The sequence below is a fragment of the Rhipicephalus microplus genome, chromosome 1, assembly GCF_043290135.1.
Source record: "Rhipicephalus microplus isolate Deutch F79 chromosome 1, USDA_Rmic, whole genome shotgun sequence".
NCBI classification, from domain to species: domain Eukaryota; kingdom Metazoa; phylum Arthropoda; class Arachnida; order Ixodida; family Ixodidae; genus Rhipicephalus; species Rhipicephalus microplus.
This window is the reverse complement of record NC_134700.1, coordinates 83,049,659-83,121,747: the sequence shown is the minus strand read 5'-3', so window position 1 is coordinate 83,121,747 and position 72,089 is coordinate 83,049,659. Positions and strand designations below refer to the sequence as shown.

Here is a 72,089-nt window from a genome sequence, read left to right as displayed (position 1 = left end):
GATATGATTATGAGAGACGCCGTAGTGGAGGGCTCCGGAAGTTCGACCACCTGTGTTTCTTTAACGTGCACCCAAATCTAAGCACACGGGCCTACAACATTGCCGCCACTATCGGAAATGCAGCCGCCGCCGCCGGGATTCAATCTCGCGATATGCGAGTCAGCAGCCGAGTACCTTACCCACTAGACCACCACGGCGGAGTTCTCGCGTCGCGAAACCCTTGGTCACGTTATACTTGCCAGAAATTTGGACTTCTCGGAAGTGACCTTGATTGATTGATTGATTGGGTTTAACCTTCCAAAACCACGATATGATTATGAGAGACGCCGTAGTAGAGGGCTCCGGAAGTTCGACCACCTGTGTTTCTTTAACGTTCACCCAAATCTAAGCACACGGGCCTACAACATTGCCGCCACTATCGGAAATGCAGCCGCCGCAGCCGGGATTCTATCTCGCGATCTGCGAGTCAGCAGCCGAGTACCTTACCCACTAGACCACCACGGCGGAGTTCTCGCGTCGCGAAACCCTTGGTCACGTTATACTTGCCACAAATTTGGACTTCTCGGAAGTGACCTTGATTGATTGATTGATTGGGTTTAACCTTCCAAAACCACGATATGATTATGAGAGACGCCGTAGTGGAGGGCTCCGGAAGTTCGACCACCTGTGTTTCTTTAACGTGCACCCAAATCTAAGCACACGGGCCTACAACATTGCCGCCACCATCGGAAATGCAGCCGCCGCAGCCGGGATTCAATCTCGCGACCTGCGAGTCAGCAGCCGAGTACCTTATAACCACTAGACCACCACGGCGGAGTTCTCGCGTCGCGAAACCCTTGGTCACGTTATACTTGCCAGAAATTTGGACTTCTCGGAAGTGACATTGATTGATTGATTGATTGGGTTTAACCTTCCAAAACCACGACATGATTATGAGAGACGCCGTAGTGGAGGGCTTCGGAAATTCGACCACCTGTGTTTCTTTAACGTGCACCCAAATCTAAGCACACGGGCCTACAACATTACCGCCACCATCGGAAATGCAGCCGCCGCAGCCGGGATTCAATCTCGCGACCTGCGAGTCAGCAGCCGAGTACCTTTCCCACTAGACCACCACGGCGGAGTTCTCGCGTTGCAAAACCCTTGGTCACGTTATACTTGCCACAAATTTGGACTTCTCGGAAGTGACCTTGATTGATTCATTGATTGGGTTTAACCTTCCAAAACCACGATATGATTATGAGAGACGCCGTAGTGGAGGGCTCCGGAAGTTCGACCACCTGTGTTTCTTTAACGTGCACCCAAATCTAAGCACACGGGCCTACAACATTGCCGCCACCATCGGAAATGCAGCCGCCGCAGCCGGGATTCAATCTCGCGACCTGCGAGTCAGCAGCCGAGTACCTTTCCCACTAGACCACCACGGCGGAGTTCTCGCGTCGCAAAACCCTTGGTCACGTTATACTTCCCACAAATTTGGACTTCTCGAAAGTGACCTTGATTGATTGATTGATTGGGTTTAACCTTCCGAAACCACGATATGATTATGAGAGACGCCGTAGTGGAAGGCTCCGGAAGTTCGACCACCTGTGTTTCTTTAACGTGCACCCCAATCTAAGCACACGGGCCTACAACATTCCCGCCTCCATCGGAAATGCAGCCGCCGCAGGGATTCAATCTCGCGACCTGCGAGTCAGCAGCCGAGTACCTTAGCGATTAGACCACCACGGCGGAGTTCTCGCGTCGCGAAACCCTTGGTCACGTTATACTTGCCAAAAATTTGGACTTCTCGGAAGTGACATTGATTGATTGATTGATTGGGTTTAACCTTCCAAAACCACGACATGATTATGAGAGACGCCGTAGTGGAGGGCTTCGGAAATTCGACCACCTGTGTTTCTTTAACGTGCACCCAAATCTAAGCACACGGGCCTACAACATTGCCGCCACCTACAGAAATGCAGCCGCCGCAGCAGGGATTCAATCTCGCGATCTGCGAGTCAGCAGCCGAGTACCTTTCCCACTAGACCACCACGGCGGAGTTCTCGCATCGCAAAACCCTTGGTCACGTTATACTTGCCACAAATTTGGACTTCTCGGAAGCGACCTTGATTGATTGATTGATTGGGTTTAACCTTCCGAAACCACGATATGATTATGAGAGACGCCGTAGTGGAGGGCTCCGGAAGTTAGACCACCTGTGTTTCTTTAACGTGCACCCAAATCTAAGCACACGGGCCTACAACATTCCCGTCTCCATCGGAAATGCAGCCGCCGCAGGGATTCAATCTCGCGACCTGCGAGTCAGCAGCCGAGTACCTCACCCACTAGACCACCACGGCGGAGTTCTCGCGTCGCGAAACTCTCGGTCGCGTTATACTTGCCACAAATTTGGACTTCTCGGAAGTGACCTTGATTGATTGATTGATTGATTGAGTTTAACCTTCCGAAACCACGATATGATTATGAGAGACGCCGTAGTGGAGGGCTCCGGAAGTTCGACCACCTGTGTTTCTTTAACGTGCACCCAAATCTAAGCACACGGGCCTACAACATTCCCGCCTCCATCGGAAATGCAGCCGCCGCAGGGATTCAATCTCGCGACCTGCGAGTCAGCAGCCGAGTACCTTATAACCACTAGACCACCACGGCGGAGTTCTCGCGTCGCGAAACCCTTGGTCACGTTATACTTGCCACAAATTTGGACTTCTCGGAAGTGACCTTGATTGATTGATTGATTGGGTTTAACCTTCCGAAACCACGATATGATTAAGAGAGACGCCGTAGTGGAGGGCTCCGGAAGTTCGACCACCTGTGTTTCTTTAACGTGCACCCAAATCTAAGCACACGGGCCTACAACATTCCCGCCTCCATCGGAAATGCAGCCGCCGCAGGGATTCAATCTCGCGACCTGCGAGTCAGCAGCCGAGTACCTCACCCACTAGACCACCACGGCGGAGTTCTCGCGTCGCGAAACTCTCGGTCGCGTTATACTTGCCACAAATTTGGACTTCTCGGAAGTGACATTGATTGATTGATTGATTGATTTATTTATTGGGTTTAACCTTCCAAAACCACAATATGATTATGAGAGATGCCGTAGTGGAGGGCTCCGGAAATTCGACCACCTAGGTTTCTTTAACGTGCACCCAAATCTACGCACACGGGCCTACAACAATTCCGCCTCCATCGGAAATGCAGCCGCCACCGCCGGGATTCGATCTCGCGACCTGCGAGTGAGCAGCCGAGTACCTTAGCCATTAGACCACCACAGCGGAGCTCGGAAGCGACCTTAAACTCATCTTTTTTTTATCATGGCTTTTCAACGCGTATTCACATAAAGTCACATATATTTATTTTACAATAAATTCTGAGTTGATAGTTTGCGCCTTGTACGCGTTAATTTATCGTGTGTTATTGTTTTGCGCACCACCTCATTAAGATGATTCTTCAGTATTATGGCAAAAAAAGCTTATGTTTCATGAAATCGTCCACCTGATACGCAATGTCAGAAGTTTTCGAAAGCTTGCTACGTTAAAATACGTGTGCACAATGAAAAGTGCATTTACTGTGGTGAAGTTTTTTCAGCATTGCCGCACAGTGTCTCATTCGGAGCGTATTTCAAGAAAGATTCCCGGATATCAGTTTAACGATGGCTTTTATTGCGCTTGGTTACACGAATTCATGTCCCTTTAATAAATATTTTCAGTTGTAGTTTAACGATGTTGAGCCGTTTATGTGCACGTACACCTCTCTGTGAACTATTTGCGGATATGTAGAAATAAACATGATTAGAAACAGATGAGAGCCTTCGCAGGTAAAAAGTCATACTAGTGCAGGAAAATAGGGAATATCTCCCTGCTAAGTTTGATCAAGTCACTGGGCAAGCTTCAAAGCTAGACTTCCCTCTGTGCTCGAGTCAGCTGCCTTAACTATCGCATGGTAGCAAGCCAGTACGATTATTTCAACCTACGAAGGTACAAGTTAGGTGACGCTGTTGAATTGTAGGCTAAAACACAATCCATTTTTAGTTCTCCTGACTCGGGCCCCTTGAAAAGCACTTCTACGCCCTCGTTGACTCATGACAGCCAAGATAGAGAGCAGCCGCGATTCAATTCGTTTTCCAAGAAAAATAAAGATTTTTTAAAGGCGGGAGCGTCACGCGATTGGTCCATAAAGCGTTGCCTACTTGGTTTCCGCCTGTTCCTGTGCCACCTGTGATGTAAAAACAGGTCAGAGCGCAAACCTTAGTAAATGCATGACAGAGTAGTCTAACGTTCTAGAGCACCTGCTGAGCGGTAGCTTTGTCTGCAATGTCAGACTGCAAGGCGCGAAAGCGTTGCATAAGCAGCCCACAACGTAAAAAGCTAGTTCATGATCATGAGGAGCGAAAAAAAACCTTCCAGTAGAAACATAGAAGAAATACGTTACGAAATCTCATTATATATAATTACGTGACTGCTACAGTTGATCAAAAGTTTATCTTACTTCATTTGTCAGTGGGCAGCTAACAATGACCACTGCCGAAGCAGCAGGGGCTCAGCCCCCCTCACTATACTCAGTGGGGAAAGGGGGGGCAGCACCCTCCTTGCCCAACAGGTCCGGATGGTATCCCAATTATGCTGATAAAAACATTGGATCCCAAGTCTAAGCAGACTTTGAGAGAGGCAGCCAGCAAAGTAATAATAGATGGTGAAGTCCCAGATGGATGAAAACTTAGCAGGATGAGCATGTCCTATAAAGGAAAAAGGGACAAAGCTGACATAAAAAATTATCGTCCTATAACAGTGACATTAGTGGTCTACAGGCTGGCGATGCAGATTATAAAGGAAAGACTGCAGGCATGGATAGAGGATGAGGGCATGCTGAGGGAACTCCGTAATGTGTTTCGGAAACACAGGAGGTTGGAAGACAATCTGTCTTCTCGCTGACGCAGTGCATCGAAATAGCACAAAAGGAACACAGGCCCCTGTGGCTAGCATTTTTGAATACAAGGGGAGCGTACGATAGCGTGGTTCAAGATGACTTGTGGGGAATACTCTACACACTAGGTATGGAAGATGGAGTCACTAATCTTTTAAAGGATACCTTTAAAAGTAACCAGTAGTTATAAAGCGGGAAAAACAGGTATCCGAGCCTACAGAAATAAAACGGGGGCTTATGCAGGGGTGTACTCTGCCAGCCTTATTATTCATAATGTACCTACAAGAATTAGAGGCCAAATCAGAGGAGAGTGGACTTGGCTTCAGCCTCTCTTTCGTCAAACAAGGAAAACTCATTGAACAGGCACTACCAGCATTTATGCACGCAGATGATATAGTGCTAATGGCTGACAACAAGGAAGATTTGCAGAGATTGATAGACATATGCGGTAATTAGGGAGATAGATTAGATTTGAGATTCATTAGGAAAATATCAGCAATCAATATTTTTAATGTGAATGAAGGTAATGAGCTTAGTACACAGGAGTTCACACTATAGATAACGGATAAATACAAATATCTGGGCGTATGGATAAGCAAAGGCACCGAGTACCTAAGGGAACACGGAATATACGTGCCGACTAAGGGTAACAAGAATTCAGCAGTGATGAAAAACAGGACACTGTGGAATTACAATGAGTATGATGTTGTGAGACGAATTCGGAAAGAGGTCATGGTTTCTGCTCTGACGTTCGGCAATGCGTTCTTGTTCATGAGGTCAGAGGTTCAAGGAAGATCAGAAATTAAGCAACGTGGAATAGGTAGGCTTCTTTTAGGAGCTCCCGGGAATACACCAAGTCAAGGAGTACAAGGTGATATGGAATGGACATCATTCGAGGGCAAGGGAGCTAGCAGCAAGATAAAATTTGAGAAGCGATTGAGATAAATGGGGTAGAAGCGTTGGGCGAGGAAAGCTTCAGCTACTTGTACATGAGGAATGTTGATACACAATGGAGAAAGCGAACCAGAAAACTGACTAGTAAATACTTAGAAAAGAGCAGCGGGCCAAGCCAAAAAGAACTATTGGTTAAAGAGAAGGTGAAGGAAACGGAGACCGACATGTGGAGAATTGGCATGATTAAGAAGTCCGTGCTAGACCTATCGAACTTTTAAGCAGGAAATTGCCAGGGAAAGGATCTATGATAATACTCGGGTATTTCTCTATTGTTTGAGGCCACGATGGTAGTATTGCGAACCAAGAATTATCGGATCAAATACGAAGGGGTAGACACGGTATGCAGTGCGTGTAGAGAGGAGGAGAAAACTGGCGAACACCCGATGTTTTGTAATGGGCTTCACCCTATAGTCCAGGATGATGGCGCAGAGTTTTTCAAAGCACCAGGGTTTAGGGACAGCAAGGGCAAATTAGACTTTAAGCCGGTAGAAATAACTAGAAGGAGGCTATCTGATTGGTGGCTGAAATCAAGGCACGAGTGAAAATTAAACCCTTCACTGCAAGGTACCAGTCCCCAACTTCACTATTCAAAAGGAAAAAAAAATATAAAACTAGTTGTTGGGTCACTAAGTATTACGGCTAGGTGGCGTTAGCCACCGCGCGATCTAAAGGGTACAGCCACGGAACACATATTGTACAGCCATATCAATCCATTCATCCATCAATGAGCGCCGGTGGATGCATGGAAGCGCATGGAGTGCCGCCGGTTCGAGAAGAGTTAAACCACGCATTGAGTAAATGTGGCGGGTATCTTGAATATTTTTATTTCATGTGACTTTGAGAATCTTCATTTGCAGCTTAGTTGACATTTCAGTGCAATATTAATTAACCGCAGAGAAATGCGTGCCGCGTACAAACCACTTAGTCTCTAAAGGGATGAAATGCGCGGGAGATGCGGGCCGTGCGAAAACCGCTGTCAAGGAAATGAGCCGTCCTCCTCTATCCTAGCTCAGTCTTCCGCCTTATTTTGCTGGTGATGGTTCGCATTGCGTTGCGCTCGGATAGCTCGACAATCTAGGAATTACGCCGTGATGTTTCGTGTGTACGCTTGTATGGGCGTGCGCTGCTGCTTTTATGTTTCGCCGAACCCATGAAGTCAGGAGCCGGTATCGACACGTCGCCACTCCGCGCTGTATATCTCTGACTTAGTCAAGGTGGTCTCGGCCAACTCACAACACCACCAGTTGGAAATGAACGCCAACATGCTGGCCGAGAAGACAGCAGGCCTATCTGATATATTTCAGTTAAACTCGGGGCAGAAATCAGCGCTGGACTCTTTCGCAAGTAGGTGAACATTCTTATCGCGTGTGCTATACGGATCGCGCTTGCCGGCAACGGGCTCGGTCGTGTTGTATATCGCACGCACGAAATGCACCGCGAAGGTCAGCTTGGGCGTCTGCAGTTCGCCTGTGTTTTGCGACCGCATGGAAATGGGTCACCATTGCCATCCGCCTCCCGTGCGCTCGCTCGTTGAGTTCTCGCCTGTCTTCACCGCTGCGATGAGGCCTGGGCTCACGATGTTGGGCTGAGACCTCGTCGCTGTGTTGGGAGTCGTCCAAAACACGTTGCGGGTTCTTGTAACAAGCTTAGTTGTAATATGTTGCGCGCTGTATTTGCACCAGCGCGGGCTGGTGGGGATTTCGCTAGCGTCGGAACTCTGTGAAAATAGGTCGCCATTCCAGTTGGCTTCTCCGTCAATCGGTCGCAAGCAGCTCGGCGCCAGCCGTTGGTGGCGGCCGCGGCGGCAGACTCGCATTTGCGCGCTGCGCTCGCACTCGCTTAAGTTTGTGGAAAACCCGCCGCGGTGGTCTAGTGGCTAAGGTACTCGGCTGTTGACTCGCAGGTCGCGGGTTCGTGTCCCGGCAGCGGCGCTGCATTTTCGATGGAGGCGGAAACGTTGTAGGCCCGTGTGCTCAGATTTGGGTGCACGTTAAAGCACCCCAGGTGGTCGAAATTTCCGGAGCCCTCCACTACGGCGTCTCTCATAATAATATGTTGTTTTGGGGACGTTAAACCCCACATATCAATCAATCAAGTTTGTGGAAAAGGACCGCATTACCGTAGGTTTTTTCGGCGCTAGCTCCAAACAAGCTCGACGCTGATCGTGGCGGCGGATTGGCGTACGCTCGCTCTCCTGTTCGAGGTTCACTCGTGGCAGACGCTCCGTGTGCAACGCAGTGTTCTCGCGTTCGTTTGCTCGAGCTAAAGGACGTCGCTCGCTTAGAACTCGGCCTACTTGCAGGCGGCAACGGTGGTTCACGGCGTCTCGGCTGCAGCCGCCGCACTTAAGCTGTTGCGCTACGGGTATCAAGCTGCGTCTTTGACGATGTGTGACATCACGGTGAAATTATTCGCGTGTCACATTTTACACGTATGTTTTCATTTCACCTTGCAGGTATTTCTGATATGCATGCATATTCATTCTCTGTCACGTATGACTAACTCTTTTTACAATCGTATTGTGCAGCCGTGAGCCCACACCACGCAGAAGGCTGTGGCTTTGTGAGTTGGCGTCTGCAATGCCTGTCATCTATCTCTTGTGTCGGAGCAGTTTCAGAAGGTTTGTACGAGATGTGAAGGTAAAGTTATTTGCGTGTCATATTTCACACGTATGCTTTTATATTAACCTGAACGTACTAGTCATATGCGTGCATCTGCATCCTCTGTCACGTGTGACTAACTATTTTTACAATCTTATGGTACAACCGTGGGTACACAACATGCAGAAGGCTGCGTGCGCTGGCGTCTGCAATGCATGCCACCTATCGCTTACGTCGGAGGAGCTCCACATGGACTGTACAAGATGTGACAACGAGGCTGGACTTCTACATTTCACAATAAATTCACTTGAAAGAATAGCAAAACTTCATTTGTATATTGAAAAAGAAAAGATTTTGATGTCTCAATTTTGTCTGTTGTTGTTGCAGAGAGTGCGAAAGCAGTGACACATAGATAGCTAAATCATTTTTCGCGTGTCCATTGCTGTGCGATTTGTTGCTCACTGCGCAGAAAAACAAGCAAAGAAAGTATTCAGCCTGGCGCAGAGTAAATAGAAAAGCACTGTTTGAACTATAGGGATAAAAAGTTCATCCTATCGGAGTATTTGAGTGGACCAACCGTTCGTCCGGCGATGTGCAACTGTGAATACTAACGGTTGCCCGGTAAGGTGTACATGTAGGGACTAACAGTTTCACGATAAGGTTTACATGTGAGAACCAAATGTTGGTCGTTTGGTGTGATTTGTGGGACTAACTGTTACCGCTAAGGTGTAAATGTAAGGTCTAAATGTTAGTATTTTGAGCTCGTCTTTCAGGGACCCAATGCCGCTAGTCCTTGAAAGGGTCAATAGTTGTGACAGCCCCAGTAGTCCCCAAAAGGGTGAACCACGTGCCATTTTAACACCATTTTGCCTTAGAGATATGAGGCTCGAACGCGGGTCCGCTGGGTGTCAGCCCAGTATTCTACCACTGAACCTCGCCAGTGCTTGGGACTTGTTGGCAAACTTGCCCTAGGCAGGCTTGATGTCGGGAAAGCAATCGCGTTAATACGGCTTATAAGGCGGTTTAAAACAACGAAACAACAAGCAGTCACCGCACATTGCGAATAGCGTAACGAGTGGGTCGTCCAATGCTCCAATTCATTACAAAAGCTTGTTTTTGATCACCTGTAAACTGTGGCGCATACACACTTCCGTCTTAATTTTTCCTTGTCGTCAGCCACTGCATGAACAATTTGCAAAAACTTTCTTCCAAGTGTTTAGAGGACACTGCGCTTTTCAGAAGAATTACAAAAAATAGCGTTGCGAATGCTTGTCTACTACCCAAAAGTTTTATTATTAATGCGATAGTGGGTATCAATCGACTGTGCGTGCAGCAGTTACCGAATCAGTGTTTAGAAAGGCTCTGAAACGCCACTCCTCTAGCTTCCGCTGTGACTGTGCTGCGCCTTACGCGCAGACTTGCCATTTTTTGTGGAGAAAAAGAAACTGTAGAACACTTCTTGATCTTTTGTCGACAGTTTTCAACATTAAAAAAGTATATCTAGAAATCCGTTACAAATTTTTGAATTAACTTTGACAACGTCAAACTTACTATCCCTAGGTGCTCATACCCTTGGGCACAGCGACAAGAAAGTGTGCGAGGCCGTGCAAGATTTCATTGAAGAATCGAAGAGATTTACTCAATAACCTCAATACCAAAAGGTTCTCAGTTAACCGGTGTAGACTACAGGAAAATTCTCTTGGATATCAATAAGTTATTGCTCTTTACATAGGAACTAATATTTGTGTTAATGTTCTTTTCGCTAGTATATATATATATATATATATATATATATATATATATATATATATATATATATATATATATATATATATATATATATATATATATATACAGAAGAATAACTTCGGTTGCCGCAAGGTTATAAATAAGAAAGTAGATGCGCTTTCACATAACAACTGTTTATTGTGCCGACGTTTCGACAGGAACCCTGTCTTTTTCAAGGCATAATACTATTTACATATGTTCCGTGCCTTTTTATATCCTGTCGAGACAGGAGGGGAGGGGTCAATTGAGAGAGAGAGAGAGAGAAAAAAAAGGAAAAAGAAGAAACAGCGAAACCGGAGGACAAACAATAAATAAAATATAGAAAATCTAGGAGAAGAAGCAAGACCGACACGGCGTAATTAGAAAAGGGCAGCATTTCAACAGAGTAGGGCAGAGGTAGATGAGGAATGTCATCATTGTCAACAATACCTCCCCCGCACCCACACTTCCCCAAGTGGGCAGGGAGCCGCCGTTTTTGTATTTCACCGTTCCGTGTAGTCCGCTGGCCGCTTGTTCCTCTTTGAACTGTATGACAAGTTAATGGGGAGGGCTTAAGCGCTTTAAGTGCATGCTGGTGGCGTCGGGAGAAGCGAAAAAGCCGGTGAATGAGGCACTGCCATCAATATTCATTATATGCATTGACTCCTTGTCAGTGAAGGAACAGAATGTGCGTTAAAAATTGAAGAAGAAGAAGAAAAAAAAAAACCATTGGGGGGGGGGGGGAGACTGTACGACATCCGAGACAGTCACCACACAGTTGCGGCTCACTTGGGAAGACATGCGCGCATTCACGAAAAAGTTAACGAAACCACCTAGTTGTCAGCTCCTTGTCAGTGAAGGAACAGAATGTCCGTTTCAACTTAAAGAAGAGAAAGAAAAAGAAAAAGAAAAAAAAGGGGGGGGGGACAATACGACATCCGGGACCACTTATCTGTGCGTTCCGGCTGTGCTTGATGAGGCAAATCCTTTCTATGTTGTCAGATGCATAGGCCAAAAGCTTTGTTAGCGGGTAATATTATTGTCGTAATGAAACCGGACCGATTAGAGAGAAGCGTTTGCGTCTTTTAGTTGTCGTAACGCAGACAGAGTGCCTGGGTGTTCATTTATTCCGTATTTTATCGTGTTAAATTTGTAGATAAAATAAGATTCCCGTTGTTCCCGTTCTCTGATTGTTCGAAATTTGTTTTCTAGTAGTGTAACCCTGATGTCATCAAAGCTGTGGTCTTTTAATGTGCAGTGTTTTGAAAGTGGAAGGCCTGGCAGAGATCGTACATGTGCCCGATGGTTGTTGAATCTAATTCTAAACGGAGTGTCTGTCTGGCCCACGTATTGCTTGTTACATACCCCACATTCCAGGAGGTATATGACGTTGTCTGAGTCACAGTCTAGTGCACCTCTTATCCTGTGCTTAAAATCCGAGTGGGTGCTTTTCGCCACTGTCGTTGTCTGCATGTGTTTGCATACCCTGCATCTGCTTTTTCCGCAAGGGTGACACCCAATTTGAGATTTCACACCTATCTTTGAATTTATTAAATGATCCTTTATATTTTTCGGCCTTCTGTATACAACACAAGGAGGAGAAGTGAAAATTTTGGATAGTCGCACGCTCTGTTCCAATATGTTAAAGTGTTTTCTTAGGACCTTGTTTATGTTCGGTGGGTTGCTCGTGAAAGTTAATAGCAAGTTTTTGTTGCGGTGTTGGTCGGCGTTTCTCTGGTGGTTGAGAAGAATCTGGCGGTCCAGATTTTCAGCTTTTTTGATGGCGTCATCGATGATAGCTGGCGGGTATTCTTGATTAAGGAGTACTTCGCGCATATGTGTGCTGTTTTTGTGGAAGTCCTCGGTGCGGGAGCAGATTCGTCGAAATCTGTGTGCTTGGGAATAGGGAATGCTGGTCTTGCAATGTCGCGGGTGGCAGCTTTTGAAGTGCAGGTATTGTTGCCTGTCTGTAGGTTTTCTGTATACGTTAGTTACCAACGCACCATCGTCAACTCGAATGAGTACATCAAGAAAGTTTATTTCAGTGTTAGAGTAGGTGTGTGTAAAATGAATGCTGGGGTGTACCTGGTTGAAAGCCTGTATGAATTTGAGGAGCTCGTTTTCCGAATGTGTCCAAATTATGAATATATCATCTAGGTACCGTTTATAGAGTAATGGTTTGATATTACAAGATGAAAGAAAATTGGACTCTATGTGGTGCATGAATATGTTAGCGTAGTTTGGGGCCATTCTTGTACCCATTGCCGTACCGCTGATTTGAAGATAGTACTGGTTGTTAAATTCAAAGCTGTTCAAATCGAGTACAAGTCTTGTGAAGATTTCAATTACTTTTTTGCTTGGATAAGCGACAGGGTTGTGTGTGCCATACGATTCAACAAGTGCCCTTACACCATCGTCATGTGGGATATTTGTGTAGAGTGAGCTAACATCCAATGTTACGAGAAATGCACCGTCTGGAATTTTAACGTCTGCTATTTCCCGAAGAAAGTGGTTTGTGTCACGCAAGAAGGACTCATGTGTGGGTGGTATGTCTTTGATTAAAGAATCAATATAACTGGAAATGGGTTCCGTTAACGTTCCCGTGCCTGATATAATGGGTCTGCCAGGGTTATTTTCTTTATGAATCTTCGGCAGCATGTAAAAACGACCAGGCGCCGAATGTACCGTAATAAGTGCCTTTTTAAGCTTTGAATTAATGGCGCCTTCACGTGTGAGATTCTCTAGGGTTGTTACAATGATTTTTTTGTGTTCCATGGTAGGGTCAAAGTCGAGGTGTTTGTAGAATTGTTTGTTATTTAGTTGTCGCTTGCCTTCCTCAATGTAGTCCGATCTATTCAGAACAACAATCGCGCCTCCTTTGTCTGCTGGTTTGATGACGAGATCTTCGCAGTTGCTCAACGTGAGTAGTGCCTCTTTTTCTCTTTTTGATATGTTATTCATGCTTGGTTTGTGCACTTTGTACGCATGTATAACATCTTTTTGGACCGCGTTTATATAGAGATCCAGATGTCGATCTCTGTTGGCGTCTGGGGTCCATTGCCGTCCGATTACCCCACGAAAAAGTGTGTTATCTTTTTCGGGTTTATCAAAGAAATATTCCTCCAATCGTAAATTTCGTGCGAAGTTGTCTAGGTCTTTTAGGAGCGTGAATTCATCATACCTTCCGTTGCCAGGGCAGAATGTAAGTCCGCGTGATAGTATACTCAATTCTTCTTTGCTGAGTTCTTTGTCGGAAAGGTTAATAACGTTTGGCTCTTTGGAGTGTGGTGGCAAATTTTTTTGAACGTGAGATGATTTGGTATTTTTTCTGTAAGCAGCAGTGGGTATAGCTTGTGACACATTGTCCCGCGCAAATTTCTTCCTCTTAAGTTTTTCAATTTCCTCCGTTTTTTTGTGCTCAAATACGTCTAGTTCTTTAGTTTCCCACTCCGAAAGAGAAAAGTTATTTCTTAAATACCGCTCCTCGTCTGTCAGTGCGTTTAGAGTCTTTCTACAGTGTTCGATGGTGACCTTCATTAGCTCCTGTGTGGCGTGATCGAGAATTTCGTTCCACCGTTTCATTTCCCCTTCGGCAAAATTATGCATCGATGGTGTTAGCGACAAGCGCAGCCCCTTGGGAGCCGTACCCGCCAGTACATATTGCTCGAGGCTTTGCACGTGAAGTTCGTGCCGTATTCTTTTGTCAACCACTTTTCTAAGTTTAAGAAAATTTAGACCCGTTCTATGGCCTAGTTCATCTGAAACGGACGGAGTTTGCCCACTCGCACAGCCAGTATGTCACTTTGCACAGACGCGGCGAATAGGGCCGCAAGGTGCCCGGAGGTCGTACCTGGTTTGGGTTGGAGCTCCATCCCGTTGTGCCTCCCGTGACGAGCTGGCCTGTAGACGCCTGCTGTTGGCTGCTGGTGGTTGCTGCTTGTTCGTTGATGAGGTTGGCTGCTGATTTTTCTTTGCGGGTGGTTTACTCTGGCCGCTCGTTGCTGTTGATTTTGGTACAGCTGGCCGTTGTTGTTGGCCCGGATTACCTTTCGTCACCGTTTCCGGGGTGTGTGTTGTAGGCGTCGACGACAGCCGTGGCAAGCGTGACGGCAGTTGTGCACTCGGTGAGGGGGGTCTCGACGGGGTATGCTGGCCTGGAGAACGGGCAGCAACTGTTTCTGGGGCTGCTGGGTTCATATTCTTCTCTTTGCCGCCTCGACAGGTGGCATCGGAAGAGTCACGCCGCAGTGCTTGGGAGTAGGATGGCGTCTCCCGAAGCTCGTACGCCCCCGCCTCTGGTTGTGGCGCGTGTTCCAGCCAGTTGTTGATGTAAGGCCGCCGTAGGTCGAGGAGCAGGTTGTAGATGTTCCAGGCCAGGAGAGACACTCCAGCGAAGCTCGGGTGCAGACCATCGCATCGACGCGCTCCCGCCGTGGACGGTACTCGCGGCCGATGGTCTGCACCCGAGCTTCGCTGGAGTGTCTCTCCTGGCCTGGAACATCTACAACCTGCTCCTCGACCTACGGCGGCCTTACATCAACAACTGGCTGGAACACGCGCCACAACCAGAGGCGGGGGCGTACGAGCTTCGGGAGACGCCATCCTACTCCCAAGCACTGCGGCGTGACTCTTCCGATGCCACCTGTCGAGGCGGCAAAGAGAAGAATATGAACCCAGCAGCCCCAGAAACAGTTGCTGCCCGTTCTCCAGGCCAGCATACCCCGTCGAGACCCCCCTCACCGAGTGCACAACTGCCGTCACGCTTGCCACGGCTGTCGTCGACGCCTACAACACACACCCCGGAAACGGTGACGAAAGGTAATCCGGGCCAACAACAACGGCCAGCTGTACCAAAATCAACAGCAACGAGCGGCCAGAGTAAACCACCCGCAAAGAAAAATCAGCAGCCAACCTCATCAACGAACAAGCAGCAACCACCAGCAGCCAACAGCAGGCGTCTACAGGCCAGCTCGTCACGGGAGGCACAACGGGATGGAGCTCCAACCCAAACCAGGTACGACCTCCGGGCACCTTGCGGCCCTATTCGCCGCGTCTGTGCAAAGTGACATACTGGCTGTGCGAGTGGGCAAACTCCGTCCGTTTCAGATGAACTAGGCCATAGAACGGGTCTAAATTTTCTTAAACTTAGAAAAGTGGTTGACAAAAGAATACGGCACGAACTTCACGTGCAAAGCCTCGAGCAATATGTACCGGCGGGTACGGCTCCCAAGGGGCTGCGCTTGTCGCTAACACCATCGATGCATAATTTTGCCGAAGGGGAAATGAAACGGTGGAACGAAATTCTCGATCACGCCACACAGGAGCTAATGAAGGTCACCATCGAACACTGTAGAAAGACTCTAAACGCACTGACAGACGAGGAGCGGTATTTAAGAAATAACTTTTCTCTTTCGGAGTGGGAAACTAAAGAACTAGACGTATTTGAGCACAAAAAAAACGGAGGAAATTGAAAAACTTAAGAGGAAGAAATTTGCGCGGGACAATGTGTCACAAGCTATACCCACTGCTGCTTACAGAAAAAATACCAAATCATCTCACGTTCAAAAAAATTTGCCACCACACTCCAAAGAGCCAAACGTTATTAACCTTTCCGACAAAGAACTCAGCAAAGAAGAATTGAGTATACTATCACGCGGACTTACATTCTGCCCTGGCAACGGAAGGTATGATGAATTCACGCTCCTAAAAGACCTAGACAACTTCGCACGAAATTTACGATTGGAGGAATATTTCTTTGATAAACCCGAAAAAGATAACACACTTTTTCGTGGGGTAATCGGACGGCAATGGACCCCAGACGCCAACAGAGATCGACATCTGGATCTCTATATAAACGCGGTCCAAAAAGATGTTATACATGCGTACAAAGTGCACAAACCAAGCATGAATAACATATCAAAAAGAGAAAAAGAGGCACTACTCACGTTGAGCAACTGCGAAGATCTCGTCATCAAACCAGCAGACAAAGGAGGCGCGATTGTTGTTCTGAATAGATCGGACTACATTGAGGAAGGCAAGCGACAACTAAATAACAAACAATTCTACAAACACCTCGACTTTGACCCTACCATGGAACACAAAAAAATCATTGTAACAACCCTAGAGAATCTCACACGTGAAGGCGCCATTAATTCAAAGCTTAAAAAGGCACTTATTACGGTACATTCGGCGCCTGGTCGTTTTTACATGCTGCCGAAGATTCATAAAGAAAATAACCCTGGCAGACCCATTATATCAGGCACGGGAACGTTAACGGAACCCATTTCCAGTTATATTGATTCTTTAATCAAAGACATACCACCCACACATGAGTCCTTCTTGCGTGACACAAACCACTTTCTTCGGGAAATAGCAGACGTTAAAATTCCAGACGGTGCATTTCTCGTAACATTGGATGTTAGCTCACTCTACACAAATATCCCACATGACGATGGTGTAAGGGCACTTGTTGAATCGTATGGCACACACAACCCTGTCGCTTATCCAAGCAAAAAAGTAATTGAAATCTTCACAAGACTTGTACTCGATTTGAACAGCTTTGAATTTAACAACCAGTACTATCTTCAAATCAGCGGTACGGCAATGGGTACAAGAATGGCCCCAAACTACGCTAACATATTCATGCACCACATAGAGTCCAATTTTCTTTCATCTTGTAATATCAAACCATTACTCTATAAACGGTACCTAGATGATATATTCATAATTTGGACACATTCGGAAAACGAGCTCCTCAAATTCATACAGGCTTTCAACCAGGTACACCCCAGCATTCATTTTACACACACCTACTCTAACACTGAAATAAACTTTCTTGATGTACTCATTCGAGTTGACGATGGTGCGTTGGTAACTAACGTATACAGAAAACCTACAGACAGGCAACAATACCTGCACTTCAAAAGCTGCCACCCGCGACATTGCAAGACCAGCATTCCCTATTCCCAAGCACACAGATTTCGACGAATCTGCTCCCGCACCGAGGACTTCCACAAAAACAGCACACATATGCGCGAAGTACTCCTTAATCAAGAATACCCGCCAGCTATCATCGATGACGCCATCAAAAAAGCTGAAAATCTGGACCGCCAGATTCTTCTCAACCACCAGAGAAACGCCGACCAACACCGCAACAAAAACTTGCTATTAACTTTCACGAGCAACCCACCGAACATAAACAAGGTCCTAAGAAAACACTTTAACATATTGGAACAGAGCGTGCGACTATCCAAAATTTTCACTTCTCCTCCTTGTGTTGTATACAGAAGGCCGAAAAATATAAAGGATCATTTAATAAATTCAAAGATAGGTGTGAAATCTCAAATTGGGTGTCACCCTTGCGGAAAAAGCAGATGCAGGGTATGCAAACACATGCAGACAACGACAGTGGCGAAAAGCACCCACTCGGATTTTAAGCACAGGATAAGAGGTGCACTAGACTGTGACTCAGACAACGTCATATACCTCCTGGAATGTGGGGTATGTAACAAGCAATACGTGGGCCAGACAGACACTCCGTTTAGAATTAGATTCAACAACCATCGGGCACATGTACGATCTCTGCCAGGCCTTCCACTTTCAAAACACTGCACATTAAAAGACCACAGCTTTGATGACATCAGGGTTACACTACTAGAAAACAAATTTCGAACAATCAGAGAACGGGAACAACGGGAATCTTATTTTATCTACAAATTTAACACGATAAAATACGGAATAAATGAACACCCAGGCACTCTGTCTGCGTTACGACAACTAAAAGACGCAAACGCTTCTCTCTAATCGGTCCGGTTTCATTACGACAATAATATTACCCGCTAACAAAGCTTTTGGCCTATGCATCTGACAACATAGAAAGGATTTGCCTCATCAAGCACAGCCGGAACGCACAGATAAGTGGTCCCGGATGTCGTATTGTCCCCCCCCCCCCTTTTTTTTCTTTTTCTTTTTCTTTCTCTTCTTTAAGTTGAAACGGACATTCTGTTCCTTCACTGACAAGGAGCTGACAACTAGGTGGTTTCGTTAACTTTTTCGTGAATGCGCGCATGTCTTCCCAAGTGAGCCGCAACTGTGTGGTGACTGTCTCGGATGTCGTACAGTCTCCCCCCCCCCCCCCCCCCCCCAATGGTTTTTTTTCTTCTTCTTCTTCAATTTTTAACGCACATTCTGTTCCTTCACTGACAAGGAGTCAATGCATATAATGAATATTGATGGCAGTGCCTCATTCACCGGCTTTTTCGCTTCTCCCGACGCCACCAGCATGCACTTAAAGCGCTTAAGCCCTCCCCATTAACTTGTCATACAGTTCAAAGAGGAACAAGCCGCCAGCGGACTACACGGAACGGTGAAATACAAAAACGGCGGCTCCCTGCCCACTTGGGGAAGTGTGGGTGCGGGGGAGGTATTATTGACAATGATGACATTCCTCATCTACCTCTGCCCTACTCTGTTGAAATGCTGCCCTTTTCTAATTACGCCGTGTCGGTCTTGCTTCTTCTCCTAGATTTTCTATATTTTATTTATTGTTTGTCCTCCGGTTTCGCTGTTTCTTCTTTTTCCTTTTTTTTCTCTCTCTCTCTCTCTCAATTGACCCCTCCCCTCCTGTCTCGACAGGATATAAAAAGGCACGGAACATATGTAAATAGTATTATGCCTTGAAAAAGACTCGAAACGTCGGCACAATAAACAGTTGTTATGTGAAAGCGCATCTACTTTCTTATTTATATATATATATATATATATATATATATATATATATATATATATATATATATATATATATATATATATATATATATATCCTGATCCATCCTCGCAATGGTTGAGAGCCAAGCATTTAGGATCTACACCTACAGACGAGCGTCGGTCAGCGTTCCTGAGGCGGAAGCGGGACCAGGCCGAGTCTATTCAAAGTCCAGCTCTGGTGGCCTACTTCGAGGTTCAAGGACGTGTCCTGCCGCGCGGCTCCTGCCTGGGTGCAGCTGCCGGAAGTGGGTTCATAGATGAGGCCTGCCTGGTGCTGCCTTTGTGGACCGTTGGCTGATCATAGAGCTTGGGAGTCGCGGCCAATTATGCTGAGGTGGCCCCCGAGTAATCTGCAACAGTGCTGCTCATGGCAACAGTTCTGTGCGTTCCGGCCATGTCACACCGTGTGACCGTGCACCCTCCGTGCCACTTCTGCCCTGTCGCACGATGATTGGCACATCACGACGGGAGGACAGTGCTCCGAACTATCATGTGGTGTTTTTCTTATTTTCCCTTACCAGGCAGGAACTCTGCGCGCTCGACAGGGTTGCGCAGTAACGAAGCCGAGCTCTGAACAGCTTACGACGGCCTGCTGCGCTTGCTTGTCATTACCTTGTACATATAGTTCTTGGTTTATCGTTTTCTTATCTACTCTTCACTAGCGTGCTTCATAAAGTTTTGTTTCTATATACCTCTATGGAGTTCATGCAAATACTTTCTTATTCGTCAGTCGCAACCCACGTGCCGAACGTCCATATTTTCTTGATTGAATGATCCGGTAACGAAAAAAGCTCAGCCTATTGCGGTGCTGTTCTTAACAATTCTTTTACCATATACTTCTGCTTAGATAGCCGTAATGATTTACCTAGCGCGACTTTACCCAATTATTCACCCATGTCATCCAAAATCATTGAAACTCTTGGAGTTGTATGCCTAACTCAAAGGCTTAGGAATAAATTATCTCCTGGTTATAATGACACTATCACAAAATTTTCAAAAAGTACTAGCGCTTACAGTTCCATTACAGTTACTAAAATTTTCCAACAGTCATTAGATGCTTCTACTATTCCTAGTCAATGTTTTATTGGGAAAGTCGTTCCACTTCATAAATAGGGTAATAAACAGTCTTCAAACAATTATCGTCCAATCTCTATAATAGTATTTGTTGTAAGATGTTCGACCATATAATGTTTAGAAACATAGTCAATTTCTTAGAATCGAATTCATTTTTCACGTCACCACAACATGGCTTTCGTAAAACCTATTATTTATGTGGAACACAGATAATATAATTCACTCATCACTTACATTGGATTCTTGATAACTCATCCCATGCCGACTGTATTTCTTTAGATTTCTCACAAGCTTTTGACAAGGTTTGCCATAGACTGCCACTTTACAAACTACACCAACTAAATCTTGACGGTAACCTTCCAATGTGGATTGAATGCTTTTTCACTAACAGAGCACAATTAGTTAGTGCAAACGGTCATAATTCTTTTTTTCGAGAAGTTCATTCTGGCGTTCCGCAAGGGTCTGTCTTAGGCCCCCAGCTGTTGTTCCTCATTTATAATATTGACATGTCAGCAATTGTATCATCTAACATTCATCTATTTGCTGATGACTGTGTTATTTATTGAGAAATCGCTAGCGATAATGACATTATTATATTGCAGTCTGAACTTAACGCTATATCTAACTGGTGTGAAAAATGGCTAATGGACCTAAACATTAAAAAGTGTCAAATCATGTGGGTATCAAGAACTTGCATTACATCACATGTTTACTATCTTATTAACATTCTTTGGCATTTTGTTAACTGTTATAAGTATCTTAGAGTTCACATAACAACTAACCTCAACAGGTCACCTTATACTGAATACTTCATTAACAATGCTAACCACATGCTTCGCTATTGAATACGTAACTAAACGCTCCACATGGCTTAAGACTGCAGCTTTATAAAACACTAATATGCTTTAAACTTGAATATGCTAGAGCCGTGTGGGACCCCACCTATGATAATCTGGTAACTTTTCTTGAAGTTGCTCAGAATAACTCCGTTCGTTTTATATTGTTCAGTTATAACAGAACCGCGAGAATATTCCCATTGAAAACTTTCCTTGCACTCCCTTCCTTAGCATCTCGCAGAAAAGTCGACCGTTTAACAATTTCACAAAATATACGATCATCCTATCTTGCATGACAAACTACTACTTAGCCCACAGCACATATCCCAACCCATTGACTTCCACCACAAAGTAGGCATTCCTTCCTGCAACACAAAAACTTTCTTCAATTCATTTTTGCCTTCCACATCAAAGGAGTGGAACAGACCTCCCGGTGACATTGTTGCTATTAGCGATAACAGCTTGTTCCGTGATTCATTAGCTAACATTGTCTAGTAAGTTGTTTTTGTTGCAATAGCTAACATTGTATAATTAGGTTCTGTATTGTGTTAGCTAACATGTATTATTAAGTAGTGTATTAGCAGACATTGTACTTTTAAAAGATTATTTGTACAATCTAGCGGTATTCACTGTTTTTTGTTCATTTAGAACTTTTTTGTTAAAAACCCACCATTCTCTGTAATGCCATTTGGCCCTGAGAGTAAAATAAATAAATAAATAAATAAATAAATAAATAAATAAATAAATAAATAAATAAATAAATCATCACACCTGTGTTCCCATGGGCAGTATTTCTTTCATATGCGGCCAACACTACATAGGTCAGATTAGCCGCTGCCTCAATAGCTGCCTAAACCCTATATTCACACCTTGCGGGACTCCGTGAAAAATGTGGGTGCATTCTAGAGTTCAGCGATACTACCGTTCTTTTCCGGGAGAAAAACAGAACAACATGAGAAGTAATGGGAGCCTTCCATATCCACAAAAATTCTTCCACGTGCGTCAGCTAGCCTACTAACCAGTGAAATGACTTACCTAGATAAGTTTTCGACGCTGAGAGAGCAGGCCAGCGATAGCCATTTGCTCGCTTGCCAGCACATGTGTGATCTTTGACCTCAGTTGTGTGATGTTTCTGTATGATGTCTTCATGGGAAGGAAGTACGGGATTTCTTTTTTGCGTTTTTTTGCATTTTTAACTCTAAGGTGATAGCTGTTCTCCTGTTTTTTTTAGGGGTGAAGCTCCTTATGGCGTGGCTTGTGCGTCCCTCGTAGAACGTAACCACCAGTGGCACATACCCGAAATAGCAGTCCTTACAATGTCTGCTGGATGGGGGCACTTGTATATGATGAATACATGATGAAAAGATGTGAGATGGCTGTGCTTGGAGTTTTCTCTAGACATATGGACGGACGAACGGACTGACACACGCATGGACGGACAGACAGAGGGGCCCACGGACGGATGGACAGACAGAGGGATGGTCGCAAAAAGAGATGGACGGACAGACAGACGAATGAACAAACGGACGGATGCACCAAGGATCACACAGATAGGCGGATGCAAGAACGAATGGACAGACAGACTGACGAACGCTGCGCCCCACCAATCATCATTCACTCTATGGATATGCTGTGATTTTTTAGATTGTAGTTTCACGCATGCGTTTTCGTATTTGGTGTAGGATAAAACATGGCGTTATATGTGCATAAATGCTCGTCTGTATAATTCTGTTTTTCATTTATTGCCTGTTTACGGGCTCTCAATACCACTACGTTCAACAACAAACTATCCCAAATTTCAGTGCTTGTTCTCTCCGTGTCCTTCGCGTGATATAGATTCCCATGGCATGTGGGATCTGCCAAATATCATATTTCCGACGGCGATGTAGCGTGGAAAACACTTTATTAGTGTAAGCAGTTTTACATTTAGAGACCAGGGGAAACGATAGCACAGCACACTCATAAATTCCTACTAAAGGAAATTAACCATTCCCAAAATCTTCTGGTGTATGCTAAATTGGCATTTTGGGTAGCCCACTGTTGAGTACGCAGCAGATTTCTAAGAATTACCAGCATAGCAATACCACCTTGGGTGTGAACCGCCACCTGCAGACCGTAGCAATGCTGGCCAACGCCAAAAAGACAGTTTTTTAAGCAGCGCGGAAAGATGCTCTGAGCCTTAAAAATAGGCTTCAGTGCAAGACTAAGTTTGGTTTTCACTACGAATGCACAGCATCAATACAGTCAAGACGCTGCGAACTGCAACATGACAAAAGAACAAACGAAGAAAGGAGGCAAACTCTTTCCTTAAACATGCGATGGCTATCGAAGATAGGCCATACAATGAATTAGCAGCTTAAAGGAACCCGATGGACAGCAGTCTTAAGGAAACAAACTAACCGATAAGGTATTTATTCGTGCACAAGAGCCAGTTAACTTTTCCACGGATTGCATAATTTGTTTTGACTGCGTGTAGCTTCGAGACAGCCTTCGCCAGACAAGGAAAATAATTCAGAAAATACATCTAAGACATTCCTAAGCCTCGCGGCTTTGACGTTTAACAGTTCAGTCACTCACGCAGCTACCAAGGTCACCCATTCGACGACCGGCGAGGAAAAAGGCATGAGATTTCCTTTCGAACGCACCTTAACCAAAGCGGAAGCGCTAATCACCTGCAGACAGGCATATGACATGTCTCCGTTTCGCAAACTCCGAGATTCTCGCTGTCGGTTTGGCGGCTCGGAAATGATAAAATGAGATGACACTGGCTGGTCCTCCAGAAAAAAAAGAAAAAAACAAGCTGGCGCTTCCCGCCTTATAAACAAAGAACGAGCAGCGGGCGCATTCAGACCTTGTTGGATAAAACTGGCAGTTCTGTTCACCGCAGGATCTCTTGGATCGCGTGTCAGCAACCACAGCTACAGAAAATGGAAGCGAATCGCATCTACTGTAAGTTGATCGTTCTTCTAGACTACCTTATTTACAGATAGCCTGTTCTCAAAAATAAGGTCAATCCAGGCGGGGGAGTTGGCAAACTTCTTTTAAAATGGGGGCATCTCGTTGCTCTGAAGTGGGAGCCGGGCAGGCAAATGGTCATTTTGCAGCATGTATTTTATGTCCAAAAAAAATTGGGGGGGGGGGGGGGGTTGAAAGATTGGGTTTGCTGCACGATTTTCGGCTACGCCACTGATAGTAGGAATAATATAAAACGAATAACAACTTTGATATTTCTTAGATATGATTGTTATGAACTGATGCGAACCAACGGTGAGACAAAATATCATTGGTAAGGCTACACAATTCAACAACATATTACCCGCATAAAGATACTATTTACAACTTCTGATTATTTGCGTTATCCGCCGTGATGAGATAGCGGTTATGGCGCTTGCCTGCTGACCCCAATGTCGCCGGCAGATCCAGGTTCTGGTGGTTGCATTTGCATTGAAGTGAAATGCTGTATGCTTGTCTGCTATGCGATCTCAGTGGCCATTAGACATCACACGCTCAATATTCCCGGAGTTCTCCATTGCGGCGTGCCTCATGACCATATCGTGTGTCTTGAATACGTTAAACCCAACATATTATTATGATTATGATTATTATTATTTTTTATTATTATTATTATAAATATCATTATTAATATTATTATGTTCGCATGCCAATGAACCGTAGGTGACAATGCATGATTCTGCAGTTTAAGATATATATACGAGACCTTGATGCAGACATTCTTTTGTGTTTGTTTCTTAGCTTGTTTTGCTTGATTACTTTTCTTTCGGTTGCGCACAGGTAAAACGTGCTTTCTATATTATGCTGTTTCTTGAGTAAAGAAAAACATTAGCGAAGTTTCAACTAAATATACAGTACTAAAAACACAGTGGAATTAATGGGCATCCAGGTAGTCCTGGCTGTTACTGTTTTTCTTAGCTTTGAAAACGTTCTACATTTATTCTTTATTTCTTTCTTTTCACCACAGACCTCGTGAGACCGAGGTTTGTCGTGTGGCATAGAAAGAAAACGCTCTCAATCACCACCCACCAACATGTTCATGGTTTACAACAGAAGCTGTAACACGTGGCTTATAATCAGTGTTTGCTATACCTCTTAATTTTTTTTATCGGACCAGCTTGTTGAGTAGTAGAATCTGCCCAATTTGTGTAAACCCTACAATTCTTATACGCCTTGAAGAATTTTCCTTTCGAGTACCTTATTTATGGAGCACCGCTTGTAGAGGGAAGTCAAAATATTGTACTTAAGCCTATATATTTTATTTGAGCTTATAGCACTTGTTTTATGCATGTAACTAGTACGAAAGTGCTCATTTTAAGGTGAACTTTCGCGCTCATAAAACTGAGGTCATACAAATTTTAAACTCATCCTAGAGCTTTCTTTTTATTTCTCAGTTCTGAATGTTGTTTTGAATGTAGTGCGTCGTAAGCTGGAAAGCTTAAAATACAAAGACATTTATTTCATTTCACAGTGTTATCGGCAGTCGGAAGAACATTGCTCTAAAATTTGCTTATTACAACTGACGAAGGTTCACACTCTCTTCGGGAGCTAAGGGAAATGCAGCCGCGGCATAAAGTACTTGCACTTTAAGCATAAGGTATTTTACAACACGTGAGCTATACAGTACAGTAGAGTAACTACATGGTGTCATGTGCCATATAAAATATTATGCATATTCTAACATACAAGCTACTTTTTCACTCTACGCATGCATAAGTACTTAGTTCAGGCGTTCCTAGTTTAGACATCCTCCTCAAAAAGAACACCTTCCTTAAGGAATTAGCAAGACAATCATTATACTGGTGTTCCAAGTAAGTTGGCCAGCAATCGGTGGTCCAAATATTTAGACTATAAGCTACCTCACCAACAGCGAATCACGGGACTTAGAATTAGTGACCTACACTGGAGTCCGCCCGCGTCCGTATTAATCCAGATTGAACCAAAACACATTTAAAACGAACCACGTTGATGTGAACTTACTTTTATTGCCCGAAAATGTGTCGTAATCTTTGTGAAGTTATTTTCAGTGCGCTGGTATCATGTACAATCTTCGCGACTCAGGTATAGTGTTAGAATTTGTTGTACTTCCACATTTGGTGTCTTACTGAGGGCTATGTCTGATTTTTTTTTGTTTGCTCAGCTCAATAAAGCAGCTAGTAGGCCCATAAATACGTGAACCTCCTAAATTCACTATTTAAATCTATAAGTGAATGAAGAGTGATTCGGTTGAACGAATTAGGGGGCCTCTAAGAACACACGTTTTACAGCGAAAGCTGTTATAAGATCACAACTCGTGTCACGCGCAGTTGTCCGCCGCCGCCACCGCCACCACCGGTGTCCGTTACTTAGCACCAATGCCACAGTACGGCTCGAACCCGGGTTCCAACACATTATTCTACCACTGAGCAACGCCGGTGCTTGTAACTTGTAGTCAAACTTGCCTTAGGCAGGCTTGACGTAGCACCAATGACACAGTGGGGCTCGAACACGGGTGCCAGCCCAGTATTTTACCACTGAGTAACAACGGTGCTTGTAACTTGTAGTCAAACTTGCCTCAGGCAGGCTTGACCTAGCACCAATGACACAGTGGGGCTTGAAACCTGGTACCAGCCCAGTATTCTACCACTGAGCAACGCCGGTTCTTGTAACTTGTAGTCAAACTTGCCTTAGGCAGGCTTGACCTAGCACCAATGACACAGTGGGGCTCGAACCCTGGTACCAGCCGAGTATTCTACCTCTGAGCAACGCCGGTTCTTGTAACTTGTAGTCAAACTTGCCTTAGGCAGGCTTGACGTAGCACCAATGACACAGTGGGGCTCGAACCCGGGTGCCAGCCCAGTATTCAACTACTGAGTAAGGCCGGTGCTTGTAACTTGTTAAACTTGCCTTAGGCAGGCTTGACCTAGCACCAATGACACAGTGGGGCTTGAACCCGGTGCCAGCCCAGTATTCTACCACTGTGCAACGCCGGTGGTTGTAATTTGTAGTGAAACTTGCCTTAGGCAGGCTTGATTTCGGGAAAGCAATCGCGTTAATACGACCTTTAAAATGTTTTAAAATAGCGAAAGAACAACCAGTCATCGCACAATATGTATTGCGTAGCGAGTGGGACGTCCAATGCTCCAACCCATTACAAAAGCTTGTCCTTGTTCCCAGATTAACTGTGGCACATACCCACTTCAGCCATAATTCGTCATCGTTGTCAGCCACTGCATGAACAATTGGCACAAAATTTGTTGCAAGTGTTAAGCGGATACCACGCTTCTCAGACGAATGACAAAGAATAGCTTAGCGAATGTTGGCCTGCTACCCAAATAATTTTAGTAATAATGACCTAGTGCGTATCAAGCAAGTGTGCTTGCAGTAGTTACCCAATGAGTGTTTCGAAAAGGCTCTGAAAGGCCGCTCTTCTAGCTTTCGCTGTGACTGTGCTGCGCCTTCCGAGCAGCGTTATTTGTTTATGATCTACTTAGCTGCGTTAGATTTAGGGACACGGTTATTTTTGATAAATTATAAAAATATTTGTTTGGAATAGTTTTTCCAGAGATATAAGTTGGGCGTGTAGGGCATGCCGATCTACTTCTTCAAATGAAAGTGTCCAACGTTCTAAATGCTCTCCGCTCTCTCTGTAATTATTATTATCACAAGCCTAACTTATGTTTATCTCAAAATAGTTTCTACTCACCGTTTCCTGCGCGAGTAAATTCCATTTTATGCCATCAAAGTCTTCAATTTTTTTTTCTCTCACTCTCGACCACGTTTCTCATCACTTGCAATCAGTATCCCGGTGGTGGCTCTCCTTTATGAGCGCAAAATGAATACTTTATTGCGCCATTGAGTAACTAGAAAATCTTCAAGCACGTCGCAGTGCCGTATCGTACACAAGGGGTCCTGCAAGTTGTAATTTAACCACGGCACTGCACTCTTGCATTGTATGAGCCTGAGTACGATACATTAGATTTCGCTGGTTCTTGCCCGTGATGTGGAGGACAGCCAAAATTTGCTCATATTACATGGGAATGTGAATTAAGGCACCCAAAGTTAACACGCCTCATATTAATACGGGCAATTCACTAAGACACGTTGCCTGGCTAGTTGGTTGGGGTTCATCATTTATAAGGGTATAGCGCACCACGACAAAGACACAAAAAGAGAGACGCACACACACACACAGCGCTGTGTGTGTGTGTGCGTCTCTCTTTTTGTGTCCTTGTCGTGGTGCGCTATACCCTTATAAAGGGCAAATTCATAATGGAGCGCTAGGACACCTTGCACGCCAGCGAGGAAAAGGAGGCCCGGGTGGTGTTCCTGGACAAGGGGCAGCGGTTTGTGGAGGCCAGTGTAGTCCTGGACTAGGGGCCCCAACAAACCTGGTTCAAAACAACCTTCATTTTCCTTCCAATAAGCGCCTCTCCTTTCAATTATATTGTAGTCATGTGTCTAGAAGCCTATCCAGCCATGAATAATAATAAGCGTTACCCTTCCTTCTTACAATCACGTTTATTTTTTTTTTCGTAGTGAGGTTCCTATTTAAAGTTCTGAAATGGTTTAGTGTGCAGTAGTGTGTGACAGCGTCATCTATGCGAAGTACTTAAGATGTGTCGGTTCTTATAGTTCACATTTAAACTCACCGATCAACGTTGATTGCGCAGGCATATGCGTGCGTATTTGATCACCCTAAAAGACTATCTATGCACGGCTTTTTTTTTTACGGCAGTAATTTGTTAGATTTGCTTTCTTGTATACGTTGAGTGCGCCATTTTTGCAAACGAGAGGCGCCGCGAAAACTCTCGCAAGGTAAGAGTAAACCACAACCATGCTGCAACATTCTAGCAGTTGCGGCGTATGAGCAAGCGCGTGAGCAAGCAATAAAAAAATAAAGTACTGCTGCTTTATGCAATGAATGCAACACTGTGCTCATACAGGTTGACGCTATGATTGTCATAATGTTGTAGGGGATATCATTAAGTGCGGATCTTCTTAGAGGCCCGGGCTGTGGGTCACTGTCTTATGCGGTCGAAACCAGGATAATGAAACAGTGTGCTCATACAGGTTCGCGCTATGATTGTCATACTGTTGTTGGGGATATCATTAGGTGCGGAGCTTTTTAGGGGCCCGGGCTGTGGTACACTGTCTTATGCGGTCGAAACCAGGTATAGCGCAGCCAGATGTGGCACTGTTTGTATGTTTGTCGCCTAAAAGATCTTGGCTCATACCTATAAGGGAGATTGGCCACAGTGTACAATATAACGAAAGTTTAAATACAATGCTTCTCGCATGTATTCTCATGTTATCGCCATTTAGCGGAACGGAGGCAATACAACGAGTAAAAATAGAAAAGAGGACGTAAGTGAAAACAAGAGAGAGAGAAAGAAAGAAAAGGTAAAAAAAATAGAATATGGAAAGAAGTAAAGGCGGGAAAAAACATGAAAAACATGAAAAGAGGATAGGAAAGAATTAGATGAAAAGAAAGAGAAAACTGAAGAGAGACAAAGGCTCCGCAACTCCTTCAAGCTTGCACCGAAGCTGTCTTAACGTTTCGTTATTTGTTTAGCAAGAGCCCCCGAAGGCACTATCGCAGGTGAGATACACATCATTTCTATATGATTGGAGAAAGAGAAAACCGCGCAAACAAATTAAACTAATTAAGGTGACGCAAGTACAACACAACTACGACAAAAATGATCACCGCCACGCACTCTGTACTAATGGTTACAACAGCGAGAGCTGAAACATGCGGACATGGTGTTTAGCAGTGGGTTCAACCCGACGTGGCACTGAAACCTTCCACAATTATTGGTTACATGTTCGTGCTCCTTAATGAAGTTAGACTGGCATTCAGCTTGGATTTACCACAGTTCACATTCCTCACATATGTGTCTCGCATGATCATGGTCATGAAGGAGCGTAATGAGCAGTTAAACGCTTCGCAATGCGTTAATCATAGTGGTCGTTTTCGAACAATAGGCAGTCACAGACATCACAGCTGCGGCCAAAGTGCCACCGGAGAAACTACCGTCTAAATCGGCCGTTCGCCCTAGCGAACGCGCTCCCGCAGTCGTCACGTTGACGCTGTCGTGCCCACAACGGCGCTTGTGCGACGCGGCGTTGTTGCAAGCGTTTGGCATATCGCGAGGCAACTCGGCGGCGTGATTTGCAGGATCTGCCCACCACCAGTGCTTGCATTCCCATTTGCGATTTAGCATGGCTTGGAAGGCTGTCGGATCATCGGTGCGCCGTTGCTGCCTTTCCCCAGCCTCCCAAGCCTGCTTTTAATGTGCAGAATTTCTTGGAGAACTTCGGCAACTTTGAGCGTATCTATCTATCTATCTATCTATCTATCTATCTATCTATCTATCTATCTATCTATCTATCTATCTATCTATCTATCTATCTATCTATCTATCTATCTATCTATCTATCTATCTATCTATCTATCTATCTATCTATCTATCTATCTATCTATCTATCTATCTATCTATCTATCTATCTATCTATCTGTCTATCTATCTATCTCTCTGTCTGTCTGTCTGTCTGTCTGTCTGTCTGTCTGTCTGTCTGTCTGTCTGTCTATCTATCTATCTATCTATCTATCTATCTATCTATCTATCTATCTATCTATCTATCTATCTATCTATCTATCTATCTATCTATCTATCTATCTATCTATCTATCTATCTATCTATCTGTCTATCTATCTATCTATCTCTCTGTCTGTCTGTCTGTCTGTCTGTCTGTCTGTCTGTCTATCTATCTATCTATCTATCTATCTATCTATCTATCTATCTATCTATCTATCTATCTATCTATCTATCTATCTATCTATCTATCTATCTATCTATCTATCTATCTTGCCACCTACTACATTTAGCTCTCCTTGCCATTCCGATAATGGTATCGATACCAAGCTTGGTATGGCATAACATGACTCCATGGAGAACATATCTGACTAGTCATAACATAAAAATTATGACATGTCCTGAATGCCATGATTTACACTTCATGGTCCTGCAGCTCTTGCAATGGCTTCGTTCACATGGCATGTTGCAAAACTGGTACTATATGACAAGATTGCATAGCGAACACAAGCGACAGACTCTAACATAAAAATTATGACATGCATGTCATCTAACAACATGATTAATACCACGCACATGATGCGCTGGTGGCCGTTCCGCTAGCCTCACTTATACCAAATTTGGTATTACGGGACATGAATGGATGACGAAGGTATGATACTGGTGCAAACATGATAAACATGAGATGTGTGGCATGAAAAAACATGGCTGCATGCTACGCTTTCATGCGCTCCCAGCCGTTTCGCTTGCTCCACATATGCCAAGTTTCGTATTACGTGACGTCAATGGATGACGAAGGTATGTGAATGGTGCAAACATGATAATCATGACATGCGTGTCATATAAGAACATGACCACATGCCACAGTCAAGGCGCCAATATGTTTTGACGTGACGTAGTGTGGGTGCTCGCCGGCGTTCATTTTGTCGCGTCACGCCGGCGTTGCCATGCCAGGGGCCGGTCCTGCCATATACTCGCAGGCGCGCCGCGCTGCATCACTTTTACTCATGCACGTTTCAGCACGTCCGGCATCCCTTCAACACAAAAAGAGGGAGACGCAGTGTTGTCTGGGTAACGCATCGGCGCAAAATGCAGCATGTCGCATTTCGCACCAGTTGCCGTCGGGCCGCGCCGACGGACGCTTTTCGCACCGGTCGCGCCTGGCGTCAGACTGCATAGTGCTCGCGTTTTGCTAATATAGCGTCGCTCTGCTTAGCGCGCGCGTGCGTCAACGCTACATTGGAGTGTATTGGGCTTTTCATGATACGCTCGCGGGCGTTTCGCTGGCTCCACATATACCAAATTTGGTGTTACGTGACGTCAATGGATGACGAAATATGTGACTGGTGAAAACATGATAATCCTGACACGCGTATCATGTAAAAGCTAGACAACATACCGGGCTCATAGCGTGCTCGCGACCGTTTTGCTTTCTCCACATATACTAAATTTGGTATAACGTGACGTGAATAGATGATGAAGGTAAACGACACATCCAAACATGATAATCTTGACACGGAAGTCATGTACGACATCATTTACCCCCCCACCCCTCGTATCGTTGTGCTGATTTTAAAGTGACATATCAACTTTTCTCATTCGTGATTCGCATATATATCATGGATTCCCACTGTACGTGGGATCTGCCTTTTTGTTGTTGTTGTGCCCGGGCTACACAAGTGGCCCGGTAAATGCGAGATCTCTCACGTATCTACTGTCGGCGCTCTGATAGAGTTGTGGCGGCTCTTCTAGAGCCATGGCACCGCGCGTGCTCGGTGCTGTTATGCCAGCGAGTCCTCGTCAAACGACCGTGCCTCTGAAAAAGGCAATCTGGGTCAAGGCCAGCCCGCAGTCGGCCTGGCGCGATCACCTCGACGGCGTGAACACGCGCGGCGCCCCTCTGGCCCACGTGCAGTGAGTCAGCTGCGCGCGTGACAGCGAGCCGGCGTCCGCGTGTCTGGTGGTCTGACGCATGGCGCGGCGACCCCATTGGCGGAATCTGCCCTGACGACCAGCGGCGCTTCTGATTGGACATTTTGGTTGGACCCGGTGTAAATAAAAGAAGCCCTGCGGCGCGTCGCGATCGGCGTTCCTATGAGCGAGGAGACCCCATGTCGGAGGGCCGACATGTATGCGAGTCGGCGGTCTTAGGCGAAAGGCTGACCTATGTGTTAGAGAGGAGAGCTCGGCTCTTCGAGTCTCTGTCGGCCCCAGTGCCGAAATTGTAACGCCTCTGTATATATGCTGTACATAAACCTTGTTTAACTCACCGTCGTCTCGTCCGCTCGTCTTATCGGCTCTGCGCAGAAGCAGTCGCGAGCTGATAAACATACGCTACGCAACAGTGCCAAGGCTGCGACGGGATGAATGACGTGACTCACAAATGCAGCCAACCGCGAACGTTCTTGGGTACGACACTGAGAACTATGTAACTCCCAGTACAGCGAATATTGAGACCGCTCATGACATCAATGCCGAACGGGTTTGCATTTCTCCTAGTGACCCGGCTGTACATCCAATAGTAACGCCCAGAACGTCTCTTCATTACTATATTGAGTCATTTTGTGTGGTAGCTGATACCCTTTCGTGATACTACATGGAAATAATACAGTGACGACGCCAAGGGCGTTGTTCGAGAGATAATACATCGGTATGTTTGGATAGTGTGTCGGCATGCATAGGTGACATCGCAGCAACAGACCCGAATGCTACGCGGTGCTAGCGTCAATCAAGCTGTCTCAGGACACGCCGCAAAGCGTCCCTGTTAAGCTTGCTGACTGCCCCGCCGCGGTCGTCTAGTGCCGCAGGTCGCGGGTTCGAATCCCAGCTGCGGCGGCTGCATTTCCCATGGAGGCGGAAATATTGTAGGCACGTGTGCTCAGATTTGGGTGCACGTTAAAGAACCCCAGGTGGTCGAAATTTCCGGAGCCGTCCACTACAGCCTCTCTCATAATCATGAGATGGTTTTGGGACGTTAAACCCCATATATCAAGCTTGCTGACTATTGTAGAGTGAATATTCAATTACCTCTGGAAGGGCACGTTTTACTTTCGTGTTATAGTGATTCCAATAACAGATGGACAACTATACTTCGTTTTTTTCTCGACAGTGGGTCTTACGGACATCTAGTAATGCTTCGTGCATCCCCATTTGATAAATATTGAATTAGTTCCTCAATTCAAACTTATTTATTAAAATAGTATCATTCTTATAACAAGTACTTCTAAGTGTACCTCACAGAACCATCTCATGGGTTATGATGACTCCTTTGGGAGTCATCATAACCGAACTATGACTGAGTGTGCGCGCACGTGCTGCCGAATGTGCTGTTTCTCTCTTCCCTCTCTGCTCTCTTTCATCTCTTCCATCCCTCTCCCATGCGCAGGGTAGCAAACCAGCTGCCTATAGGCTGGTTAGCCTCCCTGCCTTTCTTTTCTCTCTATTTGCCTTCTTTCCTTCCTTGGGAGTCATTGAATGAATGATCTCGTTTTTTTAAAATCAATAAGGGATTCGATACGATTGTTACGTTACAACACGATATCAATAAAATATTCACTGCATTAACAGAATGTGTTTTAAGGTCGTCTTTTCTGGACATCGAAACACCTTGGCAAATTATTGATGCAATGGCTTCGAAAGTTTGTTGCCTTCCCAATGTATTTCTAGAGCACGTACAGAGCTTGGACTTCTCAATTTTGTTGAAGGACGTAGCTTCTCTTCAGTGACAGCTTGATTTATTGGCCTATAACAGTCTATCGAGTACCACAATGCCCATGTCGCGGAAGCCATTTGCCTTTTTGGTTACAGAAATAATTCTCCTTACATTCTTCGCTACGTTCCCGGTTGGTATATTACTGGCTTTCCAGCTGATGGCGTAATTTTAGAGCACGCGCCCATTGACACAGGAATGTTAGCATCGGTCGTTGAGGTGTCAATTCAGCTGCATTTTACGGTCCTGCCCGGCTTAAATCACTGAAATATGCTGATTCTCAAATCATCGGTAGTCACAATTAGCATACCTAGCGAACTTTGGAAAGATAAATTCTATACGTCACCTTTATGATGCAGTAAAACGCGACAGGAATGCTTGTGAAGTCGAACGGACGTTTGATTGTGGCCTGAAGTAAGATATTTTTTACACTTTTAAGGCATTGTTAAATACAAGGAGCGTGGTTGGTATATTTACGTTACGTTTCTTGACATAATCCTCGTTCATATGTCAAGTATTATTGTCACGATGACATCCCTTAGCCATGTGACCTTGCAACTTGAGGTATTACCTGGTAACGTGATTGTGTCACATGACGAGAAAATTTGACAATTGCTTCAATCGGGCTACATAAGTATTAAAGGCGGGCGAAGCAAATTTCTAGAAGGTGAATTCGGTTTGAGTGTGGCTCAACCTGATTTTCTCGTTTGGATGATTAAATTTCGAAAGTAAGCCAAGTGAGAGTACTGAGAGAAGTTCAGGTAAGTTTTGACAGTATGAAAACTGATTTTTCAAATTCGCCGCCAAGACCAACGAGGCCTCAACATTAGGTAACGTGCGTTTTTCGCCATTAGACAATCATTCCTATGCTCACCCGACGGATGCCGGACCGTTTCCTGCATAGGGCCTATAATTAGAGGTGTGAGAATATTCCCAAGTTTCGAATAATGAATCTAAGTTAGCTGCATTCACTTAGGTGCTTGAATAAAAAAGTAAATATTTGAAAATATTCGAAATTCCGAATATTTTTGAAATAGCTTTGAAAAAATGAGCACCGACGAGAGAACCCGAAAACAACAATGTTTTGGAACAGCCAAAGGTCATTTTCCTTTTAATTACTAAAGTGACCTGCACCGTCAGCCAAAAATCATTGTCGGCGCCATGTTCTTTAGACTATCAACACTCAATTAATCGCCGTGGAAACGTCCAGAAACTCCACTCTTGCTCACTTTTTGCTATGATTAAGCTGTATTGTATTAATCAGTTCCTGTCTTCATCTTGTAATAACTGCTTGGAGCCTCATGACGAGCGACAGATGCGATTTTTTTTACGTTTGAGTAAATTATTCTTGAATATGTTGATATTAACGCTGATTGTTACGTGCTATCGGTGCGCAAGCCATGTTGTGATGACAAGTTTATCTGCGTCATCACATCTTTAGTTATATCCGCTGTGTGTGGTTGAAAAGTGTTTAGTTGTTGTGCTCCTTTTTTTACATAAAATCAGGTGACAAATCTTACATTGAAAACGTGAGTGAGTGCTGCATTTGGGCCAAGAGTTACAAAATACTATGAATTCAATTGAGTTTTTATTTCGGACATGTATAAATTAGGGCATGGCTGCGGAAAAGGAAAAAAAAAGCTGCAGTTCCTGCTGTATACGAGGTTATCCTAGTTTTCGTAATTATGAGATTAGGCGTTGAATAAAAGTAATTTAGACGATAGGTCCATGGCTAACCTAGCAACGTACATGCAGGAGTGTTGGGAAAAAGGGACGATACCGCAGGAGTGGAAGCTCGCAACTGTAATTTTCATTCCTAAACCGGGTAAAAAAGTCGGTTTTGAGAATCTTAGGCCGATATCATTAACGTCTTGCGTAGGTAAGCTCATGGAGCATGTCGTTAAGACGCGGCTCAGTAGGTACATGGAAGACAATGGTATGTATCCGGACACCATGATCGGTTTTCGACCCCGACTATCAGCGTGCGACGTGATGCTACAGCTCAAGGACCAAATTACAGACAAGCCAACGCGAGACACAAAAGTTATCGTGGGGTTAGATGTGGCAAAAGCATTTGACAACGTGAGGCACGTATCGATCTTGGAGAATCTGAGCTCACTGAACGTCGGAAATCGAGTTTATATATACGTCAAGGACTTCTTTTCGAACAGGACAGCCACTTTAAAAATCGGGGAATAATCCATCGAGGACATTAAATTAGGCAACAGGAGGACACCTCAGGGCTCGGTGTTATCACCCACCCTTTTCAACATTGTGATGTTGAAACTGCCTGAACAGTTAAAGGATATTGAGAATTTAAATCACACCATTTACGCGGATGACATAACATTATGGATGAACAAGGGCAGCGATGGCCGAATTGAAGGCTCTCTGCAAATCGCAATTGATAAAATCGTGGAGTACCTGGAGCCCAAAGGACTTAAATGCTAGGCCTAAAAGTCGGAAGCACTCTTCCTCATGCCCGCCGGAAAACGGCGGCTCCACAACAGGCCTGAAGTGGACATCGACTTGTATGTTAACGGCGCAGAGATCCCCGCGGTCGACAGTATCCGTGTCTTTGAGCTAAGGATTCAGACGAACCGTAAGAATTATGAAACTCATGCTAGGTTGGAAGCCAGTTCTAATCAGACATGACGTCTCATCAGACAAATAGCAAACAGGCATGCTGGAATGAAGGAGGCGAACCTTCTTAGATTAGTGCAGACCTTCATAATAAGTAGGATAGTGTACGTGGCACCTTATTTAAAATTAAACCAAGCGGAACGGGGCAAACTCGACACCATTATCAGGAAAAGTGTGAAAGTCGCGCTTGGACTTCCCCCAAACACGTCAACTGACAGACTTATGAAGTTGGGGTTATCTAACACACTCGATGAGCTAATCGAGGCTACTGTGACTGCAGAACATCAAAGACTACTCGGATCTAAAACGGGGAGAGCAATATTAAAGAGATTGGGCTATGAGCCCACGCATGAGCAAGCGCGTTCAAAAGATATACCGATACAGATCAGGGACAGGATAAAGACACCTCCGCTACCCAGAAATATGAACCCTACCTTTCACGAAGGCAGGCGTAAAGCCAGGTCAGAGGCATTACAATCCAGGTACACCGGTCGACAGGACGTCGCCTATACAGACGCTGCGGAATATGAAAGCAAAGCGGCACACACGGCAGTGGCGGTCAAGGAAGATGGTGGCCTGATTTTGTGCTGCACAGTCCTTGGTGTCGAGACTGTAGAGGTCGAGAAAGTGGCCATAGCTTTGGCCATCAGTGAAAAGGGGGTCAGGGTGGTCATCAGCGACTCCAAAAACGCTGTGAGAAATTATGAATCAGGAAGGGTGACGGAGACTGCCGTCCGTATATTAAACATGGTAGGAGTACCCAAAGAGCAGGTTCTGCTTGTCTGGTCTCCAGCTCACCAAGGACTTAGAGGGAACGAGGAGGCTCATTCGGTCGCCCGAGGTCTCACCTACTGGTCTACCCCTAGAACCTCCCAAGTTACCGAACAAAGAAGCGAGTATATGCGCACATACCATGAAATTGTCGCACACTACAGGCTGAATCGGCAAGTATACCCGAGAGGCGGACAACTCACTAAGAAAAATGAGGTTTTGTGGCGAAAGCTACAGACCGGGGTTTTTCCAAACCCCGCACTTTACAGCAAGTGGCACCCCGCAGTTTTCCAGTTCCAGTGTAAATTTTGTGATGAGGTAGCGAATTTGATGCACATGGTGTGGACATGTCCAAGTCAAAACGATGGTTCTCACACTGTAGAATCCTGGGAGGCCCTGCTCTGCAGCCCAGATCCCAACGTCCAGCGCGACGTCATCAGTCAAGCCCTTGCTGCTGCCGCGACCCAAGGGATTCCGGCCGACAGCTAGGGGCGACGGGCCATGCCTGAATAATTGACTGACTTTTTAATAAAGTTTTCTATCTCTCTTTCTCGCCTGAAGTCATTGGTGAAAGCGTGTGAACATTTGTTTGAAATAAAATGCTGAGGTGTTCAAAGGCTGTTTTCAAAAAGGGTCTGTTTTCTATGAAAAAAATTCATTTACTATTAGTATTTCATTAAGTGTCATCACTATCCGATTCGTGTTTGATTGGACTCCAAAATGCACCATTTCTACAATACAACGTATAATCATTTTGCACTAAAACTTACCTGCTTTCTACATGTTCCCTCGCCATCAGGCTAGGCTGCTGGAGGCCCCGACGCGGTGGTCTAGTGACCAAGGTAGTCGGCTGTTGACCCGTAGATCGTGGGATCGATTCCCGGCTGCGGCGGCTGCATTTTAGACGGTGGCGAAAATGCTGTATGCCCGTGTGCAAGTTAACGTGCATTTGGGTGCACGTTAAATAAAGTTTAACCAGGTGGTCGTAATTTCCGGAGCCCTCCACTACGTCGTCTCATATTCATATGATGGTTTTGGGACGTTAAGCATATAGAGTTTATCAAATATACACTAGAGGGAACTCTGGCGTTAGTGCCTATGGGAACTACAGCACTCGGTGCTTCAGCGAGAATGGGAATGATGAGTAGTACACGAATTTGTATAATCTTCGTACTTCTGGCTCCTTGTGTGTTCGTGTGGCTTAGAGCCGTTTTCTCATGAAACAAAAATAAGCAAATGTTCAGCAGTTGCGCTTCACCACCTTATTCGTTTAGATTTACGATTTCAAATCTGATCACGAAGTTTTAAAAGGTTCATTATTCTCTTCGAAACTAAACCAAAACACGCCCATAAACGAAGCCGCCCCGCCGCGGTAGTGTAGTGGCTAAGGTACTCGGCTGCTGACCCGAAGGCCGTGGGTTTGAGTCCCGGCTGCAGCGGCTGCATTTCCGATGGAGGCGGAAACCTTGAAGGCCTGTGTGCTCAGATTTGGGTGCACGTTAAATAACCCCATGTGGTCGAAATCTCTGGAGCTCTCCACTACGGCGTCTCTCATAATCATACGGTGGTTTTGGGACGTAAAACCCCACAAATCAATCAATAATTCTTAAGTTCCTTTATCGCCCTGTTATACCGTAGCAGATCATTTTGTTAAGATTACGCCCACTTCGCGATCATTGCAGATTACTCTGGAACCTACGTGGCTGCTATCGACAACGTTAGAATATTCGACGGCACACGTATAAATGCAAACGCGCTTCACCGCTTGTCAGTTGATCGACAGCTGACGCTTTGTTCGTCGCTATCAGTGCTGTGTGTACAGCTGTACCTTGACTTTTCATTGACCGGCCACAGGTTCGGCTGAATAAACAATTTCATATTCATCGACGTCATGACCCCGTGACGCTGTGAAATATACTTCATAGTTTTCACACACTGAATGAATGACATGGTTTATCTCATGTCCATAATTTTTCCAATTCTAAGATCGAAATAAACGAGCAGTTTACTTCGCCTCTTGGTTCAACGAACTGAAATTGGTTATTATCTCTTCGCAGGGGCCGTGCTATTTGTCCTGTGCAACTGTGCAGTAGTCTTCAGCCACTTGGCTCCTCCCGCGGGACCAAGAAGACTGCACCACGATGTGGTGGACAGCTTCAAGGTGCATAAAACCTTCTCGCTACATACGCTTCGATTTATATAGAGAGCGACTAATAAGAACTCGTCCTGTTTTAACTCAGCAACTGGTGAATCACTCTTGTAAATGCAACATTTTTTGATGTAGCATTGTAGGCGTCCTCGATTCTACGTTCGGGTTTGAACTTATATATATACGATTGGCGGTAGTGATATAGCAGTAAATGTCTTCAAATCATGACTTTTAGTCATGATTTGAAGACATTTTTTGCGATAGTTCATTAACCTGATAAGCCACTCTTCAGCTATGTCGAATGTAACAGGTTTGCAGACAGACAGCGGCGCCGGCTGCAGATGTATACTTATCCGGCCTGCTTCTCTGCGCTGGAGAAGCGGTAAAGGAGGCTGGTTATGACACCGATCATAATGAGGACTTTGTGTTTACGAGGGGTATTGCGTATGTGCTCCCCTCACCACTTATTAGCCAGCGCCGAAGCCTGGCTCATCTGCTCCGGACGATAATCTATTGTCGCACCTGCGCATTGATACTTTTTCCCTCCCTCCTTTTTTTCGCGGCGTTCCTTTATAAACTAATGCGTACAATGCCATAGGGCTCTCACCGCAGTGTTCTAGTGGTGAAGGTACTCGGCTGCTAACTCGCAGGTCGCGGGTTTGAGTCGCGGCTGCGGTGGCTTGATTTTCGATGGAGGCGAAAATGATGTAGGCCCATGTGCTTAGTTTTTAGTGCACATTAATGAACCCCAGAAAATCAAAATTTGCGGAGCCCATAACTACGGCGTCTTTCATGACGATATGATGGGTTTGGGACGTTACACCCCACATATCAATCAATAAAAGCCGTGGGACCATTCTTTTGTACACCTTTTTTCGGCAAGCATGCCGCTCTAAAACGTACGTTGTTCCTTCTTGCGGTGTTTTCCTTTCCCGGCTTGGAGGCCAATTCGACCAAACGTAACAAGGGCAACAAATTGAGGATGCTCTCAGTCACTGTGTAGCCTAGTGAATGGTGAGATTGCTGGAGCAGTGCATACCCTGGGCTGCGCGGCTTGCTTGAGCTAAAGAAAGGTGCATTTCTCGCGCGAGCACTTAAAACAGAAACTGAGGATGACAAACATTCAATCACATTTTTAAGAGCCTACGCGTTATGTATTCCCTTGAAGTCACGGGGGAGGGAGGTGATCTTTAATGTTTTTTCCTAAATTTTGGCAGTCATGTAGGCGGCATTTTTCGCACAGCCCTTAAAACTGGCAAGACTCAGATAAAGCAAACTCAACTCAGATAAAGTTGTTTGCGTGTATGCGTGCCTTTAATGAAAGAAGATTTTAATTTAGGTTAGCGACGACTGTACCTTCAGGATATCTTCAGAATATAAATCATTCCACTTTTTTTAAAGTACGAATTAAAGAATAATGTGCATAAGTTCCTGTTCGCAGAAGCTGTAAAGTATGTAGATCCCTTTTTAATGTACCAGCATTATGTGGCTCCTTACACGGCTCTGATGCGACAAGAAAGCACTAGCACACTAGTTAGGTTATCTCCAGGGTCATGCACATCCTCTTTCTAAAATTGAAATTTGGATAACCGAACAATTGAAAGCCTGATATCCAGCAATAAGGTTGGTGATTAGACCAGTTGGCGGCTTACGTGCCAGACAACGCGACGGGCAAACAGAGCCCTGCGGAGCTTGCCCAGCAAACTGTCTTGGTGCAGCGTTCTGGGCGATGCGAAAGGACGGCGACGTGACCAGTTTACAAAGCTCGGAATCGAGGATAGCGAGAAAAAGGAAGCGCAGGAAGGTTAGTGAAAAGAGAACTTCGAATGTCTACACGAACATGGAAAGTTAATGAGGGTACAAAAGGATGGAGAGCGTGCATGACAGAATTGAATGATTTATGATAAGACAAAGCCCTCACGACTCTGGAAATAAGCGCGTGCGAATGTCAAAACTCAAAAATTTAACTTACCGACACACTCAGTGACAAGCAAAAGAGAGTCGGGAGGTTTGGGAAAGATGGAAGAATAGGAAACTACGTCTATATCTCCTGCAGTCACTTCAGAGATGTTTGCCTACGAATTATAGACAGACACGGTAAAATGGCCTGCATTACGCAAAAAAACTCTTCGCATAAAAAATGCATGCTGGTCCAATAAACGAACGCTGACGATGAAAGGAGCTTTAGGTAGCCTACTGTGAGTCATCTGCGAAATGACAATGCTTCATAAATGTTGCCGCGCTAACACACCGATTCCATGAATGGGTGTCCTTGGCAGATCGAGCTTTCTGCAGCCAAAAGTCACCATTTTCACGGGTCAAAAGGTTCTACTATGACAATTGGAACGCTCTGAAATTTCAACCAATGTGTGGACGCTAATATCAAGTTTTCTGCGAAAACGCACAACGGCGCTGAAAATTTTTAGGCATTAGTTAAGTTAGCATTACGACTGATCTTTAGCAGCTAAGCGTTGTTTACTTTCGCGAATGTAGTTAGTGAGGAATGGGACAGTGGAGTTGAAGAAGAACGGAACACTGTCTTTTTCCTCTTTACGCTGCCGCCACAATGTTTTACACAAGAAACAAAAAATAACTTGGCAGATATCTCGCGTAGCTTGGGAATCGTTGTTATGTGAAGTATACCGAGGGCAGGTGGATGTGTCGTAATTTTTTATTGAGTGAAACGTCCCTTAATGACGCTGAAGATATATATGGAAAATGTTGTACACACAGACATATGCTTACTGTCACGAATGTTTTATATAACCAGTTGTTTACTGCTGCGCAGCGATGCCAAAGTGACACTGCTATTACCAACAGCAGAAGTGGTAAGCTGATATGTTGCACTTGGGCTTACGAGGATTGTAGTTCGGGACACTGCTACATAAACCAGCTTCAGTGGGTGGCGCATAACCACAGTAGAAGTTAATCTGACGTGACAGCTCTATTACACTTGTAACGTTTTAAAGTTGGATAGACAGCACTGCAGCTACAGTTGACGTTTCACAAACATTGGGGTCTATTCAAAAAGCAGTTCTGAGACCTTGCGTGGCTCTGTGGTAGAATACTTGACTACCAGGCAGAATGCTTTCGTTTGATTCCTTCTGGGAGCATAACATATATTCTTTCTATTAATCAAGTTAACGCTTCACGTTCCTGGTTAGATATAAAATGTCAATAAGCTGTGGCACATACCCCCTTACCTGTAACACCCACCCATCCATGGTATACAGGTATGTGCCGCACATGTCACCTAGAGCGTTTGACGATGTACTTAACGGGAGTCTCGCATTATTCACGTGACAACCAGTGAGTCATATTCGTCAAACCATCTTACCGTCACACACTAACTTAAGTTTGCGCCAAGTTGAAGGGATATCACGAGGGCACTCACATAGAGGCGGCTAGATGGATATGTATATAGATGACCATATAGACGCACTGAAATAGCTGGCATCACGTAAAGAACTGCTTCGAATTTTAAGAAATTCCCGCAGTTGCGAAATAAATGCTGACGATGAGAGAAGCCACATGCAGCATACTGTGAATCATACGCGAAATGAAAATGTTTGATAAATATTCACGCGCTCTCAGCTCTGGGTCTTACAGTCGACATTGCCGTATCGCTGCAACTTCTCGAGCTCTCAGGTCAGGGCCGTACAGGCGGCATTGCCACTCAGGCACTGCATGGAGCTCCTTACGTTCGCTTTATTCTAGGGCAGTGGCACGACTGAATGGAATGCGTATAGAGCGCCTGCCTATATCATCGGCCCCCGCCGGCATTACGCTGTAATAGTTGATCGATGCCGTTATTTCTCGCGTGATGCCCGCCAGAGAACGGTCTATTGAATGCGAAGCAGCTCTTCGACTAGCCTGTGTAACGCTGTCTCTCCGTCCGCACCATGCTCCGCTGGCCGCAGATGTTGGGGCAGTGCCAAGTAGATCACGCCTTTCCTCGCGTGCGCGTGCGTTGACGTCCCTCTCCCCTAGTCTGTCGCTTTCCTATTGCTTCACTCTCTCACCGCTCGCGACGTTCGAGCGCACATAGACGGAACACTGTTTTTGTGATGAAATTTACAAGAAACAAAACCCACCTCCCATGTCTGCGTTTCAAACAAACGTTCTTCGTGTAAACGGCAGACCGAGTTTCGCTTCGATTCATTCTTGCAGCACCCGCGTCAACGGCCATTTCAACCGGGTCAACGCCGTGCGCACCGCAACTGTTTCGCATTCCATCAGGGGAGATGGTCCATATTCTTTGTTTTCTCCGATACGTACATATGGGCGTTGCACTACGACTGCGCACTGCGAAGCACGAATTGAAGCCGGACAGAAATTCTTTACGTGCTTCGCCCTTTAAAAATTTCAGACAAAAGTCCGAACATGTTCATTGGATAGGCATACGATTGAACAAGAATTCACAGATGTTAACTTGACGGTTTTAAAAGAAGAACGCAGCACAGCCAAGACTTGAAGACTTCACTTGAAGAATTGCTGTTCTTGAAGGGAAGTGGACACATTTGCCGGTGACTCTCAATGAGGCTCACAACGACATGTCAGATTTTGGTAATGATCAACATGATATTTGTGAAACCAGTTGGCCTAATCAATTTTGTACAGATATCCAAGTGACAAATAGACTGTTTTTCTTGTCACTATTGAGAAAATAAAATGATGTTCATTAGATGCCTTGGGCCGAGAGCAGTAATAGGAACACACAACACAGAAAAGAGCTCTCAGTTCTGTTTTTCTCTTAAGGAAAATACGCCGACTTTAGCAATTACCGACACTGCGATGAAGCTAGCAGCGTCAAATACCATCGGTGTAGCCAAGTTTGAGCAACCCCGTTTAATGCTTGATGTTGAACTATAACTTATAAATGTCCCTCCAGACACATGACTCATTGTGTTAGATGCATCCTACTCCTCCTGAGTGATGCCCCACTACACCAACATAGGCGTGTGAAGTGACACAGACTTGAGCCATCGCAAACTATTTTTTTACAGCTGCACTTTCAACCGTCGGACAACTGCGTCTCAGAAGGTGTCTATCTTGTTTACGCCTGTATTATAATCAATCAAACATCGATTTGCGTTTAATTTCAACAAAACTAAAAATAAAATTGGCCAGAATGTCCTAATCCTTCCAAATATACTCTAATGCTATCGCATTTACGCGTAATTACAATTGTTTTCGAATCCTCATTGTTTTAATTTTTTTGATAAGCTTTTATACCGATTGAGTGCTCTCTTACACCGACAGAGTAATGATCGCAGCTCACCACGCGGGGTTATGTGTGTTTTGTAAATCTTCTTGTGACTCTCTGTATGCTATTCTTATTACTTGATGTAATCCTAACTGCAACTCTTACATTAGAACTCACGTATGTTTCAATACAATTTCACATGCTCTTTTGTGCTGAAAACGTTGCATGCTGTCGATGGAATGGTTTTTAGGGACCAGACAAGCTACTTAGAGCAGCTTGTAATCCTGAAGACCATCGAGAATTTTCTGGTGAAATAAACTTTGACTTTCTTAGATATTTGTTTGTGTTATGCGAATAATAGACATCATTGAATAAAACTTCATCAGTGAAAGAGAAACGTTAAGCTTTCATTGAAATAATAAGCATATGGATATGTGGATATGTGGGGTTTAACGTCTCAAAACCACCATATGATTATGAGAGACGCCGTAGTGGAGGGCTCCGGAAATTTTGACCACCTGGGGTTCTTTAACGTGCACCCAAATCTGAGCACACGGGCCTACAACATTTCCGCCTCCATCGGAAATGCAGCCGCCGCAGCCGGAATTCGAACCCGCGACCTGCGGGTCAGCAGCCGAGTACCTTAGCCACTAGACCACCACGGCGGGGCGAAATAGTAAGCATAAATTGAGATTCATAAACGTGCATGTATTTCAGAAGTTCTTGTTGGGTGATATTGTGGATGTCTATGGTCGGAATAATTCGGCTACGGTAGAACGAACACAAAGATGGAAAAAGCTCTTTCTGTTTACATCATTTTTGTGTGTGTGTGTTCGTCTGACATACCCAACAATTCATGCCATAGGAAGGGCAAGAGCACAAGTCTACAAGATGGTTCTGCACAAAACCACCCTTACACTGTTTTGAGCAGGCATCACTACTGTTCGTGGCATATAATGAACGTTATAGCCTTGAAGACGTTGTTTACCGTCATTACTGCGAGTATTTAACTAGCTTCCTGAGTACTTATATGTGTGTAGCTGCATCAATAAAATTCAGTGAAAGCTATGTCCATGTCTGGTTCAGATATCCTCGCTATGTAACTATTTCTTTGTAGGTTCACTACAAAGAAATAGTTACATAGCGAGGGCACCAACACTCAAGTTTATGCTAAAAAGTAAACCATTCATTGGCAGCGCATAATGAAACATAACAAAATGAAAGCAAAGTATCTACACATGTTCTCGTATGAGCTTTTCCATGACTCTGTACATTTCCTAATAACCTCGTTGCGACATAGTGTGTTCGTAAGTGTTGACCACAAATACTATAACAAATATTGAATACTCACACTTTTCATCCACATTTTCGTGGACTTCGACAGAATGATAGTTGTGGTCGCTTGTGAACATTTTTTTAAATTTCGGACTTGCTCAGTACAGGTTTCGGCAATTAATTGATAGTAGAGCTCAAGGATGCACACCATTAATTATCTCTCATAATATTGAACCATTTGCAATGCACTGAAATTTTACTATTTATACAGCATCTCTAGTTAGAATAAATGCGCTAATATTATTGCGTCCATCTTTCCCAAGGTAATGCAGAGCTTCCCCTATGCCGTGGCGGTCGTCGACTCTGACAACGACACATACTTCAACTGCTGGACAGTGGAGCGTAAGGCGATCGACGATGTCGCAAGAACGGCCACATACGAGGGACATTTTCCGTCGGCTGGGTATGTTGAGTCGCTACATTGTCTCAACGTTATCAGACGCTTAACGTGGCCAGAATTCAATGCACCTGTACTTTTGCTCTGAAAAACCATCAATGCATGCATTCATACGTACTTAAAAAGCATGACTCTTGCTGTAATATTTCTCCCCCAAAACGCAAGCACTCTGTTACAGCGGTCGCTTTCCAACTCAACTCTTTTTACCGAATGTCATGATGCAGATGCTGAAGGAGCGTTTTCGCTAAACTCGTTTGGTGCATGCGGTTGATGGTTTAGCGGTGTAAATATGTAATGTAATGGTTGATGGTTTAGCGGTGTAAATGTAAGGACCCACCTACTAAGGTTCACTTTCAGGAGAATGCATATTTGTTGCCCTATATGCAAATATAATGCAGCACTACGTGGTATATTGAGAACGAGATACTACATGCACAAACTCGCGATATTCGAAGTGAACTTGAGAACTGCATGTTCGTCCCTTCTAAGACATCTCTCTCTCACTTCAGAAAACTTCCATGGGTGAAGAACAGGCACAGCCTATCGATCTGATATAGAATAGCTTTTTATGCTGATATTGTTCCCTCTTTTTCAAGAGAACAATCGTCTTTCATTGCCCATGACAACGTGGCACCCTAAAACGACCTATATGTCAATTTCACCTATTCACAGGAGTGTGCCCAAAGTATTTTCTTACAGTTTCGGACACACGTGTTATCAAGCAGAATTATTCAGTTATGATATCGTTTTCGACTTTCTTATAACGGAATCGGAATGCAACGGTGATTATTGTAGGAAGGATAGCACAAGCCATATAATGCGGGAGAGGGGGGTGTTCCATTCAAGACTATAATCTGTAATATAACCTGAATCTCCAAGTGGTCACTTGTGGTGCGGTCTTTAATAGGAACAGACAGCTGAGGTCAATAGTCGTGGTTCTTATATGATAATTTCTGGAGCTTTACGTGCCGGAAGTACAATATGGCTATGGGGCGCGTTGTACGATACCCCGAATTCGTTTTAATCACGTGGAGTTTTTACACACGAGCCTAAATCTATGTAAATGAGTCCTTTTACCCTTATCGAATTGTGGCCGCCATGGCGAGGTGTCAAACGCGCGTCATTGGGGTTGACAGCACAGCACCGCATTTTAAAGCCAAGGTACAACTACGGGTCAGCTTCTATATGCCAGGTCAGATATTTACAGAAAAAAAAAGAACTTCGCTAATGATCTCGCGAAAATCATGGCGTACTTGTTAGGTGCTTTACCTTAGTCCCCTGCAAGTTCTTAAGATGTAAATTCCACTTGTATTTAACAGGGTACACAAAATCAAATAAATGTGAGCGAAAGATTTGCAAAGATTTGGGAACTTGGTAGGCTCTTTCTTCGAAAAGTATTAGAGCGGAATAAACTTACTCATATAACGAATACGAAGTTATTTTATTTCATGTATGTTTTCGCTGAATATTTTTTTGGCTGAAGAGTTCATAAACATCTCCTCGTGTTACTTTATTGCAATATACTTCGGGAGTTGATGGTTTATATGTCAAAGTAAGATGGGGTTCTTTAGACATGAGTTTACGATCTCCGCTAGGATACTGAAGATTTACGTGGGCGAAACTGAAAATATCAGAAAAAAATTTCATGAACTCTGGTTTTCGGACAGCGATGAAACAGCGGAGAGGGGGGTTCTCTACCTCAGGCTAACGCGTTTATATGTTTGCAAGTCTCAGATACGTTATATCACTGCTCTTTCATAAACGCCCTTCGTTAAGCTTTCAGGTGGTAGTTTTATTGAATCTTAGCTGTACCACTATTATACACAGGTTTACAAAGAAGCATCCGCTCAAGATGTTCCGACAGATCGCATTACTGCTCCTTATCAAGCACTCTTTGATCATCTGCGGAGGTAGTATAGTGAAGTTTTCAACCAAAGTGTACAATGTTATTCCGCTGTGGGACTATGGTAACGCGCACATCATTTATTGGGTTAACTGCCTTTGTATTTGTTAAGTGTAAGTGGAGTATAGTGAGATTCAGGCAGTTTCTGTGGCACTCATAATGGTGACAGTGATAGGCCGAGCAGATTTCTCTGCCACGTATCCGTTTTTTGGACCCACTGTTGCCTTCATTTTCTGTGGAGCAGCTGTCGGTTGTGGCATTTAACAATGCCTGTGGCGCGTACCAGTTTGTGACGCCCACAAGCATGGCTCCCGGACATGAGAGGCTAGACCGAAAACAAGCAACACATAAACTGGTTTTAACAATAATAGATAAAGATACATTACTAACTGAACAGAAGCATAAATATCACAATCGCTGGCTTCGTTTAAAGTGTTTCAAGCAAACTGCCCCGAAGATTTGGTGTCCCGTTACTGCATTTACAGCGAGAAATAAAGATATCGTAAAAACTAAACAACACTTATTCGTTTGCGTAGGCCTTGAGGTTGTCTTATTTCGGACATGGCCAAATATAGGGCCACGTTTTTTTATTCTCGCCGCGTTGACATTCGAAGTAAAGAAGCAAAACGAATTGAAATATTTACCACTGAATATATAAAGCAGTTCCTGCTATACCCAGCACCGGCCCATCAATTCATCGGAAAGTACCACACTGATTTTTCAAAACGACTATCTGCACATGGTCCTAGTTTAGCCCCTGTGTCAATGCGGGACTAGCAAGAGCCTTATTATTGGTCAGATGTGCGACCGATGGCGGCATTGCGGACCCCACCTGTATGACGTCACAGCGTGGATTCGTGCGCCAGTGATGTTCCGTACTACGCCGAAGAATTCCGATTCAGAGACATAGAAATTTCCTTTTTCGGGGATTTCTCTCTGCAAACGTTGATGAAATTCCTAGCATATTTCTCTGCGCAACAGTACTAATTTCCTCCCCCACCCACGCACACTTCTCGCTCTCTTTCTCTTGATAACAACTCATGTCTCACGTACTGGCGGCTTTTTAAATCATGACTAGCCCCATCCATTGCCGCGCAACAAAAGCATGGCTTTATTAATTTATAATCTGTTAGTACACTGCTCATTGTGGGCTTCAGTGCCCCGCCGCGGTGGTACTCGGCTGCTGACCCGCCGGTCGGGGAATCGAATCCCGGCTGCGGCGGCTGCATTTTCGATGGAGGTGAAAATGCTGTAGGCCCGTGCGCTCAGATCAGGGTGCTCGTTAAAGAACCCCAGGTGGTCAAAATTTCCGCAGCCCTCCACTACGGCGTCTTTCATAATAATATGGTGGTTTGGGCAAGTTAAAGCCCACATACGAATCATTGAGAGCTTCAAGTATAACACCACTGCTGAACTAGGAATGGCTCCGCGTAAATATAAGACACAAATCTCAAAAGATATGCTCGCGGAATGCATGCGCCAGAACCAATTACAGCAGATGAAGGCGCACTGTGACCGCTAACTGTCGGCCGTCATGTGAAAATTTAGGTATTCCTGAACTTCTCTGCAATATCATGAGTATTCCCTTTTTCCCTTTGTCTCAAACTGACAAGTGAAAATTCCCTGAAAAAGGCAAAAAAAATTCTGCATGGAACATCACTGCACTTTCGTCTGGTAGGCCCGGCGCCGTGTATATATAAAAACCACTCACCGTCGTGGTAAAACTCAATAAAGAAGCAGTTCAGTAGGTTATATTGTGTATATGGTGGTTATCGACGCTGCTCAAAAAAACGGTGGGTCTCTGCTTTTCACTTTCATTTCAGAAGCACAGCCCTTTGTTTTTTTTGAACTGTGGCAGCTTGTACGCGCAGTGAGAGCTGCGCAATATGGTGAAGTACTGTACTGTGCCTCAGTGTATTTCGTCCGCCCATGTAAAAGGAGTTCGCTTTCACAACTATCCTAAGGACCCGAAGCTGAAGAAAAGGAGGATAGTCGAGCTCAAAAAAAAAAAAAAAGCGCCTCACGCCTTCATCGACCTTGCGTAGCAAGCTCTTCACTTACACTGACTTCTGCTATACCCGCCGTACGCGCCACTCTTCTATAAGCTTTCCACCGTGTTTGAGTGCCTGACCAGTACTTCAGTCAATATTTGCAGGCAGGTTATAAGCATAGGGGACCTACACCAAACATGGTGTGGTACCAAAATCTGGCGCGAAGGCTTCTAAACGGGAAGCCGATGACGTGGCCTCCGAATCGCCTCGCTAGTATAGCGCGCCTCGTGAGCGCAGCCCAGTGGCCCAAGATATCCAATGCTACGTTTTTGTTTGGTTTGTATACGCACGTACGTACTGTTACACCTGTGAGTCCACACCGAACGTCATTGCCTCTGCAAAGTCAATCTCCACGTTAATCTTTGTGGCCCTGTGCGCGGTATATCAATAGCGATAACTATTTGTTATATTCTGATACCCAAACGACGACCCATTGCTCTATTTATACCAACTACTTTGTGATATCGTACGCACTGAACCAACATTACTGGGACTAACTGCAGTCATTCACACCGGTAAGGGTGAGCAACGACGCAGCACTCTCCCCCTCCCCGGCCACACAAGTAGCTGCTTCTCAAACCCCCGCTTATCGCTTTACAACATGGGCTTGCACCCTCAATTAAAGGCAAAAATCCTGCTGACGCGCATGACTACAATCAGAGCACAAACATATATAGCCTGATTGTTTGATGCTGCTTTTTATTTGTAGTAAATGTTAGGAACGATTGATATACGGTCGAAGCAATAACTTAAACAGCTGCCGTGTAGTAATTATCTCATGTGTTGTTTGCGAATGCCAGAATGGTAATGATTATCCCACACTTCCTCATGCTCACTGTCACTTGTGTCACTGCAGAAAAAAAATCTAAGGAGAAGAGCAGGCGGGCACTTAGGATAGTTTTGGAAGCTAAGGCCCTTTTCAAGGGTGAACGAAGTGCACTGAGGCAGAGCAGTACTTTCCCATTGCGCCGCACTCACGGCGAAGAAAAAAATTATTCTCTTGGAACTCATAGCTTCTAAATAAACTAAATGATCATTACTCGTCACGAACTCGATCGTCACGGAAACGTTGAGTGGTGGTATCGCAAGTCCACTTGTTTGCAGGACCAGTGCTGTGACTGTGATGCGATCTGTGTTGAAGTCCTCGCCCACGTATTTAACAATGTGACCTGCGTCGTACACCACCTCGTCCTCGACGAGACACCACGACGTTTCGCAATATTTATCCACATACTTGTAGATGCTGGAGAAAGTCACACTTACTGAAATATATGAAACGCGTGAACTATTTAGTATTGTATGATGGAAACTGTAGATGACGAGTGAGAACACTCACACATTGCTTCAGCTCCTTACCAGCAAAGCAGTCGGCGGTATCGGCGAGCTCTTTGGCCACCCGGGAGATTTTTTGGCTCTGTCAATCGAGTCACAACTAGAACAAGTTCATAAATGCATTCGAAAACCATCGCGGAAGCTCGGGATGTCCAATCAATGTATGCATGCTGTGCGAGCCACTAAGAGTACACCTTCGATTGTTGAGCCCACACAGGCAGCACTCACTGTGGGCACTCCCCGTCACCCACCCAGACTGCAGTTTCTCAAGAGCGATATCGCAACATGGGAATATTCTACCATCAAGGTTTTGCCCGCCGAGTGCTTCATAAGAGCCTCCAAGGGTCCTGTCTAAACCACCTGTGATTCAGTTCCTGGGATTACGAAGTAGTCCTTCGTTTCTCCTGTTTGTCTCAGACAAATGACTATACATCACATTTACACAACGTGCGGTGACTCTCTGCACGTGCACACCGACGGGTACACCACACTACACACCTCCGCCGCAGCTTTTCTCATCCCAGACATGGATATCGCTCGACAATTCACGGTAGAACATAAAACCACATCATCTGCCGCAGAGCTTGTCGCTATTCGAGAGGCAATAAGATAGATTATAGGACGATTTTTTCTGATGTCAAACGTGCTCTGCAAACCATTAGTTGCATCATGAGGCAAGGTCTGTATCACATCTTGGCTACAGAAAATGCAGAAATTCTTCAGGTTGCTTCAGCAAATGGCTGGTTTATCACTTTCCAGATGATTCCCGCGCACTGCGGCGTGATGGAAAACGAAAAAGCAGACGCTGAAGCTAAAAATGCCCTAAACAGTGTCCCTGAAGTATACTCATTGTATTTTCACGAGCCGACACGAAGGGCCTAGCTACTTTGCTGCATGATACACAGCTACACATTTAAACACTGGACCAAACCAAAAAGTTGACACCGGCGACTTCACAAATGGGAACCGGAAATGAGGTTCCGCATGCCCCCTACATCCATGCCCCCTATGATCCACCGCATTCGTCTTGGTGTGGCGTACACAAGGCGTTACGCACATATAATCGGCTGCAGTGAAAATGGTCCCAATTGTGAACACTGTGATGTGCCAGAAACACTTGAGCACGTATTTTGCGATAGCCCAGCATACGCACGTGAACGAAAAAAAATTGATTTTTCCTACTGAACAATTTCGCAGTAGGTCATCAACTAATGAGACCTAGTTGGGCCGTTGGCCTGACACCAACGGTGAAACTGATTATAAAAGTTTTTATAACCGCTTTAAAAGCAATTGGACTACATGCGCGGCTATAACAATTTTCTCAGCTGGAAAAAATTGTATATACTCACCTCTCTATCTTACCATCATCATCCATTACTCTTTTTTCTCCTTTTCTCTCCCCGGTGTAGAGTTGCAGGCTAGCGCATGCTATCGCTCAGGCCAGCCTCCCTGCCTTTCAATAAACAAACCTGTCTCTCTCTCTCTCTCTCTCTCTCTCTCTCGCATTCGAAAGCATTCGTTGCACGTGTTAGCTGACGCTCCGGGGGCTGTTTGGTCGGCAAAGTTCCCGCTTGAAGCTGACGATCCGCGTACAGCAGTAGGAGCTGCTGCAGCGCGGTCGAAGGCGGAGTCGTGACTCTGACGTTTCATGCGAGAGGGTGCCACTTCAGGATCTTGAGACCAATAGCATTCAAGAGCAGCTGTTGTGTCTGTATGGGCATATAGGAGTTAACAGAAGCCCAAGGCTTAGATTTCTGCTGTATTGCCAACTTCACCGTTTTATTTTCTCTGTGGCTGCAGCTTCTGTCATTGGCAGAAATTACCAACGTGGCAAATTTTGACGCGTTGCGGCGGGGCTAAATTTTTTCAAGCAATTGTAACGCCACAGTTTTTGTCAATGTTGGGAGCAGCTAATTACGCACAACATACGCCCAATGCTAACTCGCCAGTTTTCCGCGTATGTGACATATGTCAGTTACAGCAAGGGTACAGTGGGATTCGAACCCGGGTCCTCTTTGTGACAGTCAAGTATTCTACCGCACAGCCACACTGGCGCTTGAAACTTGGTTGCGAACCTGCCTTATACCCCTGTCATATCGAAAAAAGGTAATTTGCACCCAATGGCATTTACATTTATTGACATTAGTCGGCTTTCACACGAGGACGTCTAATGTCATTAAAAAAAATGTCTTCAGAAAACGAATGAGCTAGCCGAACTCATTCGAATGAGTTTTTGTCGCGAAGATGTACTCTCGCCGGAAGAGGGCCATGAACAGATTATACATGAAAGGGTTAATAAATCATAACAAGTATTTATACGGTTTTATTTCTAAGTATTGTTTGATTTATTTGCATAAAATTCAACTTAGGCGTTAGGAAAAAAATGAATATTTTCGTTCACAGCGACAATCTCAAAACCGTCGCCGGCCAAGTTAGCCATGTCAGCCATGTGCTCGGTGTTCACGCTAGCCTCGGAGCTCTCAGGTAGCCTACAGCTGACTCACAGAACCCATGTCTCCCATGCAGTCAACGTAAGTAGATAGCGGCACGCAGCCTGCGTCGAAAGAAAGGGTCCGTTCGACAGAAGCTCAAACTTTCACTCCGATAAGATAGATTATGGGAGGACTACTTAGGAAAGCTGGGACGCGCCAAACGCAACGCGAAGGTTTACGCTTCTTATCCGATCGGCGCGAAAAGTTGCAGCGGCTTCCTCGCACTCCGCCATGTCAGTTATATTGAACGTTTAACACGTGACCCCAAGCATTTTTCTTCCTCCATGAGACTATGACCCCAAGAGCGATAGTGGCTCCATTCTCGCCTCGACTTCATTTGAGCTGCGAGTCTTCCTTTGGATATTAAAAAAAAAAAACTGCGTATTACCTTTTCATTCTCAATTTAATCCATGTGGAAACATGTTTTTATAACCTTTAGCATACATAATTAATTTCCTACACACGCTGCGACTGTTTTATGTTCAGTACCGTCTTAGCGACATCGCGATTGCCATCATTTACAAATGACATTATATCTTACCATGTAGCAGCACACGTCTCCTAATGTAATTCGACTGAAACGGCATTAAACTTTCTCGTGTGACAGGGGCATTAGGCATGCTTGATGTCGACAAAGCAATTGTATTAGTATGAGTAATGAAGAGTTTTAGAGCAGCAAAGGAACAAACAAACATCACACAATGCAAATTGCGTAATGAGTGGGTCGTCAAATGCTCCAACCCATTACAGGAGCCTGTTCTTAATAACCTTATAACTGTGGCACATACCCACTGCAGGCGTAATTTTTCATCGTCGTTAGCCACTGCATAAAAAATTTAAACAAAATTCTTTGCGAGTGTGTAGCAAATACCACACTTCTCTGAAGAATGACGAAAAATAGCATAGCGAATGCTAGCCTACTACCCTAAAGGTATCATTATTAATGCCGTAGTGGGCATCAAGAAAGATTTCTTGTAGCATTTACCCAAAGAATTACATTAAGCACTACACTTTCCTAGGCTATCAGTAATAGTTCTGTTATACCTCCATTTTTCCAAATTCGAATAGTAATTATTAAAACCACTCGATTCTTGGCCAATCCCTCATAGTGGGTATGCGCCACTACCAATCGGTGAACAACAACAACAACAACGTTTAGAAAAGGCTCTCAAAGGCCACTCTTACACCTTTCACTTTGGCGGTGCTGCACGTTCCGCGCAGGCCTAGTGGTTTTTTTATCACTGCTTGCTAAATCAACAGACCGTTGTCAGTCTTTCTTTCCCAATTTTCGTGCAGACGAGTCGTACCGTTCTATGTGAAAGCCGAAGAGAACTCCCCGAAGTTCACCTTCACCCTTGACGATGGTGAGTTGAATTCCAGAGTGTCTAAGACACAATACAGTACAATCTAAGACACACGCATCTTATATGCAAGCTTTCAAAAGGAATTGATGCTTGTTCAGAATTTTATTCATCTTGGGCAGACCAAGTGCACAATATGCTAGCGAACAACATTGCAGATCATAGCCACATTATTAGGTACTATATATGCAGAAACAATTACAAATGTTGCTTATCGCTATCATCAGGCATAAGAACCCCACAATTCGTGTTCTGCAGTTTCTCATTACTTACCCCTGGGCTTTCCCTAATCATTGAAAGCGACAGAAACCATCACTTTTAGAAAAAAGTCACAGTTTCGCCGCAAAGGGAAGTAACGAATGCGATAGAAACACCTTGGAGTCTAACGCCGAGAATGGCAAGCAGATCGAAACGTGCAGTGCACTGCTGACGCACAAATGATGCACAAAAACAACACAGACAGGACTACAGCGAACAAACAACGTTTACCACTCGATAATAAAGCGCTGTTTAAACAAAAGCTTATAACAAGCGGTACGGAACCTGCAAAACGTGCATAGATGCTAGATACGTAGTGTGTCTCAAGAAACTTTTTGGGTGGCTATGTATGCTTGTGCGCATGTGTTGTCAAATGCAGTGTGTTACTGTAGCAGGGATGATTGCACAAAATCATTTTCACCAAAGAAGTAAAGCAATGAATGTGATAGCGAAAATTGCAATGATATACGGAGTGAAGCTGGCAGTCAAATCATTTAGATCTGATTTCACGTAACTCTACAAACCCTAGTGTAAAAGAACACGGCTGCTGCAGGTACACTTTTGGCACCGTTTTTTTTCATATTGAAAGTGCAGCCCGCAGATGCTCCCGCCTGCTGGGGGGGGGGGGTAAAAGGCAAACGCTGATCATTCCCCCAATATCCTAGTAACCATAAGCACCCCCCCCCCTCCTTGTTCACTCACGAGATAAGCGCGCGTGGACTACCGCGGCCAAAACGGCGATGTTTGCTCTGCATAAAGTGGCTAGCGCATCCTTCCCTGTTTTTATACAGACGTTCATATACATATAGGGGAATGCGGAGGCTTCGAAGGTGACGACGACGACAAAAACCAGCCGAAACTGTTCATAATATTGCTACCACAATAAAGGTGAGAGCTCTGACCCAAAGGCGAAGCAATTAATGTGATAGCAAGAAATTGGAATGCCACACGAAGAATGGCAAGCAGACCAAAATGTGCCCCGCGTTGCTCACGCACGAACGACGCACGTAACGTACTCCCTGGTACTGATGAATGAGAATAAGTGTCTCAGTTGTTACTTCGGTCTGTCTGAAAAGCGTGCCCTTTCCGCAAACGGAGACTGTGAAGCGAGTGAAGTGACCTTTGTGCGCCGGTAACTACAACAGAATCCTTCCGGTTAAAGCCCAAAGCGCAGAATCCTCCCCTCTGCGAGATAGGCGTGTGTACGCGTGAGCGCCCCCTCCCCACCTTTGTGGGGCAAAGTACACGTGAGATGTGAACGCATGAGCGCGTGTCACGGCGTCGTGACGATCTTGCGGTTCCTTTCGGCGTGCTCATTCCACGATCTCGCTGGTAATGCTTAAAACGCAATAGTCCCCCGAGATCGGCATCCCCAGCAGTAAGTGGTGGATATAAATGGATTGCCGTTTGAACGTTAGAGGAGGTGCCCCATCGTTTCTCAGTGCCTAACACGTCGCATTCAAAAGCAAGAGGTTGGGGCGTTCGATTCTGCGCGCCGGAGCCTTTTTCTGAATTATTTTTTGTGGCGTTTCCACATATATAGATACGTGTACATATACGGAGAATGACGGCACTCGCCGACGTTGGCGGCAAAACTCAGCCAAGAATGTCCATATAACTGCTATCACAGTAATTATGAGGACCATTTACTGGCTAAGGATGTATGCTCCAGTCATATGGCAATACTAAAATATCATTTTAATCGAAACTGTTCTTCCGACTGTGCAACTGTGAGAAAGAACCATGCAGTCAGAAGAAGTACAATTCGCATTGGCTTATATTTCGGAACAGATTCCAACTTGTCTCAAACTGAACGGATTCACTTTCTACCATACCACCCGCAATCTCATGAAGCAATGACCAAAATCAAGTTTGCAACGGCTCTTACACAGGGTGCTGTAGTAATAAAAAAAAAACGGTAGGAAGGGGAACATGAAAGCTTGCCATAAAAAAACCCGTAAACACGGGTTGTGTTCAGACGACGTTTCGACAAGTTGACTTGTCAAAACTTCGGCTTGACACAACCCGTGTTACAGATTGTTTTCATCACAGGGTCCTGTTTCTGTTAGCTCAGATAGAATGTCATGCAATATTGGTAGTAAATTTATGTTTGTGTTGCGATACACTTCAAAGTATTGCACACGCGTATATAATTTTGTAAAAGCTTTAGAAAAGTGTTTTACGACAACATGCATAAAATACTGATATTTGAGAACTACTATTAACTGATAATGCTTGTAAAATGAACGCAATTGATCACGCACTTTCCAGATCCGACTCCGAAAGAAGGCATGTTCTACTACACCGATGACGAAAACTGTGTCGTCGAGGACCTTGAGTACCACAAGCATCGTAAGTTGAACAGAACTATGGGGTTCTGAGGTACTGATTCTATGTATTTCTCGAAGTCAACTGAGCCATGGCGACATGCGTATTGTCTAGGACGATGAAACAAAAGAGACCAATCGCAATATTCGCACACAGTATTGCATGCGAGCGTAGACATGCGTACTTGCGCACAATATCATTTTGTTTGCTAAATCATAGTGTTTCGCATGCCGTTGTCAAGCGACGTTTTTTGTCTGAAAGACAGTCTATAATGAAGTATTCGAAAAATGCTGAGTGATATTTTTATAATGAGGTAGATTGGATGAGAAAAGGTTGCTTTGGCATACGAGAGCACGGAGTTTGAACCAATTACTAAAAGGAGCGCAGTACGAAAATGTATGCCTATACATTCTTCAATATCTGGCCGAGTTCTTGTATTGTTAACAAAGTTATTGTCACTGAAGTTATTATGAGTATGCAAGTGAACGCAGTATATCAACGTTATTATATAAAAGCTACATTCATTAGATGCGGATGCTCCCATCTTACTGTTGAGAACTGTATGGTTTACATCCTTACGTTGAAAAAAATGACTGCTGAAACAATGAACGCAAGACAGCAAGAGTGAATGGAGGTCTGTTATTTCCATGTAATCTCTGGAATTCTGATCAACCATTGTTCCTTTATGCCAAAGAACAAAAGACAGCTTCAGAGGGTGAAGTGGTCAAACCGTTTTCCTCCGCAAGATGTACAGAGCAGAAATAAATGTAATGCGAATACAACAAGGAAATCACAGGTGATTTGTCGAACAGAAACTCTTTAACTGATTGCTGTTTGTGCTGCTGTTTCTTTCCACAGAATCGGCTCGGATAACGTATTAAATAAGAACAGCTTTTAAGGCAAATATTATTGTCCTTTTTGAACGAACTGCATGTAACAGCTTTGAATATGTTGATTTCCTGCTTTGTGTACCGTACAACAGAGCGAAGTTTGGGAATATAAAAAAATCTTGCATAAGTTCACAGAAGTTTCTTCTGGGCAAGAATTCACGTACAATCGCCAACTGAGTTTTTGTTAAAGTTCTAGACGCCCAGATTGACCTAAATTTTGATCATACATGTTGGAAGCAATCAGCAAAAGATACAAAGGTCATGATGGTATACGAGTTTGTGGATTCAAAGCTAATAAATATAGAAGTTGCGTTTTTGTGCCTGAACCACTGTGTTCGAACATTCTGTTAGCATAAAATGACGCAGAGCATCAACATAGACGTAAAAATGCTGATGAACCGCGAATTCCCTGATATTGTGATTACGTCAGTGGCTGAAAAGTTTAAAAGTGAAAAGTCAGTGGCTAAAAAGAAAGCAGTTTACAACATTCCCTTAGCATGCGGTAGGAGAGACATCGGACAGGTGGAAAAACATTTAAACCCAAGATTAAGAAAGCATCGAAATATTTGTCAACTAATCAGACATCGGGCCGATCTAGCAACAAATGCATCGCAGTGTAAATGTACGCCACGAAAAAAAATATAATCTTGTTGCAAACTCGCGATCAAACGAAAAGAGTTGTAACAGAATCCTATATGATAACACAGGCACATGCCGACGAATGTGGCAGCGCACCCTACGTTGTTTCTTCAAAAGAAATTCACTTAAAAAACAACTTAACTTTTGTTATGCGCATGCCCATGTGAACATTTTTATCTTGACTGGGGCCTTTTTTTGCGATGGCTTCTTTTGAGTAAACATCGAAGAAAAAAAACGCCCTGAAATAACAATAATAAAATATTGCTTAGTCTACACCCTGTGTTGCTGGTGCATGTGTTTAGTGCATCTCTGTGCTATAAAAAGCGCGATTACCGTAAGGGCGGATACGCTTCATCGTTCTATGTCACTTTTTGCATAAATTACTGTCCAATCGTTTTTCTTGACGTAACTTCACCATCATTAACACTGTGTCACAATGCTTCACACAACAGCCTTTTTATGCCACTTCACCGTGGTCTAATGGCTATACGGCGCTCGGCTTCTGGCCCGAAAGACACAGGTTTGTCCCTGCTCACGCTTATGTCACTTCGATGGAAGCAGAACGCTGTGGGCCCGTGTGTTGTGTGATTACCGTCAGCATTAAAAGAACCTCAGGTGGTCGCAACTTCGAAACTCCTTCCAGTATATGGTGTGGCTAATAACCTGAGTCGACTGAGGACATTAAACTTCATGATCCCAAGCCACATCACAGCCTACTAACGCCTTCCTATGGCTTCTTTATTCCAGAGTGCGTCCTTTGGGTCAAGAAAGAGCTGGAGAACTCAGTGCCTCAGAGCTGCATTAACTACTATGTCGATATATGTGGCGTTGGTGTTCCCATACACAGCAGAGACCTTTGCAGAGACCAGTGACGTGACTGCTGAAGTAACGCGCAATCCTTCTCAGTGCTTCAGAGTGAAAAGGTTGTGTTAGTAAAAATTTACTTGCTGACAACTGTGGTCTCGTGAACAATAAATTTCCTTTCATACTGATGCCTTCTTTCTGGCGCGCGCTTTTAATTTTCAAATTAATAATTTTGGTCACTTCAGTTGTAATCTCCTTGCATCTGGCAATTATGACCACGCAGTTCATAACAGATACTCGAACACATCCTGCTTTTTTTATCATTAACAAGAGAGTTTACGTCGGCTTTTGAGAAGGGTTCATTGAGCTTGTTATATCAGTGCGTTTTATAAAATCGAGATATTAGGAGAGATGTTAAGGACGAAGATGAACGTTTTCTGAAAAAGATATTTTGAACTAGTCAAATGAACGATATGATTAACAGGGCCTCAAAAGACTTGGGTTAATATATCAAGAGCTGAGTCACTTGTTCAAAAAAGTAACACATTCTGCTAGTCAAAGAGGCTGTGTAATAGCCAGAATTTCAGTTAAATAACCTAGCTGCCAGCATGCTTATGTTTTCAGCGTGATTGGACCAGAGATCTTGCATGGTGACGTAGGTGCAGCAATGCCTAATGGACCCCTGGCGGCGTCTATCCAAAGCTCGTAAAGGTGACAAGCGATACGGTGTACAACTTCATCTCTGTCGAACTTCCTAATAGAGTTTCACACTGATGGGGTTTAGCGAAGTTTAATTGATTGATGCCATGTGACATAGATATTACATTAGCGCAGCGCCGCCCTCTAGAATCCAGCGGCTCCCGACAACCTATGACACCGACATCTGTTGGCACGCTCGCATATAAATCGTAGTCGGTATCACTCCTTTCAGCCTAGTGTAGGGAGCCTTCACGTGTGCGCCTCGTACATGAAGGCTCCCTAGCGCAATGAAGCACAATACTCCACACAACCTCCACGCTGGGAGAAATTGTTTCTCTTTCATTGACCTAATTTTTTTTAATACTGGAAGCTTTGACAGGATCCTAAAGCGTTGGGAACAAAAATAACAAAACACACAGATGAGTACAATGCTTCGGAACCAAGAATAAAGATTAATAAACAAAAATAAAGAGAAAAGTAAAAAACAGTACAAGCTCTGAAAAAACTGGAACTTCAGATTTGGTTGTACTTCACAATCACACGGCAACACACAGAGAACGAAGAAAAAACCAGGAATGCACCGCGCTGATTGAACACTGAATGTTTATTACGGTAACAGTTGTGAAGGTGCAAGAACAGTCGACTTTGGGTGGTGTATAAATGTCGGTCTCTTATTACGCCTCATGATGTCCTTCACAGCATTCGTGCACGAGAAAAAATAACAGAATGCAATTGAGTTTTGAATCAACGCAATCTGCCCGGAATTTGAGAATTCTACATGAGCCACGCCGTTGCTTGCGCCGCCGCGGTGATTGATTGATTGATATGTGGGGTTTAACGTCCCAAAACCACTATATGATTATGAGAGACGCCGTAGTGAAGGGCTCCGGAAATTTAGACCACCTGGGGTTCTTTAACGTGCAGCCAAATCTGAGCACACGGGCCTACAACATTTCCGCCTCCATCGAAAATGCAGCCACCGCAGCCGGGATACGAACCCGCTCTCTGCGGGTCAGCAGCCGAGTACCTTAGCCACTAGACCACCGCGGCGGGGCTCCCGCCGCGGTGGTCTATTGGCTAAGGTGACCCGAAGGTCGCGAGATTGCATGCCAGCTGTGGCGGCTGCATGTTTTTTTTAATGGAGACGAATTCCTTGAGGTACTGTGCGATGTGAGTGCTCGTTAAAGGACACCAGATGGTTGGAATTTCTGGTGCTCTTTCTTATGGCGTCACTCATGATCTTGTCGTGCTTACGGGAAAAATAACTGGTTCTGATGTCTCTTCAGTATGACGACCTCCTTAAACATTGGTACAGACCCAGGAATGGTGGGTCAATAAGTGGTGCGCGCTACGTAAGAAAATGCTCAGGTTCGCATGTCAGTGACATTTCGGTGACGCTGCATGAATCTTAAGATATATACATGTGACTTTGATCTAGATAGCTTTCTTCATTTTGCTTTTTATAGGCTGTCATTATTGATTGCTTTCGTTCATCTTGCGCACGCGCGAAACATTTTTTTCAAGTCATTGATAGTATTAAGAATAACGTATAGTTTGCAATGTAGGAGCATCAGCTTGAGGATTGTTATGGCTGCGGAGGAGTGAGAGAACGACTACAGAAAGAGAAAGAAAGTGATAGAAAAAAAATAGCCATACAGAGAAAGAAAAGAAAAAAATATACATGGAGACACAGGCATAAAAACTGCAAAAAAAGTTTTTCGAGGCACGGGCAAAGCAATGAGTGACAGCAATAAATTGGAATATCACGTAAAGAACAGTAAGCAGCTCCAAACTTCCAGCACGTTTTGGAGAATAAAAAACACAATGAAAATGTACATAGTATAAACGTGAACAATATAGAAGACTCTCATTAAATGGAACCTGAAGGGACCAGGAAATTGAGTTCTATTTAGGAGGAGTTTTGTCAAGCGAGACAGCAGCAGCGGTGCGCAATTGAAGCACGAAGCCAATCGTACTTGAGGCAGTTGTTCTATTTAAAGTATTTTCGTTTACTACAGCTGCACTGTCACATTGAGAGATGCAGCAAAAGGGGGCTCTATATCAATTTTCATAACTGTGGTTCTTGAACGTGCACCTGAGCCTACTAGGTACATGGACATTCTTTCAACGTAAATAATCGAAAGACATTTTTCTGGTTGGAAATTAGATTGAAAGTAAATAGAGGGAAAGATTGCATATCCTTACCAACTTTCAGTAGATCATCCACTTTCCTCAGAGACAAAACGTCCATCTTGCAATCAACAAGGCATGGATAAGTGCTCTAAATATTGTTTGTTCTGAATGCAAATTTTCTGCAATCCGCAATATAAATAATCTTTATGAAGTCAAAATTACAATGTAAACACTTTCCAGGGCACCTCAACCGTGGGAAATTCTGCCCAACATCAATCTACAAAGAATGATAGAGGAACTCTCGAAGACACATGTCCATAACATTGAACCAGTATTACTAGTCTTGGAGGTTGAAAGAAATTCGGCTGAATGCCTATTTTTAGAACTCCGCCCTAACGAAACAAGAAAGATGTATTTCGGGTGTTCAAACTGCACTCTTGCACTTTTTGCATGAAGAAGGTCTCTGCAGTTTCACTGCAAGCTTCGCAGGAGGACAAATGTGAAAGGTATAAGAGTGACAGTGCTAGAATGACCATTTTCAAGCTAGCTAGAGTCCAATCGTCAGGTATTTAGGATTGTATACTTTTCGTGAGTGTCAAACGCAGCTGCTTATTTCAAAATGAGTGTTCTTGAATTTCGCTCCTATTCAAATGTAGTAGCCATGTCTGGCAATAGAGGATGCATCCCCCAGCTTAGCAACAAAACCTTTCGACCTGTCAGCCAGCACAACGGGTTCCTCATTGTCGTAGATACCGAGCAGAAAAATAAAAACAAAAATCTTCAAAGTGTGATACCATACCAAGCATGCACAAATAGTCACTGGGACCAGCTACAAGTTAGTATTCATGTGGTAAGCACCAAAACGGAAAGAGCGAAGGTACTACCTTTCCTGTGCAAACCCAGCCTCCCTTTTCGTACATGTTGAAAAAAGTAAGCCGTGAACTCGTCAGTCTCGATTGTACTGCAAATAAAATGGAAACATCTTCATGATCTCTGGTAAATAAGTTTCAGTCGCACTATTCTGCTATGGCAGTTCACTGAGGCAACAGTCTGGGTTTGTCGGTGTGACGTAACACAGGGCAAACGCACAGAAGACGAGGACACTGAAGAGGCTTTACACACAAGAGCGCATGCAAAGCCTCTTTTCTGTCCTAGTCTTCTGCATGACATGCTATGGGAGGAACATGCCTGAATGAAACAAAAAGGCACCTGCACTAGTGGTGCCAAGCAAGAAGGTATAGCAGAGCTTGGCGTCCTGCCAAGTTCATGTCAATTTCTTTTGTTTGTTTGTTTTTTCCTCTTTTGTACGTGTTGTTCAAGAGTCCGATTTCTGTCTGTATCAAACAAGTCGCGGGCGGTTCAAAATTAAAAATTAAGCAAAAGCTCCTGCAATTCTTATACATTTTTAGTTGACTTATGTTGCCTTCCTGATTTGCGCATCTGATACTTGTTTCTTTATTTTGTCTTTTTCTTGTGTGTTATATATGTTGTACCCACCCCCTCTGTAATGCCCTACGGGCCCTGAGGGTATTCTAATAAATAAATAAATAAATAAATAAATAAATGTGCCAGTACACTGCTTGAAAGGATCTTCAAAGGATAAGTAGAAACTTGCACGCCAGCCTTATACATGTGAGAGGGCGATTAGCTGCAGGTTGATAAATATGAGAAAACTAATAGAGTTTAATCTGAATGAATGACGTCAATAGGACCTGTTGACAAATTCTCAAGCCTTTCACCCATACTTACATCACCGTAATAACTGAAACGTGCTTTTATGACAGCGACGTTTTCCCACCTTCCCATGGGGCATTTTTTAAGGACAGGCAATGAAGGGGAGATTGTGTGGTCGTCCTACTAACACAAACTTAATGCTGCCTTGTTGGAGGATCTACCAAAACGTAAATGTATTTGTGTTGAAGTAAATTTGTGGGGCCACTCATCCATCTCATGTGCACTATATATAACCCCAGACTCATCTCCTGAATAACCATTAAAATAAACGCACTCATGTATGAATTCCAGGACAGCAAATTTATTTTGATTGGTGATTTCAATCTGCCCGTAGTAGATTGGGAACGTTCTGAAATCATTGTAGCCAATGTCAGTAATGCAAATTTAGTGTTCGACATCATGCTCACACATAGTTTGATACAATTGGTTCATGAATCAAAACATTACCAGGACACTGCTAAACCTATTTTAGATTTGGTAATTACTCCTCGTGATTACAGTATACACACCAGAGTAATTGATCAAGTGTTGTCTTATTTCTACCTCGTTTCATATTCTATCCTTCTGGTAGCACTTTCAAAAACTGCAAGCTCGTCTTTTCATTGAATGAAAGGCTATACACGTGCAAAGAACGCTCTCAATATCGACCACCCAAAAACGTGTGTGGTAGACTTTGTTGGCACTGATGTTCGCAGATCGTTAGTTAGTTAGTTACGTTGGGTTTTAAGGCGCAAAAGCAACAATGGCTATGATGCGCCAGACACTGGGTGATTTTGAAAATGTGGTTAAAACGTGAGGTGAAAAACAGATTTTTGTTTACAGTTTGTTTAGAAGACCTGCGGCCTCTATAAACTTCAAAACATCCTGTATGGGGTGAGTGCATTTTCTGATAGTATTAACGTTGGGTGTAGAGGTATTTGTGTTCTGTAAAATTGTTTCAAAAAACTCCCAAGCATTTCCCCGAGGGTGAACATGGTTAAGTGCGAATACACGGGGTGATGCTATGAGGGGTATTTATTAATTCGCACTGTTATATTTATTATTCACACTATGGTGCCTTTATGGTGTAATGGTTCCTGGGAATCGCAATTTGATCACATGAGGGAGTTTACGTCAACTCACTGGCGAATGCCAACAAATTTTAACTTTACTCCCCCTCACGACCCGCTCTCAACGGGAGACTGAGAGAGAAGGCGGGAGCGCGAGAGAGAGGGGTGCGCGCGCAGCTGCAGCGAGCGAGGAGAGTGGAGGAGCGAGCGAAGGGGGAGGGGGTATAAGGCGCGTTACTGACACCGACATCAGCGTCGCGTCCGTGGCTTATTCGGTAGAGCGTCGCGCTGCGGCCCGCCAAGTGCTCTTTCTTTCAAAGATAGAGAGAAGACTGCGGACGCCGCCGATGGCGGTGGATGGTTTGGGGTCGCTTATAAAGTGTATTCACACTTAATAAACATGTCTACTTTTTTCAAAGACTGGACATGTTATTAAAATATGGCTGATAGTCAGAGGTTCCTTGCAAGGTTCCTTGCATTGTTGCAATACTGATGTTAGCAATGGTAGTAGTCGGGCGATGGAAATCTTGTACTGCATGTATTTTATTAACTATAAAATATAATGGTATGTATCACATGTCTCTAATGTTCTAGTCTGATTCCTTCCTGAGTGATTGTTATTTAAGCATGTTATGTAGTAAGTATGTTACAAGATTTGTATAATCAGTCAGATTCAATGTAACATTATATTGTTACGCCTGAAGTACGAGCACAGGCCTAGGAAGCTGCGAAGCTCTTTCGTTGAGCGAGGTGGTTTGCACGCTTTCACAGCTGCTGTCTTGCTCGGGTCAGGCCTGATCCCATCTTTGTTCACAAGGTGCCCAAGTACTAAGGTTTGTCGCTCGCCGAAATGACACTTCTTCGAATTAAGAACAAGGCCAGCGTTTCTAATGCATTCCAGAACAATGTCCACGCGTTCGTTGTGCTCACGAAATGTGCGCCCAAAGATCACGATGTCATCTAGGTAGCACATACAGACGTTCCATTTTAGGCCACGCAGAATGGTATCCATGAACCTTTCGAATGTGGCAGGAGCATTACATAATCCAAACGGCATCACGTTAAATTCATAAAGTCCGTCTGGAGTTATGAAAGCAGTCTTTTCCTTGTCCGCTGGATGCATGGGAATCTGCCAGTAGCCTGAACGTAAATCGATAGACGAGAAGTATGACGCCGAATGGAGACAGTCCAAGGCGTCATCAATTCGTGGAAGAGGATAAACATCTTTCTTCGTGATGGAGTTCAAACGGCGATAGTCGACACAAAATCTCCAGGTACCGTCTTTCTTTTTCACAAGGATCACAGGAGCTGCCCAAGGGCTCGATGATTCTTGAATGATGCCCTTTTGGAGCATTTCACGCACTTGATTGTCTATTATCTTGCGCTCGGACGGCGATACTCGGTACGGTTTTTGTCGGATTGGCTGTGCTGTTTCTGTATTTATCCTATGGCGTATACGAAATGGAGGAATGGAAGGCGTATGGTCACTCTGGGAGAAATCAAAAACTTGCAAGTACTTTAACAAAACGTCCACAAGCATTCTGCGCTTGTCGGCAGTCAGCGCCTTATCAACCATAGGTAAAACTTTCGAACTGTCTGAGCAGGTGGTCACTTGTTCATCCCGTCGAACGTCACTGAGGACAGCTACTGTTGTTGGCGAGTATTCTTTAAACGACGCTAGCTTAAGTCCTCCTGGTAGCAGCACCGGTTCGTTTGAATAATTCGTTGTCCAAAGGTCTGAACGACCTTCACTCACTGAAACTATGCTGTGGGGTACCAACGTGTTCTTCTTTATACAACTTAGATGGAAAGGCTCCACTAGCGCATCGAAACTGGTCTTATTGTCGTTAATATGCGAAGAAGCTACTGGAACGCGCACAGCACAGAAGGCCGGGATAACGGTATCTTCATAGACTCGGAGCGCACCGCTTTCCGTACCCGAATTCTCGATAAGTCCATGAGGAACAGCGTCACTTATGATAACTTCGCCATTTCGACAGTCTACAGTGGCTCCGCACATTCGCAAGAAATCTATGCCTAGAATGATGTCATGAGTGCTCCGCGGAAGAACCGTGAATTCTGTCACAAACACTTGATCACTCAGTAACACTGCCGCGGTACAAACACCAATCGGACACAACGAGTTGCCGCCCACGCCACAGAACGTTATCGCTTTCTCCAACAAAAAGGTCACCTTTCTTCCCAAACGAGCTTTGAACGCAGCACTCATGATCGACACGGCGGCTCCAGTATCCACCAAAGCCATCGTATGTACACCATCAACAAAAACTTGCACTTTGTTTTTAAACATAAGCACCGGTGGAGGTATCTCTTCTTGCAGCGAATCACCAGCGACCTCACCCCCAGCGGCCGCGCTGCCTAGTTTTCCGGAGGCGGCGAAGGGTAGCGGCGCCTAGGAGACGGCGACCGATTGGAGCGAGGGGCTGGCGGGGGTGTCAGACTGCGGTCAGAGGCTGGAGAACGGTTTCGCAGCGGCCTTGGTGTCTCGTAAGATGCGCTTCCAGGGAACGTTGGTGCTTGTGCAAAGTCGGACAGGTGGGATCTCGGTGGGCAGTCGTACCTCGGCGGCTGCCGGTAGTTACAGTACCTGGCAATGTGGCCTTCGACGCCACAGTTGTAGCAGATGGGTAGGGGTCGCTCGCCGAACCACTGCTGAGAGCGCTGGGCTGTGTAGGGTCGCCTAACCGAACGGGGTGGAGCAGATTGCTGAACGGGAGCTGCGCGCCTCTGTGGGGCGGGGCCGGGACGAAGACGTTGGTCATACCGCTGGTCAGACGCGAATGAGTCTCGGCGTGGCCACGAAGCCCTAGCTTCGCGAACGTCTGTCACACATACTGATGGTGGCAGAGGAGCGAACGGGGCCGGGTAGTAGGATGAACAGGTAGGCGTATGACGGATGGTGTCGTGGAACAGTGTGTCTTGTCGCTGTAGTTCTTCCCGCACTATTGTCCGGATAGTAGCGGCAAGGTCGGCGGGCGGGCTCACGTCGACGCTGGCGACCGTTGTTACATTTGCCAGCCTACCAAATTTCGGGGCAATACGACGGGTCTTTAGCTTCTCAAAAGTACGGCAGTGACGTTGGACGGCGGAGACGGAAGTGAGGTCTTCCCTGCCTATCAAAAAGTTGTAGACGTCCTCTGCTATACCCTTCAGAAGGTGGCCGACCATGTCCTCTTCAGTCATGTACGGGTCTATGATCTTGCAGAGCATCAGGACCTCCTCTATGTAGGTGGTACACGTCTCTCCAGGAGTCTGAGCTCTTTGAGCCAACGTGCGCTCCGCGCTCTTCTTTTTTGAATCAGAGTCGCCGAAGCATTTCTTGAGCTCTTCAGTGAAACGATCCCACGTTGTTAAGGAATCTTCGTGGTTTTCGTACCACATCAGAGCTGTTTCCGTGAGAAACAGCGCGACATTTCCCAGTTGGTCGGTGGCATCCCAGCAGTTGTACCGGCTCACCCTTTTGTACTGTGTCAGCCACGCATCCACATCTTCTCCGGCTCTTCCCGCGAACGGGCGGGGTTCCATATAGTGATATCGAGGTGCAGCTGGCACTGACCTTTGTGTGGTTGAGAAGGCGTGACCTTCGCTCTCGGCCATGGCAGTTGGTGTCGGTGGCAGACCGGCAATACGACGGCTCCGTCGAAGTTCGAACAGCTGTGGCTCCGTGGTTCGTCGACGTATACTGTACCCAGCACCTCCACCACTCTGTTACGCCTGAAGTAGGGGTACGGGGGTTTATTGAACGGAAGCTGGGATGGCGAGGCCGCACCGGATAAAACTGCCGAGAGATCTTCTTCTTTCCAAGTCCACACTTCTATTCCCTCTTATCAATCCGGCACATACACGTCGTAATAATATTTTTGTCAGCTATTCTTTCCTCAGTTGCTTCTTTTGTTCATGATGGTCTGGATGCCACGAAAGCTGTTTTTATTTTTATTTGTTTGATGTACGAACTGTGTACAAGGGTGTTGGGTCCTCTGTCAGGCTATATGCCTTTAGCCCCAACATCCTTTTGTTTCTTGTGTCTTGTACAAGAAAACAATAAAACAAATTTTGAAAATTGAAATTGAAATTGAAATTGTTCGCATTCTTGTTGATCTTCTCCGCGCAATAAAAAGTTGTGGGTGAGGTGAGTATGACCTATCCGCAGGCGGCGTAGTGTTACTTCGATGAAGCGCTTTTGGTGATTGCAAGACTTCCATTCTTGTAGATTAGGCTTGACAATTTGAAGCTTGTTATGCACTTCAGCCTACCACTCTTCTTGCCATTTTGCCCTAAAGGCTGTCCGACAACTGTTGAAACAGTCTCTGAATGGCGCCCTTATTTCTGCTACGCTTTGATGACCTGTCCTTGTTGCTACCCTGTCTGCCTTTTCGTTTCCTGGGATACCAACATGGCTCGGCACCCATGCAAGCCGGATTGTCTCGCCATTTTTTCTTAGCTCTTATTAGCTTCTGTAAAATGACCCCGAGAAACGGTTTGTTTTCCGACCTTAAATGTAGGGCTTTAATGCGCTAAGTGAGTCAGTTTATATGACAGCTTTTTTTGTGATTTCTTGATACAATTTCTTCGAGAGCAATCAAAAGAGGATATACTTCTGCTGTGAAGATAGATACGAATGGTGGCAGTCGTATACATGTTTCTGAGTGTTTTGATATGACAGCACTTCCGGTATATTCTTGCGTTTTTGAACCATCAGTATAGTATTCAGAGTGTGTGTGTCATATTTTTCTTGTACGGCTAGGAAATCCTGGATAATTTGTTTCCGTGGAGTTTCTTTCTTCCTTAGATTAGTAAAGGCAAAGTCAGTGTAGTGCGAAAAGTCCAATCAAGGAGCCAGTCTTTCAGGCATTTGAGCAACGCTTATTGCCTGCATGATTCGGTACTTTGTAGTCTAGACATATTTTTTCAAAGTGCAGGAGAAGTGGTCTAACCGTGCGCGGTCTGTTGTATTGTATTCTGGTACTGATGTGAGAGACAATAGTGTGACATATGTGGCTTGGTTTCGATCTGGCTCTTAAAACATAGGATACAGTAAGTAGCGCTCTTCTTTGTTCTAGGCACGACTCGTTGCTCTCAGCATATAAGCTCTGGACAGGTGAGGTTCTATACGCTCCAGTCGCCAAGCGCAATCCATGATGATGTATTGGGTCAAGACGTTTGAGGTAAGATTTTCTGGCTGAACCGTAAATAGCGCTGCCGTAGTTAAGTATGCTGTGCACGATCGAGCGGTATATGCGTAAAAGGCAGACTCGATCGGCACCCCAGTGTTTCCACGATAGTATTTTCAGAATGTTGAGCGCTTTGTTTGCTTTCTTTTTTGTGTATTCATTTGGGAAATGAAGTTTAGTTTCCTGTCAAAGAATAAGCTTAGGAACTGGTGTTCTGACTTGAGTGGCAGTACACTGTTGTTGATTTTAAGAACGGGGTGCTGATAGCAGCCGCGCTTTTGTGAGAAAAGTAGGGTAATGGTTTTCTGGGTAGAAAAGCGAAAGCCATTCTGATCTGCCCATTTGGTCAGTTTGTTGATGGTTAGCTGCAGCTGCCTTTCACATGTGGATATGCTTGAGGCTCGGCATGCTATCTGAAGATCGTCAATGTATAATGAGTGCATGATGGAGGGTGGTATTACTTCAATACCTGAATTCATTTTGACTACGAAGATTGTAGTGCTT

The 72,089-nt window shown here is 44.7% G+C and overlaps 1 protein-coding gene across 1 annotated transcript; it reads left to right on the top strand.

Annotated features, from left to right (window-relative positions):
* Nucleotides 1-23,782: 23,782 nt before the first annotated feature.
* On the top strand, nucleotides 23,783-60,966 carry LOC142784526 (uncharacterized). Its single transcript, XM_075882970.1, has 6 exons — nucleotides 23,783-23,869; nucleotides 39,691-39,794; nucleotides 46,587-46,726; nucleotides 55,795-55,862; nucleotides 58,389-58,469; nucleotides 60,722-60,966. Exons 1-6 carry the CDS (start codon nucleotides 23,848-23,850, stop codon nucleotides 60,844-60,846), a joined length of 540 nt encoding a protein of 179 aa, XP_075739085.1. The 5' UTR covers nucleotides 23,783-23,847; the 3' UTR covers nucleotides 60,847-60,966.
* Nucleotides 60,967-72,089: the final 11,123 nt, after the last annotated feature.

Bases quoted from the DNA above. Each gene is read 5' to 3' on its own strand.
- LOC142784526 (XM_075882970.1), top strand. From the start codon at position 23,848: ATGGAAGCGAATCGCATCTACT. The intron at 46,727-55,794 runs GTATGTTGAGTC...ATTTTCGTGCAG, and splicing joins GGACATTTTCCGTCGGCTGG to ACGAGTCGTACCGTTCTATG. The intron at 58,470-60,721 runs GTAAGTTGAACA...TCTTTATTCCAG, and splicing joins CCTTGAGTACCACAAGCATC to AGTGCGTCCTTTGGGTCAAG.